The 72089-nt window shown below is 41.5% G+C and overlaps 1 protein-coding gene and 2 pseudogenes across 1 annotated transcript; all 3 read left to right on the plus strand.

Moving 5' to 3' along the window:
- The first annotated feature begins 7171 nt into the window (after positions 1-7171).
- S100A10 (S100 calcium binding protein A10) lies at positions 7172-16471 on the plus strand. Its single transcript, XM_037825961.1, has 3 exons — positions 7172-7327; positions 13192-13344; positions 16055-16471. Exons 2-3 carry the CDS (start codon positions 13213-13215, stop codon positions 16214-16216), a joined length of 294 nt encoding a protein of 97 aa, XP_037681889.1. The 5' UTR covers positions 7172-7327; positions 13192-13212; the 3' UTR covers positions 16217-16471.
- A 4764-nt stretch (positions 16472-21235) lies between these two features.
- LOC119512990 lies at positions 21236-30843 on the plus strand (annotated as a pseudogene).
- Positions 30844-34832: 3989 nt separating this feature from the next.
- Positions 34833-35386, plus strand: LOC119526662 (annotated as a pseudogene).
- Positions 35387-72089: the final 36703 nt, after the last annotated feature.

The raw sequence follows: 72089 nt of genomic DNA on the forward strand, positions 1-72089 counted from the left end.
AAATATGATGTACTCCCAACCCTGTCTGAAATTCCAGAAGCTTTGCTCTTGACCACAATGTTAGGTAGCTTTATAGCTCTCCAACCTCATCTGTACACCACCCCCCTTGCTCACCAGGCACTGGATACACTGGTCATTTTCCAATTCCTCTATCAGACCAAGCTTCTTCCTACCTCTTAGCCTTTGTACGTGCTTTTTTCCCTCCACCTGGAGAGCTTCCTCCCTGCCCCTCCTCTATTTGTAACCCTAGTTCCTCTTCTTTCTACAAGTCTCAGGTTAAATATGCCCTCCTCAATGCAGACTTCCCTGACTTTCTACCTAAAAATGGGTCCCTTTTGATTATTCTCTCACTCAAATCCTCGTTTTTTCCGTCATGGCACTCATTAGAACTTCTTATGCTTTTAATTTTAGTTTAGTTTTCTCCTTAATCTGTATTTTATTTCTCTTTACTATTAGAATGTAGGGCCTATGAGGGCAGATAGTTTCCTATCTAGGTCATTGCTCTACCCACAGTACCAAGAACCTGCTGAGACTTGATAGGTGTGCAATAAACATTTTGTAAATTAAAATCATTAGCATTTGCAGATCATCACTAGAAGAAACCAGGTGGTTTCCAACTCCAATCTCAGAACTCTCCTGTGCTTTAAAAAAGTCTACAGAGGAGAGGAAATATGGCAGCATAGAGAGGTATGGAATTTAGTTAGTCCTCTGGAGCAACTAGTAAATAATCTGGAACAACTGGTGGGGGACAACTGTGACTGTCTGCACATAGTACACCAACCTGGATTGAGTGGAATGGCTGAGTTCGCAGCATAAAATCTGTACATAAAAACTGCAGAACCATGCCGGGAACCCCCTTACCCCACAGCAGGCTGAGTTGCAAGACCTCGCTGTGGGAGAAAGCAGCATTCCCAGAGCAATGAATATAGCTCAGCCTAGCTCCAAATGGGGTTTTAATTAACAAATGTGGACTGCTAAATACAAGCTACAAACATAGATAAACCCCTAATAAGCAGCAAAGTACCCTGAAGTCACTCCCAGTGGAGAGGAGGTGGGGCTGACTGGAAAAAAAAATTAATTAAGAAAAAGAAGGAAAAATACAGAAGCTTTTAAAGCAACTGATCTTAGAGAGTCAGAAAACGTCTGTGCCCCAGGAAAGGGAAGCCAGAAGACTGGTGCTCTCTCTGACCAACGGACGAAATTGGTGGGCCATGGACTGGCTCTGAAAGGGGCCTTTCTTTCCCTTTTTCTCTCTCTCAAACTGAGTGGCTCAGTGGAGAGAGTCTCAGCCATTTTCAGTTCGCAGCACTCTGACCCAGACAGGGGTGGAGTTAACAGAGTCACAGAGATAAAGAAGAAATTCAAAGGCAGAAGACAGTTCCCTAGGGGGAGTATCTTACCTAAGAGGAAGGAAGTGGGCCCCAGCTCAAGGGCCTGCCCTCCCTTCAGAACTCAGACCCCAGGGCCAGAGGGAAAACGGTAAAACAGAAACAACCTAAGTGGAGAATTAAAGGGGCCACACCTCCTTATGCCAGTCGGGAGCAACAGGCTGACAGGAGCCACATGCTGGGCAGGTTAGGGAAAGCACAGTTGTTAGAGACCTTACAGGAAAGTCTGTCAATCTTCTAAGACACATCCTTAGGGAAATTTGACACTGAATATAACCCCATTCTGAGACTTGACCCCATTCTCATCTGGGAAAATCTGACTGGGGTAACCAAGGAAACCAGATGCCTAAACAACAGAAGGCTACAAATTACACTAGGAAAAATGAAGATATGGCCTAGTCAAAGGTACAAACCTTACACCTCAATTAAGATACAGTTGGGATACTATTTCACTTTAATGAAACAATCAATCAAAATTTTCAAAGAAATATGCAAAATCAATTCAAAAACCAAGTCAATGAGTTCAGGGAAGAGATGGCAAAAGAGATGAAGGATATAAAGAAAACACTGGGCGAACATAAGGTAGAAATTGAAAGTTTGAAAAAACAACTGGCAGAATCTATGGAAATGAAAGGCACAACACAAGAGATGAAAAACACAATGGAGACATACAACAGCAGACTTCAAGAGGCAGAAGAAAACACTCAGGAACTGGAGAACAAGACACCTGAAATCCTACACACAAAAGAACAGATAGGAAAAAGAATGGGAAAATATGAGCAATGGCTCAGGGAATTGCATGACAATATGAAGGCATGAATGTACATGTCATGGGTGTCCAGAAGGAGAAGAGAAGGGAAAAGGGGAAGAAGCAATAATAGAGGAAACAATCAATGAAAATTTCCCATCTCTTATGAAAGACATAAAATTACAGATCCAAGAAGCACACCGTACCCCAAACAGAATAGATCTGAATAGACCCATGCCAAGACACTTGATAATCAGATTATCAAATGTCAAAGACAAAGAGAGAATCCTGAAAGCAGCAAGAGAAAAGCAATCCATCACATACAAAGGAAGCTTGATAAGACTATGCGTGGATTTCTCAGTAGAAACCATGGAGGCAAAAAGGAAGTGGTGTGATGTATTTAAAATACTGAAAGAGAAAAACCACCAGCCAAGAATCCTATATCCAGTAAAACTGTCCTTCAAATATGAGAGAGAGTTTAAAATATTCTCTGACAAACAGACAATGAGAGAGCTTGTGAACAAGATACCAACACTACAGGAAATACTAAAGGGAGTACTACAGACAGGAAAAGACAGGAGTGAGAAGTTTGGAACACAATTTTGGGTGATAGTAGCACAACAATGTAAGAACACTGATCAAAGATGACGGTGAGTATGGTTGAAAAAGGAAGGTTAGGAGCATGTGGGACACCAGAAGAAAAGAGGAAAGATTAAGACTGGGACTTTACAACTCAGTGAAACATAGAGTGCACAACAACTGTGATAAAATGTACAAATGTTTTTACATGAGGGAGAACAAATGAATGTCAGCCTTGCAAGGTGTTAAAAATGGAGTGATATTGGAGGAAAAAATTCAATCAATGCAAACTAGAGACTATGGTTAACAGAAGAAAAAAAAAAAAGGCTGCAGTCCTTCAGCTTCTGCTGCTCCAAGAGATATTAGTACAGTGAACATGACTTTGGTTGAGACTTCCCTGTTCCCTAGAGAGAACTCAATTCAAAAATGCCACCCATGAGTCACACACACTAAGGACCCTGGCCACTGAACAGCCCCACCTTGGTTTCTTGACGGCTGTTTCTCAGCAGAGTGAAGGAATGCACAGAGGAAGCAGGGATCTGCTTATCCAAAACTTACTCCCTGCTGGGGCCAAGCTGAATGCCTTCATGGTCATTAGCTTGTTCAGTCTTTCCATCATCCCAGGAGATGTGTCTACCCTGTTTTACCACTAAGGAGACTCAGATTCACAGAGGTGAAATGACTTACCCAGAGCTTCCCAGCTGGTAAGAGACTCACTCACTCAGAGGCTCCTTGTTACCTTCAGAAAAAAAGTTCCAAGCTCCTTATCCCTTTCCAAGGCCCTAAGGGATTGCACTCTCCCCATGCAAAACTAGGGGCAAGTCCTGAAAGAAATGCATTTCTTCACAAGTCTGTGCTCTAGCACGTGCTTTTTTTTCCCCTCCTGTCTGCCCCCATCCCCACCCCAAAATGTGGCTAATTCCTGCTTGTCTTTTAAGATCCACATAAACCCAAAAGCAACTGATATCCTCTGATAGGAATCTATCCTAAGGAAATAAGCATGTAGGCAAAGATAAATAAGCAGGCAGCAAAGGCAAGACCCCGGCCATTTCCCCCAGCAAGCGCACCCAGTCTATAGAGGAGGGGGTGTGCGAATCTGCTTTGCCCAGCTGTCAGGGTACACCACAGCCCCAACCAACACAGGAAATAGTCATGTCTACAAATAATTAGTTATGACAGTGAAAAATTGGAATCATCCTAAAAAGGTTGAAAAAATATGGGAAATAAATTATATCTCAGACTTGGGTTTTTTCTGTTTGTTTGGTTTGGTTTGGTTTGGTTTGGTTTTTGGATTGCCAGCAAAAGTCTTGACTAGATAATTGTAAATCAGTGGTTCTCAACTGACACAACTACTATGATTCCTAAATAGGACATTTTAATTGAAGGATAAAGCTTATTTTTGCTAAAACTGTGATTCACCCTGCTAACGCAATGTCCGGGCAGAAAAACATTGAGCTAGGCTGCACATAGTTTCTGTGTGTGCAGGGTGCAATTTGATACACATAAAGAAACAAACTGTATGCATTTGCCAGGACCTGCAGGAACTTTGCCTCATGGGTATCCAAGATAAGCGGGATTAGGACAGTAAATAGTTCTGAACTCAAACGGTGACACTGTGCTGAAGTGTGATCAGAAAAAGAGAGCAATTACTAAACATGTAATCAATCCTTTTGAATGTGCTGCCCAAAATACCAGTACTCAAAAGAATGCCATTCTATTCGTTGGGGTCATGCTGTGCAAATAAACCCCTAAATTTCCGGCTTCTTTCTCACTCCCATAACTAGTCCAATGAGGGTGTTCTGCTCAGCAGGTGGTTTCCTCCACATGGTAATTCAGGGACCCGGGCTCCTTCCAACTGTGGCTTTTCCACCCCTAGAGGCTCAGAGTCCTGGCAGATGGGCAGAAAGAATGTGGAAGCCACCTCTTAACTGCCTTGGCCCGAAAGTGACACATCGCTTCAAGCCCCATTCTGTCAGTGACTAGTCACAAGGCCCCACCTAGGTGCAAGAGGTGCTAGGAATGTAATCCCTAGCTGAGCAGCCACTTCCCAGCAACAACTCTATATCGAGGAAGAAGGAAACGCACTTCTGGTGGACAGCCTGACCCCTGCCACAGCCACAAAACCCAAAAAGTTGAGAACCACTAGATAATAGGATTTTGTTGCTATACCACGTGAAGAAATGGGGGAGATACCCTCATTAGCAGAACAATCCTTCCTACTGGCAGCGTTTCACACCCTGGAACGTTCCAGAAACCACACAGGCCCCGGGCCCCTGTTCCCACTCCTCTGATGGCCATTCAGTCTGCTCCTCGTGGCACATCTCCCTTCACCCCCTGCTACAGCGCCATCCTTCCTAGGCAACTCTGGCTCAGGTGCTGATTCCTGGTCCAATCACTGGTCACTAGGGAAGCAGAGCCAGCTTCACTGTATGCACATGGCTTACAAGGCATAACTACTTTCTGGAGAAAGCAATGCCTGGGACCATTTCTGCTTGAAAGGGATTATAGGCATGGCAGGTACTTAGAACTTTATGGACTAACCAGTACCTACAGCCATTAAAAAGCCACATGATGGTTTGTATGGTGCGTGAATATATCTCAATAAAACTGCAATTAAAAAAAAAAGCCACATGAGAGTACTCATTTTGGTAGCATACACACTAAAATAAACTCATACGCACACATATACTCACAGTCTGATAGATATTTAATGAAAAATGTATTTTACATTTAATATTTAATGAAAATAAAGTATTACATGACAAAAGTAGAATTCATAATTTTATATCAGTGTGATCACAAATATGTAAATATATGAGCATATGTATAAAAAGACAAGAAGGAAATTCATGAAAATGTTTATCTTTAGTTCATGAGCTGACAAATAAATTTTCCTTTCTTAAACATTGATATATTTTCTATACATACAAGAATGTCATCTTTTTACAATCAGATTAAAAAATCACAAATTATTGTTATTTTTAAAACTTCTCTCAAATGTTGCCGCCTCTAGGAAGCATTCTGTGACCACTCCAGTGTGACTTGGAAGCCCCTCCTCAATGACCCCACAGTATCCCACATGTTCCTCTACCATTTACAAATCAGGCTGGATTTTAATTGTTTGCTTATTTCTCTCCCAACAAGACTTGGAACTTTGAGGAAAGAGACTGACTCTTTGATCTCTGAATCCCAAGGGCGTAACACACAATAAGCATTCCTAAAAGTCTGTGGATTAAAGGAGAAAATTAAATGAGTAAGTAGGAGTATATAAACTCAGGTCTTCAGATTCTAAATCCAGTTGCATCTTTCTCGGGACAAAAGGGATGCAAGATTTTCTCCACTGAAAACTGAAACCTGGGGCCTGGAAGAACCTGGGAAATACCTGGGCAGAGTGTGAAGAACTGCCCCCTTGGATAGTGAACACCAGGGCTGCAGGGACCCAGTGGAAGTCAAAGCTGAAAACCAAGTTGGATTTTTCTGGCAACTGCCAAGATTAGTCACATGGTGGCACTTGAAGGATTCCCTGAGCCTGCTCATTCCTTTGGGATCACTCACTCCTCCCAGGACCTCCCCTGGGAACAAAGAATGAAGGAAAACCCCAGACCTTGAGACTGAGCCCTTTTCTGCCAACAGCTGCTAGTAGTTTGCATTTAACCCTAAACCACAATGAAAATAAATGTCCAAGGACCCGTGGGGTGGGGGGCAGGGGGCTAGAAATCGCTAAGAAGCACTTAGGTTTTCTCTGCATGCCTTCAAGAAATTTCTTCAAAAGACCTCGGAGGGCCGAGCAGGCAAATTACAGAACAAAAAGGAGATTTTGAAACTTTAGATTTTAACGATATCAACCACATCTTAAACTAAGCTATTGACCAAGTGAAGCCACACAGACCCAGAGCGGTAGATACTCCTTGTTCAACAAAAAGTGGGTAACGCCCCTTTGAGCTGACAAGCCAAACAGCACTCTTCCTCTCACTACCACCAGCGGGGCAAGCAGCGGCCGCCGCGGCCCGGAGGTCGACCTCCAGGGGCCTCATGTGAGAACTAAATCTGAGTCTTCGAGGGCGTTAGAATTACACGTGATCCTCCCTGCAGTGTCATCTAGTAAATGATTCCTCGACCTGTAGGTTACGGAAGTCACACATACCTGGTTTGGGGCCAGCGCTCCCCACCCGAAGAACCGCTGGATTTCCACACTCATCCACTTTCTAAAGCCAAACCCACGGCCCAGGGCATGGCCCAGGGTGGGGATGTCCTGAAATATTCGACAGTAGGTACAGTTCAACCTAAAGGGAGGTTTACAATAATATTCTCACTTGGGGCGGGCGGAGGCCGGAGTGAGGATCTTCTGCATAGCGAGGGAAGGGTGTGAGAGCTGCGGGAAGGGGGGGCGGGGGCAGGGAGAGGTGGTGCAGGAAGAGGAGGGAGGAGAAAAGGGGGTGGGGTGAGAAGACCCAAGCACCAGCCCCAGGCTCCTCCTGCTGCCCGCACGGGACCCGCGCCTCCTCCCTCTCCCCACCCGCCCCCACGTACTAAGGCGCCGAGCCCGCCGCGCGCTGCTCACTGGCTACGCGTCCCAGCTCGCCGAGCGTCCTGCCCGCGCCTCCCAGCCAAGGTGAGCTCCGCCGGGCCCCGCGCGCTGCCTCACGGCCAGCCCGGCCCGCCGCCTGCCCCTCCGGGACTGTCCCCACCCCCGGCACTGGCGCTAGCGGAAAGCCCCCGGACCCAGCCGCTCTGGCCCGCCGGCCCTTCCGTTGCCGGGTGTCCTGAGCACCGCAGCGCCTCGGCGGGGAGCCGTTGCTGGGGAACCCGCTGCTCCGCGTTCGAGCCACACCCAGGCAAGGCGAGCAGCGCCCCTCCCCGGCCGCGCCCTGGCTGCCTCAAGACCCTCGCGGGCGGAGGGTACTCTGCCCTTTCGGCCCTTGGTGCTGGTGCCCCTCCTCCCTTTTTGTTTGTCGTTCTTTACTCCCACCTTTCCTACTTTTGGTCTAGTCTCTCGAATTACCCGAACCCGCGCTCCTCGCCGCGTCCTGGCCGGCATGGGTGGTTTCCTCGTGGGCTCCAGCTGCAGCCTGGCCTCTGTGCAGATGTTCGTAGCCCCCGGACTGGACGGCCTGGGCGCGCCCAGGAAAGGCTGGGGCGGATCGGCAGCTGGTGGAACCCTTCCTGCAGGATACTCCTCAGACCTTGGCCCAGATGCTTCAAGTCGGGCTTCCTGTTGTTTGTCTACTAGAAGGAAAGGTTCTTACTGGGAGGGAATGAGATCAGTTTGGTTTGTTTGTAAAGCATGGGGGGTGGGGGTCCTATGTGAATTGATTACTGATTGAAGTTTTCCCTTCTTAACATCTTCATTGAATAAGTGGAACTGGAGAGAGATGGGAAAAGGGTAGGCTTGATGAAAGATCTCCCAACCCCAGATGAATTTGGCCAGGGCAGCGAGACAGAGGTCGGTCGGGCCCTGGGTACCTCGTTCATAACTCGAGCCTGGCCAAAGGAAGAGAGCCCCCTCAAGTCCTGGACACTGCACTGTCGTCTCCCACCCCAACTAACTGAAACCGGGGACTTTGCCCTGTTAGGCGGAGGTGGTGTGGAGAGCAGAGCAGCTAAAGGCCAGGCAAAGTGGAGCCCTAGGCTAGACTCTGGAATACATTAAACCCACCACCCTTCCCTCTCCCTGCCTCCCTTCCCTCCCACAGGGGGCTGGAAACCTTCTGCAGGGTGTGGTTAACACAGAGGGCTCCGGGATTCTCCTAATGGTGGAGGGCTTGGTGACTCAGCTGTGAAGCCATGTGGGTGGGGCCCTGCTAGTTCCAGATGCTTTTTGCGGATGGTTTGGACAGAACACTCCCCGAAGGAAAAGGGAACTGTGCCATCTTAGAGGGCATTTTCCAAGAGGAAGTGAGTCACTCCAGGACTGACCCACGATCTGAAGGAGAGATTTCTTGACTGAACCGTAAGTGAGGACAGTAATTGGATTGGCAGAGTCATGGTGAGACAGCTCAGTCCAGTCATGGGTCCCAAATGCCGCCTGGCCGCCTGCCTCCACTTTACTTGGGAGGTAGTGTTTCCCGTTAAAAGGTTTGCAGTTGCTGCGGATTTTTTTTCCTCTGCAGCTTGAATTTCAACCTCCAGGAGTAGATTTTTATATCCTGCGCTTACAGGTGGGGCCAGGCTCATGGAAACACCCTGCAGTGATCTTTGCTTCCAATTTGTTTCAGCACATTGCAAAAGAGAATGCCAGAGGATGGGGCAGGAATGGGTGCGTATAACTCATTTGGAATTTCATCATCAGCCCTGATTCCTGACTGGTTTCTATTTATTCATCCCTTTCTAAATGGTATATACTCTTCCTCGACAACTAGAAGGTGGATTCTTCGTTGAGGTCCTCCTTGATCCAACATTTGGAGCTTCTTGCTTCAGTTTTTTTTAATTTTCTTGAGGATTTACTGTTTATAAAGCAGTTGTTTGTTATCAGCCTGACTTCTAGGTGATGTTTGTCCCTGGGTTTTCCTGGATACAACATCAGATGGGCCCTTTTCCTCCCCTGTCTGGCCTCTGGCCAGCCTCTCAAGCAGCCAACCCCAGTGAGGTCAGGCCTGGGGCTGGGTGGAGTTGGGACTGGGTGCTTTCCACTGACAGTTCCAAAAATGTGGCTTTTTTAGAACACTACCCACTTGGTATGCCTTTGGATACAGTCAAGTCTTTTAATGTAAAAGTTGAAGGAAACAATGAAATCCTTTCAGTGATATAATTTATAAATTAGCATTCAGAGTGCTGGGAAAGCTTGAAAAAAAATTGTAGGGGCAGTCCTAAGCTTTTCATTTTCCTGAGACTTAACAACTTAGGAATCTCCTATAAAAAGCAGAAATAATGAATTTAAATATTTTTAACAACAATTCTTAGCACTTCCTGTTCCTTCAGTCAATAACTGCCACCCACCCCACTGAAGGACTTAATAGCAATTGTGACAATGGCTGATTCAGGCTGATGCCTGACAAAAAAAATGGATGTACTCGATTGGGGCAGAGGAAGCTTCTGAGTTTTCTTCCTGTTGGATTGTATCTGGAACTTTCCTTTGCTGCCCACTTTAGTGGGCAAGTTTTGCTTGGTAAAAAGTGGGAGAGACAGCTTGGATCCAGACCCATTGCCTCAATCCGTTTCTTCTGAATTCCCTTTAGGGTTCAAATTCAATGAAAGCCTCCTTGGTTCAATTTTCAGAAGGGGAAAAAAAAGTGCTTTTTTTTTTTTTTTCCTTCAAAATCCGCAAAGCAAAAGGAAGGAAGCCTCAAACACATTTTAAATAACAGATGTTCATTATCACTGACACCCTGCCAATTATTTTCTGGGTGGGCTGTAAGAAAACTAGGGTAAGGATAAGACACAGAAGAGCACAGTAAATCCAACCTCTTGCTCAGTAGAAGTGTTCTCTTTGAAATTTCTGTCTGGATCTGGGCATAGGTCCAGAGCAAACATTTGAAATTGCTCAGGAGCAGACACTTTGTTCTAAGGGGGCCTCCTGCTCCCCTGCCACTCCCAGGTTGGCCAAACTTAGATTACTGTCAATTTCATTCTTACCAATTTATTGAGCATAAGGTGGAAGATGGGATGAACAAAAACACGTGAAAACAGCAAGAGTGAAAAGAGGAAAGAAGTCATGCCAGGGTCTGACTAGACCTGTTTAACAGGACATATATTTTTTCCTCTGTACTCTGCTGTTCCGTTCATAGGTAAACCCTTTTGTGGCCCCTTTCCTGGCCCCTCCCAGCTCCCACATCCTCTGTCTGAGCTCTGAGCTAAGGTTTTCAGTGCTAGGTAATCACACTTGAACCTCAGCTCCTGCCGTGGAGTCATTTGATGCATTCATTCCCTCATTTAAGAAGCAGTTAGTTTAGTGGCTAAAGGATAAATGCAGAATAACTCACAGTTCTTGGTCAGGGGAACTTAGATCCAAGACAAAGAGATGGACAGGCAAGCAATTAAATGCAATCGAGTGTTGCAGGTTGTGTGGGCTGGGAGGGGTTGCTGCTGCCTCTCAGCCCCAGCCCAAGGCCCTCCTGTCAAAAGTATATCTAGCCGGGAAGTGGGAGACCCGAGCTCCGCCCTTGCCCAGGAGTGGGTGGCTGGCGGCGGGGGGTGGTGATGGAAATGCCAGATGCAAATCCCTTGAAGAACTGCTTTAACCACCAACTGTTAGTGCTAGAGTCAGCCTGACCCAGGCAAGCCGCACCCAAGAAGGGAAGGCCCCCCGCACTCAAGAAAGAGGCCTCAGAGAAGAGCTAGGAGTCTACGGAGGTGATTCATCCACTTTCCAAGAGAACAGAGTTTTTAGTCATAACATTTTCTCCCTTCCTTGTCTTTGAAACCAGTATGCTGGCTCCTTCGAGACAGTTCCTTTCTGGTGAGTGCCTTCCGGAGCAATGGCTGCTGAAGAGGCCACAGGCACCTCCTCTGGTGTTAAATGCTCTTACCTTCAGGACCTTATATCTCCCCACCAGCCCCTCGTCTTCATTCTTAACTGCAAAAAGGTCTACTGGACAAACAGGCAGTCACCCTTCTGCTGTCTTCACCATCCATTTGCTTATTAAAACAGCTGTGAGTGGGGAGGGGCCCAGTGGGACAGGGATGTGGATGGCTTCAGAGACAACAGCTCCATCACTTCATAAATAGTGTGGCCAAGAGATCGAAGTGACCAGAGACCTGAGTACTCGTGCAGGGCGAGGAAAACTGGTCCCACTCTTGAAGATATTCAAGGGTGGCCAGGATTTCCTCTGCTTATGGCTTGTATTTCTTAATAGCTCTTAAATCGGCCTATTTTAGGGGTTCACCCCTGCTGCATTCTCTTTCCTACTTCTCTGGCTGTGCATGCACTCTTGGTTTCCTTCTGCTCTGCCCTGTGAAGGTGAACTCTGCATCACACAGCCAGTAGCAATGTCTGGGATCTTTGGGAATTGGTAGTGCAGTGCTTTGCCACTTGCAGTGTGGGCACAGGCATTTTTAAACCTCTGTGGTGTCTGACACCTTTTCTGAGTTATTTAAGAACTGGACTCCCATCAGTGACTCACTCCGTTCAGTTCTCTTAAAGGATGCACATGGCTGGACTCCCAGAACCAACCCAGGCAAAGCAGACTCCTTCTAAACTCACTGCCATCCGAAACCCACATGAGGATAGGGGATGAGCCAGATCTGGGCTGTGTGGGAAAAGAGGGGAAAGGGTGTGGTTTCCCCTGGAATTTGTCTCACAGTGGACTTTGCAGTATTAATTGCCACTCTCTCCAATAATAGTGCCTTCCAGATGACTCATGACAGATTCTGGTTTACAGCATTCTCTAGAGTAGCACATTCTTTGGCATGCTGGTTCCCGCACTTTTCTGGGGATTAAGGAGTAGAATTTACAATTCTTAAATGTGATTGCTCAATCCTCACATCAACGCCTTCTATAAAAGATAGCATTTAGGAATCTGCATTGACCACACATCTTTCAGCAGCAGGAACCAGACCAAAAGCATGTGATCAGGTTCCTATTGGCAGCCTTCAGTACAGAAGGTGCCAGACTCTCCTTCAACCTGTGCACAAAGCCTATTATTTAATTGGGGGGGAGGGGAGGGAAGGGGGTAAAGGGAGAGTTGTCTGTTCTGGCCAAAGCATTCTTCCAATTAAGCATTTATTAAGCTCTTATTAAGTCCCAGGCACTGGGTCTCAATGAGACTGTGCCCCCACATCTTTACTTCTGAATATAATGATCTGACATGTTTCCTTTCCTTTCTTATAACCTGTTCATGATGAAAAACTCTTGCTCTCCCACCTCACCCCAGACCAAGAGAATAACTCTTCTGTTTGTACTGCAAAAAATATATATCAGACCCCCAGAGGAGTTAAGATATGCTGTTACTTGTGCCTTCTTAAGTGAACTTTGTGTAACTTTTATTGGAGTGGGACATATGCAAAAGTCTTTATTGTAATAAATAACAAGTTCACAACTTTAGTAAAGAATACATGCCAAAAGACAAAATTCATCTGTAAGCAGATTTCTAAACCCAAGAATCAGACTGAACCAGATTACTAAATTATGCTTGGAAAGTTGAAGTTTTCATATTAACTGTGTGAGTTGTTGGTATTCAGCCATAGATAAGAGCCCCATTTACCAGATGAAATATCTGTTCTTTCAGTGACTGCTTTGTTAGTTTAAAAAAGGGACACTGATCTTGCTTTTCCGATCAATTACAGCTTTTATTTTCCATTAGGTGATGTATACAGAAATAACTGACAGCTAGATAAATCTTTCATGAAAAACACCAGTACCTGAGGTGTTTGTTTCCAACAGCAAGAGACTCAAAACTTGGGGTGAATTGGTTCTTAGTTTCATTGGATTTTGTAGCTGGAAAGCAAATGGTACATCTAATTACCCTCCTTCCAATTTTCCTCGAAAGACTGGTGGCTTAAAAGTTAACATAAACCCTGTTTCTTTATATCCTTTAACAGGTTTCAACAGACCTCACGAAAATGCCATCTCAAATGGAACACGCCCTGGAAACTATGATGTTTACGTTTCACAAATTTGCCGGGGATAAAGGCTACTTAACAAAGGAGGACCTGAGAGTATTCATGGAGAAGGAGTTCCCCGGATTTTTGGAAGTAAGTATTATTGAAAGGCTCAGAAAGAATCAGACAAAAAAAAAAGTCATTGCTTCTAGGCCCTGGCTCCTTTTCCTTCCTTTTTCTACCCTTTCCCTGTGGAGGTCACTACTAGAAAGCTGTTTCATCCATTTATTTATTAAACATTGTTGAGTGCTACTATATAAGACACTGTAGGGGAAAACAGAAAGTGAAGAACACACAGTCCCTCCCTTAAGGAGTTTACAATCTGGAGGTGAAATAAGACTATGCAAAAATGACTACAACGCAAGGTGTCTGTTAGAAAAATTCCACCCAGAGTCATCTGTGTCCATTGAGATGACATGGGGAGTAGAGTTTCTAGAAAGAATGCCTTTCATGAGAGAGTAATCCACCAGAGGCTGCCTGGCCTCAGGTCCATAAATCAAGAGTTGGAGATGCCATGACCTGGTCACATTGCACTCTGAACAACTTGAATATCCCTTCTTAAAATCCCTTCAAATAAAGGGGTTTTTCTCTCTCTCTTTGCCAAACTCTAATCTATAAAGGAACAGTGTTAAGCATCCACTCAATGAGAGCTAAGTGTCACTACGGAAATAACTGCTTTTCACATTGAAAATACTGTGAGAACACAGGAGCACAGCTGGAGTTTGTGCCTCACCATTGCCACTCAGATAGAGGGATCCATGAAGACAAGAAGAGGACTCTGCCATCAGCTCAGACACCTCACGGAGGACACAAGGCCAGGGGGCATAGCTGTCCTTTTACACTATAGGCCTTCAAGAGCTGGTTGTGAATTTAACTGAAGGTAAAATGTTGCTTGACGAAATACTATATTGAAATGTAGACCCTGTCTTCCTTGCCACAATGGAAATCGCTTGAAAGGATCATTATTTGCTTGGTTTTTGAATAATACATTAGCCTCAAGAGGTAGAAGGGAGGTAACCGAAAAAAAGCTGGGTCCTCCCTCTTGTCATCTGTCTGATAAACAGCACACCAGCCAAACCCGACTCCCGGCATCAATAAACACGGGGCTTTGTAGTACACTATGATTTACATGCCATCAATACCAATTAAATAAACAGATAAAAATAGCCTAACTACTCTCTCAGAGCTGCAGTCACCACAATGCTATCCCAAAATGAGGTAGATTGTATGGTTATTCTGTTTTTGTAGAGTCCTATGATCTAGCCCCAGACTAGGAGTTTTATATCTAGCTCTGCCCTGTCTAACATTGGGCAGGCTGCTTCAGCTCTCTGAGCCTCAGTTCCTTCCTGTAAGATGAGAGGACTGGACATGATTATCTAAGGCCACTTCCACTTTCTGTGATCCTTTAAGGCAGATATGAAATGCAAGGGCAAGATGCGTTCATCATAAGCTTGCCCATCATATGAACAAAGGTTTCTCGGTATACTAATCATGTATTAATTGTGTTGTTGCATAAGTTAGAAAGTAGGATGAATATCACGTAAAAAACAGATCTGTCTATCCTAACAATTTTGTGGCATGGGAACGTGAAAGGTATATGTAGCAAGAAGTACTGGACGTAACAGGGTAACTTATTCCAGGCATGGGGTCATAATTCAAGGCACACCCACACTCACTGCTTTAATAGAGCATTTTGTTTCTAAAGTTACCCTCTTAGGTCATCCAGATTTCACTCATTCTGACCACAACCACAACCAGGAAGCTGATGGGTGAGGCCAGAATTAGCTGAAATCCACCAAAAGCAGAGATCACTGCATAGAGCAGGGCTTTGTTGATTGCTTAGAGCAGGAGTTTGCAGTCCTCACTTGGGAAATGCCGCTGCTTCAATTTTAACCTAAGGGATTTCTGAGTACAGTTTTTAAACATCCAGCATATGTGAGACACTGGGTGTCAGTTCACAGTTGTTCATGTATATAGTCACTGGAAATCGTAAAAATTTTATCTGAGCCTTTATCGACTCCTAAAGAACGGAAGGTATCTTAGAGACATTCTAGTCTGATCTCAGTTCATGGCAGACATGCTAAAGCCCATTAAGCTATTGCTCAAGGTCATGGAGCTAAATATGATATGTCCTCAGCTGTGCCAAGGAGAGATGAGGGCCGTCTGTCTGTCCTCAAAAAAAACTAAAATCACCTCGTGACATCTTCAGCATCTCCTTAAAGTCTGTAGGACAATGATCTGAAAACTTACTCCCTAAATAAATAATCTTACAAAATATTTTCATAAGGAGTTTCCCTTTTCAAGGATTTGACCATGCTATCAAGAATAAAAGCATCTTTAGACAATGTTTAAACAACAAAACGGGATTCAGGAGGGTTCTTAGGCAGAATTTTTTATTATGAAAGTTGTGGCAGCAGCTGAATTTAAGCAAAGCATTTCAGAAGGCCATGTGGGATTTTAAGTGTCAAGAGCCCTGGATTGAGAATTAGGAGAAAGGTCTAGCGTCACTGGCATTGAATCTCCTCTTTCTAGCATGCTGAAATAGGCACTCTCTAAGGCTCCTACAGTTACGTGAAAGAATGCACAGAAACCTTTTTCCTAGCTTAAAATAAAGATGCATTTACTGAAATGCTCCCTCAAGACAGAAAAATACATTTAGATGAGCTTCGAACATCTCTTGTGACCTAAAACAAGAGTTCAGATAATTGGGAGATAGTTTGATGGCGGTTGTCAACAGTACAAATCAATGAAACTCATCATTGCAACCATTGATGATATTTCTTGCCTTTGCTTTTTTTTCCAGAATCAAAAAGACCCTCTTGCTGTGGACAAAATAATGAAGGATCTGGACCAGTGTCGAGATGGCAAAGTGGGCTTCCAAGGCTTCTTGTCGCTAATTGCTGGGCTTGGCATCGCATGCAATGACTATTTTGTAGTACACATGAAACAGAAGGGAAAGAAGTAGGCAGAATTGAGGAATTAATTCCCCCCACCCTCATAAAAATTATCCCAAGAGTCACTTAAGGAATCTGCCCTACAGCTTCCGTCTGCATAAGAATTTCATAACAGATCGGTGTCCTTAGAAAATGTACAAATAAAATCCAACTCCCATTTGACAAGTAGTGGAAGAAAAGTCAATTAAATGCCAGATAAGCTTTTAATTTTTATATCGTTTGCATCCTCTTGCCCTCAATAAACAAATTTCTTTTTTAATACCTGAGACAGAACATTTGTTCCTTCTTCAGAAATGCTTGTTCCCTCCTTCATATCACAAATGCCCTTGGGCAGCCAGGGCACAGCTGGCCTCTTTCTACAGGACCTGCAAAATGGGAAAGCACTCTCCATTCAGGCTTGGAGTTTAACTTCTCTAATTGATCTGCCTTTGTAACTGTGTCTATAGGGCTGAAACTCCAAGGATTGAGAGGAGGCACTCCAGGACTATATTATGATTTTATAGTTACTCAGCACAGCCTTGCCCAATTAAATCAGTGCCATTTCAGCCAGTCCTTTGCATGCCTGAGATCAGAATTCATTTTCATAGCAAAGTTTCAGCAAACTCTAGGGCAAAAATAGGTCCATAAGAGAACTAATCAAATAAGGAAACAGAGGCTTTAGTGTGACACCTCAATAATGTCACATTAACATTTATTGAGTGATTCCTGGATGCCAGGAAGAATGCTAGGCACTGCTTCTATAATGGGTTAGTGCTTTTTAGCTAAAAATGAAACCGTACTGATATCTTCATAAACAGTGAAATGTTTCTCCCAGCCCTTTCTGTGCCCGTTACAAGCTTCAACATGTTACAAATATTACCTGTTATATGCTTTTTAACAACACAGCACTGTTTTTTTATGGACAGGAGATATAGGTCACTCCATGAATTGGCACATGAAATTGTTCCAATCAAATAGGTAAACAAAGATGGAAAACAAAATTTTTATGAGTGGGCATGTCAACGATACCAGGTAAAGCTTAAACATAAGGTTATCTGCCATCACAAGGAAAAGCAGGCAAAGAGGAACAGATTAGTCCAAAATTAGCTTCGGGGAAAGAAATCTGTAATAAAATCAAAATCAAGAATAAAACTCCAACCTTTTTTGTCTTTTTGGTCTTGGCCAACACATAAACAAAATAAGAAAATTCATAGCTTTACAGCTGTAAGATTATATCAGCAAGTTTACAAAGAGAGGGATTTATTACAGGGATGTCAAATGAAGGAGAGGAGTGGCTGGGTAAAGAAATTGACTCTACTGGATCTAGGAATGATTCCCAAAGCTGCCATTCCTTAGAACTGGGCTGCCAAGGGGGCTGCTGGCTCAGAAACTGCCTGCTGAACTGGGAAGCCATTGCTATAGCTGGCAGCTGCAGAACCACACAACCCATAGCACAGCACAGGTGCCCACTGCCCTGTTTTCTTTCCACACCTCCAGGTCTCAGGGAAGTGCATCTGACTGGCAAAACCTTAATATCAAAATGCTAACTGCAAGGGAGTCTGGAAAATAAAGTTTTACATTTTCCAACCGCTGCACACTAGAAAGAGTTGGAATGTGGATCCACCATATCTGCCACAGTGATGATTCTTATTTCTAAGAGAAATCTTCCAACCTTTATTATCTTCCACAGATAAATGACTGGAAAGCAGGGCTCTAAAAGATAACCTTTTGGATAGCTACAAAGATTAGAGAAACAAACTGCCCCATCACAGTAAGGCAAACCACCTCTGTCCATGAAAACGTGTATCACTCCAGATACCCCTTGGCTTACACCACCTGCCTCCTGGAGCAAACGTGTTTATTTACTGTGCATTATGGATATTAGTGATCAATACATAAATGGGTAGGTAAAACTGTAGCACAGAGAGGTGTCATTGTGGGCTCATTTGTCCCCAAAGCCATTGCAAGCTTTCACACTCTAAGGCGCTTTACCTGAAAATACAAAGACAACCTTCTCAGGAGGAGAGAGGGGAGAGGAAGTATCAACTCATCTTCACAGTGGGTATGTAGATTCATAAAAATTCTGAAGCCATGTGTTAGTCCCCAGACCCTATGGCGTTCAGAAAGGGGCCTAATGACAAGCAACTATCTGGATCGCTGTATTTGAGTTGTGTGTATGTGTCTGTGTGTGTTGGGGAGGGTACACCCTCCTCACCTCAGCCTCTTTACTCAAAGATTTAGTAAGGAGCTAGCACAAGGGAAATAAAAATTGTATTTATGATTTAAAATCTTAATGGTTCTCCCTGCCAAGAAAAACACATGACTCGCACAATCTGACCTGCTGAAACAGCCATCTAAGCTTCACAGACCAGAGCTTAATGGCTCCCAGCGGGCAAAGCTGCAATGATGCCAACAGCCAAAAGGAACCATCTGGAAAATTCCACCGATTCTGCTGCATGGCTGAGTTATAAAAGCAGATCCCGCCCCTCTCCACACCCAGTTATGGAGGAAGAAAGGATGGCAGTGCAGAAAGTCAATTTCAAATATGCTGCAGAGCTGACCCTAAAAAACTCATTTTCCTTCTTGGACACATTCTTTTATTCATGTGCCTTCAACTTCAGTGAATTAACACTTTTCTACCCACTCCCCACCCTATCTCACCAGGAGGCAGAGGGCAAGTCTAAACTTCTCTCTCAATGTGACCAACTTGTAAGTGATTATTCAAATACCTTCTCCAACTTTTAACCCTGCAGGGACAGTTGTGAATAGAAAGTCATTCCTTTGGCAAATATTTACAAGGGCTAGTAGATGAATGGCAGGGACAGTTGTGAATAGAAAGTCATTCCTTTGGCAAATATTTACAAGGGCTAGTAGATGAATGGCACCGAGCAAGGTTCTGTGGCAGGTATAAAGGAGGTCCACAGCACCTGCTAAAGGAGATTACAATCTAGAATGGAAGATAATAGATAAAGCAAATAATAAGCTAAATAACAACACAAAAGAGCATTAGCAAGAGTGAGCTGTGATGGGCAGCCATGGTTACTATTGATAGGAATATAATTTATACAACCTTTTGGGGAAGCAAAAGTTGGCAATCTGTACCAATATCCCCACTGATTTCTTTGACTGAGTATTTCTATTCTTAGGAATTTATCTTAAGAAACTAATCAAAGATGCAAATATCATACACAAAGTTATTTGATCCAGCATTATTTAAGAATAACTAAAACCTGAAAAGAAACCTTCATTGTCCAATTTTGTTTTAATAAGTTATGTATAAATATACATGAGGTACTATATGGCATGAATTTGATGAATATTAAATGAAATGGGGAAGTCTACGTAAAGTAAAACAGCCTACAAAATTGGTGTACAGTGGAATTCCTTTCCTTTTTAAATATGTGTCTGCTTACGCACACACATACACACACGCACAGAAAAAGACTAAATGAAATATACTGAACTGTGTTTTAGTTTCGAGGGCAGAAGTTACTAGCTGGAGAAATCATCTCAAGGAATAAGTTTATAGGTTTATTTTAGTTTTCTAGTCCATACCCTACTATAGTATCTAAATTTTCTACAATAATTTCTACTTTTACAATCACCAGGAAAACAAAACTCTGAACAATATTTTTAAAAGAATATGTATTTTTATTGAGAGTCTACCATGAATCAGGAACTGTATGACACCTTCTTTAGCATTATCTTATTTAGTCCTCATGATAATCCCAATAAGATATTACAATACCCACTTTAGAGATGACAAAACTGAGACTCAAGTAACTCATTCAAAGTTACACAGTAAGTAGCAGTGCCAAGATTTGAACCTAGATATTCTATTTCTTTCCAATACCACACAGCTGTCACACAGTGGTATTTGAGTAAATTAATATCAAATAACCACATTTTATACTTTCAAAAGAATAAGACTTAAGAGCCTCCTCCTGAATGCCTCTTTGTTGCTCAGATGTGGCCCTCTCTCTCTAGCTAAGCCAACTTGGCAGGTGAAATCACTGCCCTCCCCACTACATGGGATCTGACACCCAGGGGAGTGAATCTCCCTGGCAATGTGGAATATGACTCCCGGGGAGGAAACTAGACCCGGCATCGTGGGATGGAGAACATCTTCTGGACCAAAAGGGGGATGTGAAAGGAAATGAAATAAGCTTCAGTGGCAGAGAGATTCCAAAAGGAGCCAAGAGGTCACTCTGATGGGCACTCTTATGCACAATACAGACAACCCTTTTTAGGTTCTAATGAATTGGAATAGCTAGCAGTAAATACCTGAAACTATCAAACTACAACCCAGAACCCATGAATCTTGAAGACAATTGTATAAAAATGTAGCTTATGAGGGGTGACAATGGGATTGGGAAAGCCATAAGGACCACACTCCCCTTTGTCTAGTTTATGGATGGATGAGTAGAAAAATGAGGGAAGGAAAAAAACAAAACAAAACAAAACAAAAAAAGGCACCCAGTGTTCTGTTTTTACTTTAATTGCTCTTTTTCACTTTAATTTTTATTCTTATTATTTTTGTGTGTGTGGTAATGAAAATGTCAAAAATTAATTTTGGTGATGAATGCACAACTATATAATGCTACTGTAAACAACTGAATGTACGCTTTGTTTTGTATGACTGCATGGTATGTGAATATATCTCAATAAAATGAACTAAAAAAAAAGAATAAGAGACCACTGTGGGCTAGAAAGAGCTAGACAGAGATTTTATGTAAGAGGTAAGATGTTATCTTGTCTTTGAAGATCAGAAAAAAATGGATAATAGCTAATATTTATTGAGTTCTTACCACATACCAGCCTCTGTTCTAGGGCTTTCCAAGTACTGTATTAACTCCTCCCGACAACCTACAAGTAGCTACTGTCACTATTCCCACTTTACAGGTGATTTACCAAGGTCCAGAGCTAGTAAGCGGAGGAGCCCGAATTGGAACCCAGACCATGTCTGCCACATTCCCCAGACGTGGTAATGACGGGTAGAGGGGACAGGGGCAGGAATGTCCAGGACACAAAGCACTCAGGAGGCTACCAGCATGGCTGAAGGGGAGGGTGTTCACGTAAGCAGGTAGGTGGGACAGAAAAGGAAGGAGGCGGCAAATGAGATCATGTGTGAAATGCAGTGGGTGAAGTCACTTGATTAAAAACACGAAAACCCCAAGGTTTGGATTATTACTGCTGTTTTGGGAGACAGAAATGACTCTCTTGTCTAAAGGGAGACAATCACGCTGTAAATATCATTTTGAGAATGTTCAACCCACTCTCCTCCAACACTCACATTCCAATCACATTCCAGCTACAAAAGATAAGAGTGGGGATTCCTAGCTACCTTTTTGGAAGCCCTGAAATCAGGAGGAAGAAAAAATTGGTCTCTGACAAGTCAGGCCAAAACCTAGAGAGGGACAAACCCAAGATGATAAGGCCACAGGGTTGGGGAGACTGACCCCTCCCTAGAACACTAATTCATCTTCTTTCCTACCAAGATTTCAACTTATCTGAAAAATGGCATGTTCACCCTGAATGCAACTACCATATATCTTTTTTTTCAATTAGAAAAGTTGTGGATATATAGAAAAATCATGCATAAAATATTGAGTTCTGATATACAACCCTATTATTAACACTTTGCATTAGTGAGGTACATTTGTTATAATTGATGAGAACACAGTTTTATAATTGTACTATTAACTACAGTCCACGGTTTAACTTAGGGTTCACCAATTGTGTAGTGCAGTTTGTGCATTTTTTTTTAAATTTTTTATTCTAGTCACATCTAGTAATTTTACAACCTAAAATTACTCCTTTAAACCACATTCATGTATATAATTCAGTGCTGCCAATTACATTCACAATGTTGTGCTACCATTACCACCATCTATTACCAAAACTTTTCCATCGTATGTCTTTAAAGGCAAGAAAATAGGCAAAGTCTAGCAGGGATTGCATAAAAGTAGAAACGTTTGTGTGGTTCAAGTTTTCTTTACTATTGTTACATTATCCTTTCAGTAAGACTGACCAAGGGGAGAAAAAGGAATTTCAATTAGCTCTCTGGACACAGAACTCACACTGCTCGATTTAAAAATCATATTTGTCATGTTCCCCAGAGCAGTTGCATGAGCAGCCCCTGTGTTGCCATCAGCCTGGGAACAGCCATCAATGGCCTGACATTAATTAAAGCAGTAATGCACTTAGCCTCTAGGCTGTCTTTCCAGAAGGAGGGAAAGGACTCAGTCTTCGCCTCTGCAGGAGGACATGTTCTATTTGACCCCATCCTGGGACGCCAGCATGAGTCAACACACAGAACTGAGTTTCTTGGCCTTCCTAACACATTTACAAATATTGAAATTTCCATTCAACGATGTGATTTACAGCACCTTAGGAAGCAGTAAATGACACAGAAAATGTGGTCACTGGCCTACAGAGGGTATGCATTCTGGGAGAGCAAGAGATATGCATATCAAAGTGGCAATACATGACAGTGTATGCAGTAAGGAAATGCCATTAGCGAGTGGTAAATGCTGGTGGTAGCTCTGAGGGCTGGGTTTCCTTGGAGGAAAGATTTGAGCAGGAATGGGCAGGGAAGAAGCTCCACTTTTGGCAGGGCAGGGTGGGGAGGGTGGGAGGAGCACACAATCCCAGGGGGAGAAGGCAGAACAGGGCAGTGGAGGAGCCGTGAGAAGCCTGGCCTGGCTGGGACGGGCAGCGCTGCTAGATGGAGGATGGGCATGGACTCGATCTGTAGTTAATGGGGGGACATGCAGGAAGGTTTATGCAAAGGATTGACGTTTCAGCTCAGTCTGACAGCTAATGGCAGACTTGGAAGAGACTAGAGAGTTAAGAATCTGCAGCTCATTGTCGAGTCATGGAGGTAGATCTCGATGTGCTGATTTGGAAAGATCTCCAAGATACAATGTTAGGGTAAAACGTAAAGTACAGAACTTGTGTTTGTCTGTATGTATATTTGTATATCTATTATACTACCATTTGGGGGGAAATGATAGTGGAGAATATATATATGTGCATAATTACTTAAATATGCAAAAACATCTCCAGAAGAATACACAAGAAACTGTTCCCGGAAGGAACAGGAATAGCCAGGGGAACGGGAAGCGGAAAGGAGATTTTTTTATGTCATTTTCTATCTTTAGAATTTGAATCCATGTGAATATGCAAAAAAAAAAAAAGAAAGAAAAAAGACGATAGTTATTTTTAAAATAATTCATTGCATTTTAAAATATTTTTAGAAGCTTCATGTCTATAGTAAACATGTGTTGTTTTAATAATTTTATCTTAATGCTATTTTTTAAGGGCTTTACATGTGTGTTGTAATAAAAGTCGAAACAAGAAAGTTAAGATTTGGACTAGGAGACTAAAGGCAGGAATTTAAGAATGAGGTAGATACAAAATATTTACTGTCCAGGGTCCCTTAAACCCTTGTTTCTCACACTGTGGCTTGGGGTTTTGGGGTTGAGTGATGGGGTTTACTCAAGTTGCAGCAATAAACAGGGAACACTTTCCTGGATCACCCACTTTTCTTGATAGTGACATTTAAACGATTTTTATAGTAAAACAGATGGATCTTCAGGATAAAACACAAGAAGACTTCAAATAAAATTTCCCTCTACAGGGTGTCCATTTTGGCTGCACTTTCTGCACCTCCCTACTCCTCCCCATTCTACACATGCATGCAAAGGCCGGGATTCACTGTTCTCTGCTATGAGGAACACTTTGGAGGAAACGGTTGAGAAGCCTGCACTAGGCCGTCGGGCTCACCCATGCCATGCAAATAGCTCCAAGGGGCAAGCTTCCAGCGTCCTCACACCTCAACTGCCCCTAGACCCACACCATTTACCCCGGTTCTCTGAGCTCTTGGCTGTCTGATCAGCTCACGTCCTCCCAACTTCTTTATCTGTTCTCTTATTTATGACCCTACTTCACCTTTGAACCTGACTCACCCCCAGTTTACAATCTTGACTTCTCCCCTTAACCACCATCCAGATTCTCCGAAATAGCCCTCCCAGTCAAATCTAGAACCTCTACCTGAGTTTTGAGGTAAAACTGATGAAAATAGGTGGCAAATAAAAATACTGGATACACCTTAAAAATCTATGCAAGCATGACCTCTGGGTCCAGGACCTGGGCTGGCAGCCTTCCAAATGAAGATCCACTCCAACAAATCATTATATAAGAGGGTTTGTCTAAACCAAATCCTGATTTTGACCTGGGATTAGCCCACAGACTTGGCACATTTCCTGCTGGGATCTGTTGGCAACATTGTGGATCCAGGTTTTTGTCCTTGACCACTCCTGTGGCCTCCACATTCATGTCATGGGCCAGGTTTTGGCCCCTGCCCATGCTCCACTGGCCTCCAACCCCCAGTCTGACCCTGCTTCTGACTTCTCAGCACTAAACACTCTTCACAGTGGGATAGGAAGAGAGAAGAGTCACAGAAGACCTGAGACTTCACCCTTGAGTAGACAGAAGACTGATAGTTCCACTGACAACCTGAAGGAAGTCCAAAGTGGTTTGTAGAACACAGTAATGAGAATGGTTGGGAGGCAGTTTGTACAGTGGTTAAGTGGTTAAGTGGTTAAGTGTTGGGGCTACAGAGTGTTGATCTGTGCTCAAATCCTGCCTTTTTATTGTCAACTCTAAAACATAGAATAGGTAACATCGATTGTCCATTTTCCATAGACCAGGCATTCTGCTGAGCTCCCCACATGCTTTATTTCATTTAATCTTCAGAGCATCTCTTTGAATTAAATATTTTTAGTGTTCCCACATTACAAATGAAGAAACTGAGCTATAGAGAGGTCAAATAATTTGTCACACAACTTTTGGTCTAACTCCAAAGTCTATGCCCTCAGCCAAATAACTATTGAGTAGAAAGAAGAAGTCTGAAAATCAGATCTGAGAAGACAGACTCATCATCAGAGCCCAACAGACCCTTCCTGTGCCAATTTGGATATAAGATGCCCCCCAAAAACCATACTCTTTAATGCAATCTTATGGGGGCAGACAATCTTTTTGATTAAGGTGTGACCTCTTGATTGAATGTTTCCATGTGAGATTTGACCACACCCATTCATGGTAGGTCTTGATTAGTTTTCTGGAGTCCTTTAAAGGGAGCTCACACAGAGAGCAGAGGAACAAAAATCTCCAGGGATTTGCTAAGCTAGGACACCCAGATGCTTGGGAGCTGACAGAGATCTTAGAGATGCTTGGAGATGCAGACAGAAGGATGTTTGGAGATGCTAAGCTAAAAGATGAAACCCAGAATTTGCTACAGAGAAGCTGCATGCGATCCCCAGATGCTTAGAGAAAAATGCCCTGAGAGGAAAGAAGCAATGACAGAGAGTAGCCGAAACACAACCCAGGATCCGCAGAAGCAAGCCATGTGCCTTCCCAGCTGACAGAGGTGTTGCAGACACCATTGGCCATTCTTCAGCGAAGGTATCCTCTTGTTGATGCCTTAGTTTGGACACTCTTGTATGGCCTTAGAACTGTGACTTTATAACCTAATAAATCCCCTTTATGAAAGCCAGTCCATTTCTGGTATTTTGCATAATGGCAGCCTTAGCAAACCAGAACAGCTCCTGAGAGGCAAGAGAGCATAATTGTTTAAGAGTCCAGACTCAGGGGCCATACTTGCTGCGTTCATATTCTGCCTTTGCTACTTATAGGTTCTGTATCCTTGAGCAAGTTTTTCAGGCTCTCTGTGCCTCAGTTTCATCTTCTGTAAAATGGAGATGATAATAGCATCTATCTCACGGAGTTGCTCTAGGATTAAGTTTTTACACCTACAGCCCTAAAACAGTGCTTAATATATATATATAAGTGCACAATATAAATATTGACTGTTAATTGTCGTGCAACTCCTTCCAAGTCTAAGTTCAGGAAGCTGAGAGAAGAAAGACAAATCCTGGGTGACAGGTCTTATGCCAGGAGATACTACAAAGCCTCATAATTCGTCATCCAACCATCAGGTTCCCCCCAGCCAGACGTTCTTTCTAATCAGTTGTGTAAAGCAATATTTTACTGAAAGACCAAAAGCTTTAGAATCAGTGGTGCTTTTCCACCACAATGGCATTAGGCAAATTACTTGACCTCTTTGAGCCTCAATTTTGTCGTTTGAAAAACAGACACAACGGTGACCACCCAGCAGGATTGTTGGGTGGAGTAAAGGAGGTAATTACATAGATATGGCCAGCATGTTTGGTGCATCTCAGCCACACACAGCTGTTTATTCTTCAAAGTCTTGCCCAGGAAGCAAAGTCAAACCTTTGGTACCAAGTTCGTCAAAATTAAGGGCAGCCTCTTTTGCTAGATCTCTACCAAATTGGCACTTCATGTTTGTTCTAGTAAAAGCTCACTGCATTCTGGCTTGTCAAGTCATAAAACAAGATCCAACCTAGTTTCAGTCATTTTCTGGATTCTTCCTGTAAGGAACTTAAGCTTTTAAAATATTGCAGGTAGTAATGATGGTATCACCACTGAATTGTATATCTGAAAGTACTTAAAATGGGAAATATGTTGTATATATGTTACCATGATTTTAAAATTTTTAAGTTTTTAAATTTAATTTTAATTTTTTTAAATTTAATTTTTAATTTTTTAAATTTAATTTAATGAACACTAAATTATTAAAATAGCCCCTAATTCATCTGTCTACTTCAATTTTACCCCACTCCAATCCATTATCTCCATTAGGAGGTGACCTTTCTAAAATGCATTCCTGAAAATCCTACAATGGATTCCATATGTTCTTGGGACAAAGTTCAGACCCTTGGCAGAGGCTGTCAGTGCCCTGCCCACATTCCCTCGGCCCACCCTAGGGACCACCTATGAACTGTTCCTGAACACACCAATGGCTTCCTGTGTCTCTCAGCCTGATGGCAATCTTTGAGGAGCTCAGGGCAGACCAGAAGTGCCAAGAAATCAAGCCCTCCAGGGGTAACCCCCAACCAGTGAGGGATGAGAGTGCTGGATAAAGCCCCACCTCCTCAGACTCAGTACGACAACTTGGGGGACATGTTCCACAGTCTGTCAGAGGGTCTCCTGTGGGACTGAGCTCCAGTTGCCCAGAGCAGTGACCTGCTTGTTAACACAGCTTTATGGGCTTTCTTCCCTTCTCGGTCTTACTTCCCAATTCCTTCACCCAGCTTCCTGGAGTCACCTCCCAAATAAACCTGCCCAAACCTTGCCTCAGTTTCTGCACTTAGGGGACACCAACCTAAGATAGTTCCCCTAAGATGGCTTACAAGTCCCTTCAACCTCTGGCCCCTGCTTCTTTTCCAATGCTACTCCTTGCCACTCCTAATTTGCACTCTATTCTCAATGCACATAGAACTTCTTTCAGCTCCTTTCTTGCTCTCTCTCTCTCTCCTCTGGACCATTGCATATACTATCTTTCTCCTCCTAGAACACTCTATCCCCTCCTCTTCATCAGACTAACTCCTATGCAACCCTGATAAAGCTGCTTAAATGTCACTTCCTCCTGGAAGCCTTCGTGAATCCCTGAGTTCGGGTTTCATACCTCACCTCTCTGTTCTCAAAGCATCTTGTTCTTCCCCAAACATAGCACTTATCACATCATTTTGTAAATGTTTCCTTAATTCTCTGGCTCTACCAGTACTTTCAGAAAGGCAGGGACCATGTCTTTGATGTTCATTATTGCATCACAACAATCTAGCACCATTCCATTAATTAAGTAAAACTTTATGAATAGGTCTGGTACCTAATAGTGCCAAAAATTATTTGTGGAAGTGAAAAGGAAAGAGCAACTGAAACAGTGCTCAAAACAAGGTACAGCATAACTTAGCCAACTCAAGAAATCACAGAGGTAGCATTCAATAAAAATGGCACAAACTACATAGGTCTATAGATATTGTCACTGCCAAAATAATTCAGAATTCATGGACTGATTTGGAGTTAGCCTTAATAATTTAGCAGGAAGTCCCCAAAGCCAAATAACACATTTCTATAATTTGGCAACAGAACAGACAGGCTGTATCAGAGTAAGTTAACCTCTGAGTCAAAGAGTACAAAGTCCAATCAGGTCAGGCAACCCTCCTTCTACTGATGACTCAGGAACTTCCAGCCAGCCTGGGGTTGGGAGGAAGGTGCAGGGTACAGGAGAGTGTGAAGGAGCTCCCATTTGATATGATCCACCTTAGCCCTGAAATAAACATGTCCCTTCCATTAAGGAGAGCTAGTCGTATGTCCCCACTAGGATGCAAGGTGGGGGTATTAGGGAAATCACAGATACCTGTAGGGTGGCCATCACCCAGACCTCACCTATTCCCACCTCCTTCTCTGGGCAAGACAGAAACACACACCAAGGTGCCATCCTCCAGCTTTCTGCTACCCTCACTTCCTTTTCTATTGTGTGCCATTCCACAACCTGGGGGAGATGTTAAGGCTAATGAAAAGCCCTAGCCAGACCTTAAACCCGGAAAAAACAAACTCAAACAGTATAGATTGGTCTCTCTTCTCCCACGTGAAATGGGGCAGGGGGAGCGGCCATCTATCAATCCCCACCCAGATCAGTTTTTAGTCACTGCAGGAGACCAGCTGTGATGGGACTGCTTCCCCTGCTCTTTTGGACTACGTGCTGTGTAAGTGACCAAGAGATTATTTATCCTTTCTAGACTCTTTATACTGTACAAGTATTAAACGGATCATTTGTTGAAAGTGCCCTGAACCTGTGATTCCGTGACGCACCATTGTAGCAACTTACTCCAAAAGGGGGTTTCGTAATGTAGGTAGTTCCTGGCTCAGCAGCTGCTTCCCAACAACTGCTGTACACCACAGAAGGGGAGCGTGAATCACGGTGGTCAGCTAGCTGCCGCTACCACTCTGACATGAGAATTGTTTTATTTTGGGAAACTGAAGTTATCTGAAGAGAATTGGGGTTCCTTACAGTGACAATGCCTTAGTCATATTGAATGGAGACAGAGTCAAATTTGGGCATTGTTAGTCTCTCTCACAGAGATTCTGCAATAGTCTTTATCCTAATTGGTCTCTCTGCCTCCAATTTCACCCCATTCCACTCTCATCTCCACTGCCAATTGATCATACAGCTTGCTTTCAGAATAATTGTTTTAAATTCACATCTGCCCTGTTTAAAGCCTGCCAATGGCTGGAGAACACCCATGCTATCCTTCAGGATTCAGCTCAAGTCTCTCTTCCTCTATGAAACCTTCACCTACAGTTGACCATTTTCTCCTTTGAGCCACCACTTTTCTGTTGTTAATGCAATTTTATTGAGATATACTCGCACACCATATAATCCATCCAAAGTATACAATCAGTGGCTCACAGTATCATCATATAGTTGTGCATTCATCGCCAAAGTCAATTTTAGAACATTTTCATTACTCCAAAATAAAGAAAAAAATAAAAATAGAAAAGAACACCCAAACCATCCCATATCCCTTATCCCCCCCATTATATATATATATATTTGTCATTATTTTATTACTCATCTGCCCATACACTGGGTAAAGGGAGTGTTAATCATCAGGTTTTCACTATCACACGGTCACATGATAAAAGCTATGTAGTTACACTGTTATCATCAAGAATCAAGTTTACTGGATTACTGTTCAACAAATTCAGGTATTTCCTACCAGCTATTCTAATACACTAAAACCTAAAAAGGAATATCTGTATAATTCATAAGAATAACTTCCAGATTGATCTGTCGACTCTATTTGAGATCTCTCAGACACTGAAACTTTTTTTTTTTTCATTTCTTTTCTCCCTTTTGGTCAAGATGGCATTTTCAATCCCATGATGCCAGTGCCAGGCTCATCTCTGAGAGTTCTGTCTCTTTTTGCCAGGGAGACTTATACCCCTGGGAGTCTCATCACCATTTTTCTTTGTATGTACATAGGTTATCACACTTGCCACATTACACTATAATTACTTGCTCATACACCTGTCTTATCCATTAGACTGTGAACTCCTTAAGTACAGGAACAAAGTCTTTTCATTGCTATATTTTCAGAGCCTGGCTAATATCTGAGATATATAAGGAGCTCAGTAAATGTGCGCTGAGTGAATTAATGTGCATATACACACATGAAGGAATCATAAAGCATGAAGTGTGAATCCTGACTGGTAACACTCCTGTGTTGCTTATGAAAGCCAACAAGTGAAGATAATATTTCCAAGCCAATATATATGCCTCGAGGGGCGAATCCAGGCAGCTCCCGGAACAGAAATCCAGGCGTGGAGATTTATCCTGCGGGAGAAAGGGGTTCATCACGGCGGATGACCTAAAACAGTTCCTGTATAAAACATTACGAAGTGTTGAAGGGCTCCATGCTGTTGTTGTGCCAGATAGAGATGGGGTACCTGTTACTAAAGTAGCCAATGATAATGCTCCAGAGCCTACTTTAAGCACTGGTTTCTTATTTACTTTTGCCTTTACAGCAGATCAAGGGAGCAAACTTGGACTTTCAATAAACAAAGTATTGTCTGTTACTACAACACCTACCAGGTGGTTCAATTTAATTGTTTACCTTTGTTGGTGAGTTTCATAGCCAGGAGCAATGCCAACACAGGACTAATTGTCTATGTAGAAAAGGAACTTCCTCCATTATTTGAAGAACTGAGACAAGTTGTCGAAGTTTCTTAATCTGACAGTGGATTCGATACGCACCTTATCTTCATTATACCAGACACAATATCAATCCAGTAATCTTTACACCACAATAATACTTGTATCCATATACTCAAGAAAGAGCTCCTTTTCCATCTTACACTAAGAAAGAGTGTATAGATATAATTTCTGGACAGATATTTCCTTGTTTAGGGTCTTTTCTTATTTAGTGAGAACTGGTACACTACAGAAATGGTTCAGTCTATCTCAGCTCCCATGGAGTTAGTTCAGTCACCAAATATGAATAAGATTCTCTTCAGTGGATCAGAATCAAAGTGGTTCATTCATCCACTTGAACCATTATGTGATTGATCCCTGTTGTATAATACTCCCAGGGCTTCAGAGTGAAGCAGACCCTTTTTATGTGAATAATAATGAGGACGTATTTCTCTTCATATTTAGTTTTATTTCTTTGCATTGAATGTAAGGAAGTTAAAATGGCTTAGCAAAAAGTAATAAAATCAATGCAATCAGTAACTTTCCTATGTATATATTATTTCACAGTATAGACAAATATTACTAATTATTTGATTCTTCTCAGAGGGTGTTGCTCTTTACCTAAAATGCAAATTATATATAATGGGTTTTTTTCCCCCTCTCTGCTATCTATAACCAATCAGTGTTTTAATATTTGCATGCTCTTTATAAAATTTAGATGTGATTTGTTATTGAACTCTGTTTCCAATATTGGTATGTATGTAAACATAACACATAAGTATAAATAAAATAGCATTTTTAAGAGAATAGTTTGAGTACTGTATACGTCTTCTCTTTTTTGAGACTTTTCTTCCAAAAGTTTAAAGAACGTAGTTAATTTAATTTAGTCTCCAACCAACATGAATAAATAATGAGTGTTTCTTGTAGATATGTGTTGGAAGACTCTTACCTAGAATAAATTGTCAGTTGGAAAATAAACCTCATTCATGAGCCTAATTTAATCTCCACAAAAGAGATATCATAGTCCTAGAATATGTCTTTTATATTTTGGAGTGTAATCTGTCATTTGAGGTTGTTAATTTCTTCCTAGGTTCTTTGACAATCAGAGTTTGTCACTGGTACAGTTCGTTATACATGTATTGAGCACCTACTGTGTGCTGTGCACCAGAGCTCCACACTGTGTGATTCTAATGGGCATCATTCACTTCATGCCTGTGCACCAGGCTTGCCTTTCAGATGAAATAGAGAATGGAGACACTTCAAATGGGCCAGAACAACAGCTTTTACAAAGGATTAGGGTCAAAGGACAGTAATTTACCTGCAGGGAGCTATAAATAGTTACTTGTTGCATCCTAACAGTGAGTTATTAGACACACCCATTAATATCTAGCTAAATATTAATTTCTATTACAAGGATATCATTTAATAGTGTTCAGGAAATTTTTGCCTACATAGTGGTGCATGAAACAAAAGGAAGCTTTTTTAAAAATAAGGTGCCCAAATTTTTATTTGCAAGTAATAATGGTATACCTAGAAAACCCAGAAAGGAGACTATAATAAACGGAAAGACTTAACTTTTGCACAGTGACTACTACTACTATTAAATTTTCTATTTGAGAAGACTGTAATAGATCACTTATGCTATGTTCACCTGGAAAAATAAGCAGGTGAAAATTGCTAAGAAATTTTTGAAAAGGTAATATAAAACTAGATTCGGTACACAACTAGGCAGATTAGTGGAACACACTAGTCCAGAAACAGACTTTAGTATGTACATATGAGGACTTAGTATGATATAAAGAAGGCATCATACGTCAGTGGGGAAAGGATTATACCATAAGCAGGGCACACATTTTTTATGCCCTGATGATTGAAGTTTAATTTGTTAAACCCTTTTGTAGGGCAATTTGGCAATCTCTATAAACTTTGAATTGCACATATCCTTTGGCCCAGCCATTCCACTTCTAGAAACGTTTCTTACTGATGCATATGGACATTTGCAGAGTTATATTTATAAATGTATTCTTGTCAATTTCCTAATAGCAAAGGATTGGAAATAAGCTAAATATCCATCATAAGTAGAATGAGTATATATTCTGTTTTTTCAGATAATACCAGTTTATACCTGCTGTTACATGTTTAATTATTAATAGAGCTTTCACTTTCAGGTGTCCCAATTTAGATGAGAGATTATATCATCACCCTTATAGGGGACTGCCTAAATAAACTACTACATTTGCCCAATGGTAAAAGAATGAAGAAGTACTTTATAGACAATGCTGATTGAAAAAAAAAAAGATTTTGGAATAATGTGTATGGTGCTATGTACAAATTTATGTATAAAAAGAAAAATATATGTGTGTACGTTTATATTTGATTGTATATGATAGACTTCCTTTGAACGGATATCCAGAAGAATCCGGTAACACTGGCAGCCTCCAAGGCATGGAATTAGGTACCTGGGGGACAGGAAGGGAGTGAGGCTTTTCACTGTGAATGCCTTTTTACTTCTTGAATTTTCGAACTGTTCAAAAAATAAAAAGTAAATTAATGAAAAAAATATATATATGCCTCGAGGGCCTCTAAATTTCAATGCAGCTTGTAACAGAAAATTAACAAACAACTTCATTCTGAGTTCAGATTCCGTGGAGTCAAAACAGTAGTTTCCCATCTCTGCTGATGCTTTTATACATATTCATAAATTTAAACCAAACATGCAGAACTAATTTAGTTACCCAGATAGAACGGAAAGCAGGAGTGAGTTCATCTTCAGTGAGAAATCTGCACAATAAAGAAGGTATGCCCATCCTAAATAGCTTTCTATAGATAAAGACGGATTCAAATTTTTTTAGATGTTTTATCTCCTTTTATGACAAGTACCAGATACAATAATAAGGTGGCTTTATTAAAGAATTTTTTAGGAAAAAAATTGAATATTCACACTTTTTCTCAATTAAAGTTCCAATGCTTATACCAAAAATACAGGTTTTCTAAGTATCAGAAGCAATGACTTAATATAACCTTTCCTAGCCAACCTGTTGAACTGTGATCTAAATCATAGATCACATAATTTCCATGCTTGATTTTAACTGTATATTCACCATAGTATCCTTCATGGCTCAGTTCTGTTAATTTAATTTTTTAACCTAGAATACATTGGGAAATAGCATTTACTGAGAAGGACTCTGCAGCAGGTACTATATTGGTGCTTTATATGTATATGTGTGTATATATATATATATATCATCTGATTTCAATTCTCTATCAACCTCCTAAGGAACTACAGTAGACACCTTGGGCAGGTTTTAGACTACCCAGCATCTGAACTCCAATCTTTTGTCTGAGGAATTGCCCATCTTTTAAGTCTTGTGGAGGCAGAGTCTGCCTCCCTCTATAAAGGTTGAAAGGCCAGATACTCACTTCCTAAGATTCCCTTAAAACTAGGAAGTTGGCATGAGGCCTAGTGAGACCTAGGTCCCAACATCAGACTGATCCAGAGTAGAATCGGGAGCTGGTTACCCACAGAATCCCAACTAAATTATCCCATGGGGTCAATTGAAATAAAGAACCTACTGAAGGAAACATTTGACAGACAAAGTAATCATAGGCCAATATGAATAGCAAGGGAAATTTAAGGACTGTGGAGTAGGATGGTTTCTTCCAACATCACTGGATATATAAAGAGAATAATAGGCTCAAAAAGAGAGAATAATAAGCTCAAGTTCTTAAATTTTCCTCCCACAACATAAATTGGAACCCAAAACTTCGTATAACTTTGTTTAAAAATATTTCTAGGTGTGCTGCACTCATGCACGATCTGGAGGCACCGCCGCCACCCTTGCAGAGCTGAAGCAGGATCCTTGGGAGAGAGGGAGGAGGAGGAGGAGGGAGAGTAGAAGCTAAACCCAGGGGGGATAGATTCCCAGAAATGGGATAACTGAATCAGAGGTTATAACCCAGTGTATAACAGTGTGTGTCTCGCAGCACCTTCAGTGGCACTGAGTTTCAATATTTAAACAGACCACAACATGCGTGAGTACAAGCTAGTGGTCCTTGGTTCTGGAGGTGTGGGGAAGTCTGCTTTGACAGTTCAATTTGTTCAGGGAATTTTTGTTGAAAAATATGATCCAACGATAGAAGATTCCTACAGAAAGCAAGTTGAAGTCAATTGCCAACAGTGTATGCTCGAAATTCTAGATAAAGCAGGGATGGAGCAATTGACAGCAATGAGGGATTTGTATATGAAGAATGGCCAAGGGTTTGCACTAGTATATTCTATTATAGCTCAGTCTACCTTTAATGACTTACAAGACCTGAGGGAGCAGATTTTATGAGTTATGGACACAGAACATGTTCCAACGATTTTGATTGGCAATAAATGCGACCTGGAAGATGAGCAAGTAGTTGGCAAAGAACAGGGTCAGAATTTAGCAAGACAGTGATGTAACTAGCCTTTTTAGAATCTTCTGCAAAGTCAAAGATCAATGTTAATGAGATATTTTATGATTTGGTCAGACAGATAAATAGAAAAACACCAGTGGAAAAGAAGCAGCCTGAAAAGAAATCATGTCTGCTTCTTTAGACCCACAGTAAGCAGCAGCTCTGAGCCAGATTACAGGAATGAAGAACTGTTGCCTAATTGGAAAGTGCCAGCATTCCAGACTTCAAAAAATAAATCTGAAGAGGCTTCTCCTGTTTTATATATTATATGAAGAATTTAGATCTTATATTGGTTTGCACAAGTTCCCTGGAGAAAAAATTGCTGTGTGCATATCTCTTGGAAAATAAGACAACAGTATTTCTCCTTTGCAGTAGCAGTTATAACCAATATGAAAATAAATATGCTTGACTCTATATGATTATACAAAAGAGCATGGATGTATTTCAAATGTCAGATATTGCTACTATAATCAAATGACTTCATACTGACCTTTCTATCATGATTCTTCTCTGTCAAGCACTAAAAAGTTGAACCATTATACTTTATATCTGTAATGGTATAAATTATAAAATTTCTCCTCAACTCATTGCAGCAGGTAGCTTTTTTGAGCAATTGACTTCATTTTTGTGATGTTTAGGTTCATGTGTCAACTTGGCCAGGTGATGGTACCCAGGTATCTGGTCAAGCAAGCACTGGCCTAACCATTGCTGTGAAGACGTTTGTGGCTGCTTGATAAACCAGAAGGCTGGTTTGTTAAAGCTGCAATCGATTGGCTGCAGCTGCGGCTGATTTCGTCAATAAAGGGTGTATCTTCCACAATGAGAGAATGCAGTCAGTTGGCTTTAATCTAATCAGTTGAAGACTTTTAAGCGAGACAGATAGAGGACCTTCACTGCTTCTTTGGCTGACCAGCGAAGCATTTCCTGAGGAGTTCATTGAAGTTGCCAGTTCTTTTCTTGAGGAGTTCATCGAACATGATCATCCAAGTTGCCAGTTCACTGCCTGAGGAGTTCATTGAACATCTTCACTGGAGTTGCGAGTTTGCTGCCTGCCCTACGGAATTTGGACTCATGTATAACCACAGTTGTGTGAGACACTTTTATAAATATTATATCTCTTGTTGATTCTGTTTCCCTAGAGAACCCTACCTAATACAACTTGGTACTGGGAGTGGTTCTTGAGAAACGGAATCTTAACATGAGCTTTCACAATTTGTTTTCTACTCTGATTAGATTCAAAGGCACTAATGACTCCATTTCCAATAATCAAGATGGCACTGACAGTCCATGGTGTGAGTTGGCAATGGAGATATACAAAATAGCACCATCTGATTCTCCTAATCATACTCTTGTATGAAGCAAGGCTCTGGGTGACAGTGTTTTTGACACCTTCACAAAGTTTTGTGGAGTTAAGAAGTATAATGATGTTGGCTGGTTGCTCTTAGATACACTGGATAAAGTTACAAGAGAAAGGGATGAGCTAAAGGCTTCAAATTTGAAACTTAGTCACCATATGACAGATGTAAAGGTATCTATGTGTGCCCTGAAAGAAAATCTTATTTCCTGTGGCCACAGACTTGAAATTTCTGAAAACCAGACCCAGAGTCTCATTGTGCAAGTAGCAGATTTATAAAGTAGACTAAAATCTCAACCTTGCAGGGTGTCTGCTGTTAAAGTGAAGGTATTGATTGGAAAAGAACGGGATCCTGAAACTTGGGATGGGGACATATGGATTGATAATAATGGCAGTGAGGACACTTGAACCCTGGATTCTGCTGAGTCTTTGTTAGATATACCTGTAGTGGTCTGTCCTGAGGAAACAGCCCCCCCCCCCACCTCCAGTCTGCCCGGAGGAAACAGCTTCCTCACCTCCAGTCTGCCCTAAGGAGCCTGCCATCTGTCCCCCACCTAAAGAGATTAACCCTTCAGTGCCTGCTAAACCTGTAATCACCTCCCCTGAGGAAGCAGCTCTCACTCCTCTGTCTGGAGAGATTAATCCTGTTTTACAAGATGAAACTGCAACAGAATGCCCTGAGGTAAATGGTTTGAGGGATACTTCTAATTCTTTTCATGACCCACCTCCACCACCAGTCTTTGCTTCAAGACCTATAACTAAAGTCCCAACAGGCCCAGAAGGGTAAGGTACAAAGTATGACCCATGAGGCAGTACACTATACTCCAAAAGAACTGTATGAGTTTTCTAACTTAGACAGAAACCAGGGGAATATGTATGGGAATGGATATTAAGGGGGTGGGATAATGGTGGAAGGAATATAACGTTGGATCAGGCTGAATTTACTGATATGGGCCCAGTAAGCAGAGATTCTGCATTCAATCTTATAGCTTGAGGGGTTAGAAAGGACATTAGCAGTTTGGGTGGTTGGCTGAAACATGGATCAAAAGGTGGCCGGCATTACCTGAGGTTGAAATGTCAGAACTGCCCTGGTACAATGTGGAGGAGGGGATTCAAAGGCTTAGAGAGACTGGAATGTTAGAGTGGATTTGTCATGGAAGACCTGCTCACACACCCCTGGAATTTCCAGAGGACACACCTTTTACCAAGACTGTGAGGAATAAATTTATGAGACTAGCTCCATCATCCCTGAAGAGCTCTGTAGTTGCCCTTCTCTGTAGGTCAGATATTACTGTAGGAACTGCTGTCACTGAGCTGGAATCCTTAAACACAATGGGGATAATCGGGTCCCGAGTCAGCAGAAGCCACATCGCTGCAGTTAATCGCCACAGACAAGGTGGGCATGGCTACCATAATGGAAAACAGGCTCAAAGCAGCAGTCAAAATAATCTGACTCGCAGAGACTTATGGCATTGGCTAGTAGATCATGGAGTACCAGGTAGCAAAATAGATGGGCAATCAACTAAATTCTTGTTTGAACTATATAAGCAGAAAAATTCCAGGTCAAGTGAACAAAAGTCTCCCTTGAATTACAAAAACAGAGAGTCACAGCCCATTAATCAATTCCCAGACTTGAGACCGTTTACAGATCCAGAGCCCCTTGAATGAGGGGAAGGCCAGGTACCCTTGGGGAAGGGCCCTGTTACACCACCAAAAATTTATACTGTTAATCTTCCTCCCAGCCTTCCCCAGGGGGACCTATGGCCTTTTACCAGGGTAACTGCATTGGGGAAAAGGAAATGATCAGATATTTCATGGATTATTAGACACTGGTTCAGAAGTGACATTAATTCCAGGAGACGCAGGTGATCCATGGAATTTTAGCTCAGGTCCATCTCACAGTGGGTCCAGTGGGTCCCTGAACCCATTCTGTGGTTATTTCCCCAGTTCTAGAATGCATAATTGGAATAGACATACTCAGTAACTGGCAGAATCCTCACACTGGTTCTCTGACTTGTGGAGTGAGGGCTATTATGGTGGGAAAGGCTAAATGGATGCCACTAGAACTGCCCCTGCCTAGCAAAACAGTAAACCAGAAGCAATACCAGATTCCTGGAGGGATTGCAGAGATTAATGCCACTCTTAAGGACTTGAAGGATGCAGGGGTGGTGATTCCCACCACATCCCTGTTCAACTCTCCTATTTGGCCTGTGCAGAAAAGAGATGGGTCTTGGAGGATGACAGTGGATTCTTGTAAGCTTAACCAGGTGGTGACTCCAATTGCAGCTACTGTTCCAGATGTGGTATCATTGCTTGAGCATCCCCTGTTATACAGCTATTGATATAGCAAATGCTTTTTTTCTAAATAGCTTTTAGTAAGGACCACCAGAAACATTTGATTTAAGCTGGTAAAGCCAGCAGTTTACATTCACTGTGCTACCTCAGGGTTATATCAACTCTCCAGCCCTATGTCATAATATTGTCCACAGGGATCTTGATCATTTCTCCCTCCCACAAGACATCACACTGGTCCATTACATTGATGATATCATGTTGACTGGACCTAGTGAGCAAGAAGTAGCAACTACTCTAGATTTGTTGGTAAGGTATTTGCATGGCAGAGGATGGGAGATAAATCCAACAAAAATACAGGGGCATTCCACCTCAGTAAATTTCTAGGTGTCCAGTGGTGTGGGGCCCGTCGAAATATCCCTCCTAAGGTAAAGGATAAGCTGTTGCATCTGGCCCCTCCTACAACCAAAAAGAGGCACAATGCTTAGTTGGCCTCTTTTGGATTTTGGAAACAACAATATTTCTCATTTGGGAGTGCTACTCCGGTGCATTTACCAAGTGACCAGAAAAGCTTCTAGCTTTGAGTGGGGACCAGAACAAGATGACAGGTCCAGGCTGCTGTGCAGGCTGCTCTGCCACTTGGACCATATGATTCAGCTGATCCAATGGTGCTGGAAGTGTCAGTGGCAAATAAAGATGCTGTTTGGAGCTTTTGGCAGGCTCTTACAGGGGAATCATAATGCAGGCCCTTAGGATTTTGGAGTAAAGCTTTACCATCCTCGGCAGATAACTGATCTCCATTTGAGAAACAGCTATTGGCCTGCTATTAGGCCTTAGTAGAGACAGAACACTTAACCATGGGCTACCAAGTTACCATGTGACCTGAGTTACCTATCATGAGCTAGGTGTTGTCTGACCCGCCAAGCCATAAAGTTTGGTGTGCCCAGCAGCACTCCATCATAAAATGGAAATGGTATATATGAGATAGAGCTCAAGCAGGTCCTGAAGGCACAAATAAATTACATGAGGAAGTGGCCCAAATGCCCATGGCCCCCACTCCTTCCACCTTACCTTCTCTTTCCCAGCCCACAGCTATGGTATCTTGGGAAGTCCTTACAATTAGTTGACTCAGGAAGAGAAAACTCAGGCCTGGTTTACAAACCGTTCTGCACGATATGCAGGCACAATCCGAAAGTGGATAGCTGCAGCACTGCAGCCCCTTTCTGGGATGTCCCTGAAGGACAGTGGTGAAGGGAAATCCTCCCAGTGGGTAAACTATGAGCAGTGCGCCTGGTTGTTCACTTTGCTTGGAAGGAGAACTGGCCAGAGAAGCATTTGTATACTGAATCATGGGCTGTTGCTAATGGTTTGGCTGGATGGTCAGGGACTTGGAAGGAACATGATTAGAAAATTGGTGACAGAAGTCTGGGGAAGGTGTATGTGGATAGACCTTTATGAGTGGGCAAAAAACATGAAGATATTTGTGTCCCATGTGAATGCTCACCAGAGGATGACTTCAGCAGAAGAAGAGTTTAATAACCAAGTGGATAAAATGACCCGTTTGGTGGATACCAATCAGCCTCTTTCCCCAGCCACTCCTGTCATTGCCCAATGGGCTCATGAACAAAGTGGTCATGGTGGTAGGGTTGGAGCTTATGCATGGGCTCAGCAACATAGACTTCCACTCACCAAGGCTGACCTGGCCATGGCCACTGCTGAGTGCCCAATCCACCAGCAGCAGAGACCCACACTCAGACCCTGATATGGCACCATTTCCCAAGGTGATCAGCCTGCTACCTGGTGGCAGGTTGATTACATTGGACCACTTCCATCATGGAAGGGCAGTGATTTGTTCTTACTGGAATAGACACATACTCCAGATATGGGTTTGCCTTCCCTGCATGACATGCTTCTGCCAAAACTACCATCTGTGGACTTACAGAATGCCTTATCCACCATCATGGTATTCCACACAACATTGCTTCTGACCAAGGAACCCACTTCACAGCAAATGAAGTGAGGGAATGGACACATGCTCACAGAATCCTCTGGTCTCACCATGTTCCCCATCATACAGAGCCAGCTGTGTTGATAGGATGGTAGAATTGCCTGTTGAAAACTCAATTACAGTGCCAACGAGGTGGCAATACCTTGCAGGGCTGAGGCAGTGTTCTCCAGGAAGCTGTGTATGCTCTGAATCAGCATCCACTCTATGGTGCTTTTTCTCCCATAGCCAAAATTCAAGGGTCCAGGAATCAAGGGGTGGAAACAGGAGTGGTACCACTCACTATCACTCCTAGTGATCCACTGGGTAAATTTTTGCTTCCTGTCCCTGTAAGCTTAATCTCTGCTGGTCTACAAGTCTTTGTTCCAAAAGGAGGAATGCTTCTACCAGGAAACACAATAATCCCATTGAACTGGAAGTTAAGACTGCCACCTGGCCACTTTGGGCTTCTTATGCCTCTGAATCAACAGGCAAGGAAGGGAATTACTGTACTGGCTGGAGTGATTGATCCTAACTATCAAGGGGAAATAGCACTGCAACTACCCAATGGAGGTAAAGAAGAGTTTTCCTGGAATACAGGAGATCCCCTGGGGCATCTCTTAGTACTACCATGCCCTGTGATTAAAGTCAATGGAAACTGCAATCCAGGCAGGACTACCAATGGCCAAGAAACTTCAGGCATGAAGGTTTGGGTCACCCCACCAGGCAAAGAACCATGGCCAGCTGAAGTGCTTGCTGATGGTAAGGGGAACATGAAATGGGTAGTGGAAGAAGGTAGTGATAAATATGAACTATGGCCATGTGACCAGTTACAGAAACAAGGACTATGATAGCATGAATATTTCCTTTTGTTTTGTTATGAGTATCTTTGTATTTGTCTGTAAAGCAAATATCTTTACTTTCTTCTCTGTCATCCCCTCATCATATGACATAAGCTGTATTGTTCATTTTGCAGTACTTATGTTAAAGGAAATCAATTTTAAGAGTTAATGTCACCCAAGGACTTGCACCCTATTCTGGAGAGATTTAGTGCATTTCTGGTTGTATGCTGGACAGCAGAGTATTGTTATGCAAAATATACGTCTGTTATTGTTCTCTACTTAGAGATAAAGTATGGTTTTAGGTGATGTGTATAACTGCCAAGTTGACAAGGGGTGGACTGTAATGGTTAGGTTCCTATATCAACTTGGCCCGGTGATGGTACCCAGGTATCTGGTCAAGCAAGCACTGGCCTAACCGTTGCTGTGAGGACATTTGTGGCTGGTTAATAAACCAGAAAGCTGGTTTGTTAAAGCATTGTCAGCTGGCTGCAGCTGTGACTGATGACGTCAACAAAGGGCGTGTCTTCCACAATGAAAGAATGCAGTCAGTTGGCTTTAATCCAATCAGTTGAAGACTTTTAAGTGAGACTGATAGAGGACCTTCACTGCTTCTTCCGCTGACCAGCAAAGCATTTCCTGAGGAGGCCCTCGAAGTTGCCAGTTCATTTCTTGAGGAGTTCATCTAACATCTTCATTGGAGTTGCCAGTTTACTGCCTGCTGTACAGAATTTGGACTCATGCATACCCACAGTTGCGTGAGACACTTTTATAAAACTTATATTTATAGATATCTCTTGTTGATTCTCTTTCCCCAGAGAACCTTATCTAATACAATTTTATATTTTAAAAATTATGAAATATCATTCTGTCATTATACTCTAAAATTGTGCATAATGCTTTTGAAAAATGGGTCTTTTACAGGGAAAAAACTGGGATAACTGATTTCTATGGCTTTCAAAGCTAAAATATATAATATACTGTTCTAGTTTGCTAATGCTGCCAGAATGCAAAACACCAGAAATGGATCGGCTTTTATAAAGGGGGTTTATATGGTTACAGAGTTACAGTCTTAAGGCCATAAAGTGTCCAAGGTAAGTCATTAACAATCGGGTGCCTTCACTGGAAGATGGCCAATGGTGTCCGGAAAACCTTTGTTAGCTGGGAAGGCACATGGCTGGCGTCTGCTCCAGGGTTCTGGTTTCAAACTGGCTTTCTCCCAGGACCTTCCTCTCTAGGCTGCAGTTTCTCAAAAATGTCACTCTTAGTTGCTCTTGGAATGTTTGTCCTCTCTTAGCTTCTCTGGAGCAAGAGTCTGCTTTCAATGGCCATCTTCAAATTGATCTCCTCAGCTCATCTCTCAGCTTCTGTGCATTCTTCAAAGTGTCCCTCTTGGCTGTAGCAAGCTCACTTCTATCTGAGCTTATATAGTGCTCCAGTAAACCCAACCAAAGCCCATGCTGAATGGGCGGGGTCACACCTCCATGGAAACCATCCAATGAAAGATCTCGCACACAGTTGAGTGATCACATCTCCTCGGAAACATCCAATCAAGTCTCCAACCCAATCAACACCAATACGTTTTCTGCCCACACAAGACTGCATCAAAGATAATGTCGTTTTGGGGGGCATAATACATCCAAACCAGCACATATACTAGCCAACACTAATACTGCTTCTTGTTTTACTGTCAGATTAAATTATGGGTTTTATGGATGATTAAATTTTAGTACATTTTCAAAAAAAAAAGCTAACCTTTTACAGCAGTAATACTGAGGTAGTAAAACAACACAAAGTTTGATTCTGTGTATCAATCAAATTATATGTTCAATCCACAGCCTTGTAAGATCTTTATGTCAGATGTAGAGCATTGATCAGGAAGAAGTTCAACTCCAAATACTAGATCTGGGAAATATTGTAGGATTTGACAGACTCAGAGCACTCAAAAACCCCAACTCTCACTGAATCTTTGTCACCAAACAAAGTCATCACTCCCTCTTGTCTGATGCAATAACATCATCTGAGGGAGGCACCATGTAAGGAGAAGCCAGTTCATCTCATAGTCTACCCACATCACCATTCATTGTCTCTGGACCTTTAACTAAAGTTGGATCTCAGCAAGCCCTGGAGAGCCAATTAGAAAGTTAAACCTAGGAGAAGGCTTACATTCTGAGAAACTGGAAGACTTCGCTAATTTATATTGGGAGAGGGAACTGGAAAATTTATATAGAAATGGATATAGATTGTGCTAGTCTAAGGAGGAGAAAGCATATTTTTAGATTGGCTTCTATCACTGTGGGTGCACTTGTCAATTTTTCTGACTCAGTAGGCAGCTTGAGCAGTTGGCAGTTCTAATTGTTTGGTCAGTTGACTGACTGAAGCCTGTACTCATGGTGGTCATGCTAAATGAGATTAAAGAGCAACTTCCTGCTATAATATTCAGGATGAAGTCCAAAGACTTCAGGAGTTAAATATAGTAGGGTCTCACCATGTATAGCCATTAGCTCCCCCAAAAAAAATGTCCCTCAGAGAGACTCTCTTCACCAAGGCCTTTGGAAACGCATTGGTGAGGGAAGAACCACCATCCTTGTAAAGCATTTTAGTGACTGGTCTACAGGCAGGTTAGTGGGAGATGCTGCAGTTGAAATGAGCTCCTGATTTCAATCAGAATACTAGGATCTCAGGGCTGCAGAAGCCAAGTAACAGGACTTTACTGCCAGAGGCGAGTTGGACATAACAGACAACTGGGCTGACAAGGTTATCAGGATTGTCGGTCCAAAGGGGTCTTTGGTAGTGGCTTCTTTATTAATCATAAGATGCCTAAGACCAGATAGTCCAACTGTATGTGGATAACTGAAAACATTCCAGGTCCCGAGAACAGAATAACTATGGTAGAAAGTTATTGCCCCTAAGTGAACTCCCAGACCTGAGTCAATGCACAGCCCCTTCAATGAAGGGAAGTCAGGTACACTTGCAATAAGAGCTTAAGTCCATACCGTAAATTTTCTTCCTAGCTCTCCCCAAAGGAACCTGTAGTCATTTATTAGCACAACTTTTAGAAAGTCCTGAGGACTCTGAATGTCTTTGTCTTATGGGAGCAAGTAATTAATGGAGCTTTTTCTTTTACAAATATTCAAAGCATGATTACTGAAAGGCAAGCAATTCCAGAGAATGTTTTTATATTTACTTTTCAGTATAGAAATTTTCTAACATATACAAAAATAGAATAATAATGAACCTCCATGTACCCATTACTACTAGCTTCAACAATTATTGACTTGAGGCTAATCTATTTCCTCCATATTCCCATCTTCCTTGCCCTCACCAGATAATTTTGAAGCAAAGCTCAGTCAGAATCATTTCATCCATAAAGATATTTCCTAATGTAACTCTAAAAGACAAAGAGCTCCTCTTTTTAAACACAACCAAGTACTATTATTACACACAAAAATTACATAATGGAGTTTTGATTTCTGTCTGCCTCACAGTTGAGTCAACAGAACCCTCATATCTACCATTAACTATTACTCCTTTTCTAGTGTGTAGTTGGACTGGATGTCCTCAGAAGTTAGAATTCTCACACTGGCTCTTAGACGAATGAAACAAAGAATATCTAGTGGATCCTCTGGAGCACCCACCCCCAAACAATATCATGTATTAAAAGCAATAACCACATCCCTAGAGTGATCACAGAAATTAGGGCTACCAGCAAGACTTGAAATATCCCTGTTTAACTCCAATTTGGCTAGTGTATAGGTCTCGGAGAATTGTAATGGATGAATCTTAGCTTAATTAGATGGTGGTTTTACTTGCTTCTGTTACAGGAACTGGGTACTTACCAGAGGAAATCAATACAATTCCTAGCACTTGGTATGTAGTTATTGGTAATGTGAATGCTTTTCTTTTTTACTCCATCCAAATAAGCAAAGAATACCAGAAGCAATTTGCTTTTGTCTGTTATGGATAGCAGCAGACTTTCACTTTCTAATCTCAGGGTTTTGTCAGCTTTCTGGCACTGTGGAACCTACAGAGGTCTTGGTTTTCTTATCAACCTATGGGCCATGATGATGGTCATCATGACATCAAGTTGAAAAGACCTGAAGAACAAGAAGCAGCAGGTACCCCATTTGCTTCGACAGAATACATGCATGTCAGAAGATAAATGAGAAACTCCAGAAAAATACAGGAAACTGGGACCTGCCACCTCAAAGAATTAGGATGTGGAGTGGGAATTTAATGGTTGAAGCATCTCAGGTTACCCTCTCCAAAGTGAAAAATAAGTTATTGATCTTACCCTTCTTACCTCTAGGAAAAATGCTCAATGCTTGGTGACTGTATCGGGATATAGTTAGGAGACAGATATCACACAGTAGAAAGTTTAATATAAAGAATTACTAGCTAGCAATAGGAAATTAAGAACTATGGGGTAAAGAGAACTCTAAGTAATATAGAAATTACAGATATAGGGAGCAGCCTCTACATCTAGGGCTGAGGCAGTGTACCCAAGGAGAGAACTAATTCAGCTCCATTAAGTTGATTAGGACTTCTTTAGAGAGGGTATGACTGTGGCCCACTGGACGGCAGAGAATTTAGTGAGGTCCCACAGGCTGGGACTGGTAAGTAGGAAATCTCTTGCTAGGGTGCTGATGGATCTTGCTGGGAGGCAGCTGCAAGATTTACTTAGTATTTCCAGGAAGCCTCCGATGAGGGTGCCAATGGAACTCACTGGGAAGCCAACCTCTGAGTTACTGATGGAACTTGCTAAGTATCTAACGACACCTGTTGAAATCTGCTAGGGAGGGACATCACTGGGTGTCCTGCATGTTGCCATGCTAGCTCATGCAAGGAAAACACGCTGGAAGCAGAAGAGAAGCCCTTTCTTCCTGCAGTGTCTCTTCAGCTCCCTCTACTGACAAAGCTTAACATTGTGCCTACCAGCAAGGAGAAGTGTTTACAGGGTCCAGCTCTAATACCACAAAGCAGGGCAATGGGGTGGGATGAATTTGGAACTAAGAGAATAAACTGATAACTAGCATAGTAATTCTCTTTGGATTTGGGAGGCAATGCATGTGATTTGATGGGCAGCTCTTTCCCATTTACAGGGTAACCCTAAAGACTGACAGCTTTCAATACACCCCAGAGCAGCAAAAGTTCTCCAGTTGGTCCAGGATGCAGTGCAAGAAACTCTGGAACATGCCCCTCATGACCCTGTGCATTTAATGGTGCTTGAACTGACTGTGGAAGGTCAAGATACTGTGTGAAGCCTGTGGCAAGCCTCAGTAGGAGAATCACTAGCATCCCCTGGGTTTTAAAAACAAATCCATGTTCTTTTCAGCCAGTTATTTTTCTCATTTTGGAAAAGTTCTTGATAACCTGACCATGTAAGGTAAGGGACGGCCAGGTCTGCTGCATTGATTCCTTGATTGAATCCAGTTATGCAGTAATATATACAATATGAAAGTAACCACATTATAACTGTTGTATAGCAAGAAATTTCCAGGATGCTAACATATTGGATCCTTGAGAGTTTATATAGCACCACCCTCCAGCTTATAATGGTCTAAAAGAGAGGCTGTAGTTCTAGGCTCGTCTATCTTACTGAATTTCTTGCTCTGCACGGGCTGCTGAGACCACTGAACTGCAGGCACACCTCCATAAGGAACAAGGGAGGCACCAAGGAGCAGTAATCACTCACACCACCATCCTTGAACTCATGAATAGCCTTTGCATTGCTTATTTGCTGGCTTTATAAAGTAAACTTTTCATTTACTAAAAGTGAACTACTAGAACTTTAGTAGTAACTAAAAGTTACTACTGAAACTAAAAGGAAAGTAACCTTGGCCAAGACTTAACCATCATTCTCATTAAACCTTCAACCTGGTCCAGTCCTTGTGGTCAATTCAAACTCACCACTGGATGCTAAGGCACCATATAACCTGTACTGCCTATCAGGAACTTGGGTATTATTTGATCTCCTTGGCCAAAAAATCAGGAAAGCTCTGCAGCATCGTTATAAAATGGAAGTGGAAGAAACCAGACCCAGCCGGCCCCAGAAAGCACAAGTGAATTGCACTATCAGGCAGCGCACTCTCTCCGAGTATCTACTTAGGCCATAAAGTCACCTCTCCTTCAATCTTCACCTGCAACCTCATGGTTTGCATGGATTCCTCCTTTTGAGGAGGAAAATATATGATTTAATTCCCTCATGATTGAATTTTTTCCTGTGTTTGGAGGGGTAAAACTAGAGCTAGTTTATAGATGACTCTGCACAATATGCTGGCACCATCCAGAAGTGGACGCAGCATCCTTTCAGCCTCACTCAAGGGTGGCATTAAAGACAATAGAGAAGGGAAAGCTTCCTGGGACATAACTTTGAGCCATCTCATGGTCTACTTTTCCTGGAAAGAAGAGATGGTCTTATACAAGGATCTACCTTAATTCATAGGCAATGAATAATTTTTTTTTCAATGGCTGGGAATTTTGGAGTAACAAGATTGAAAGACTGATGAGGAGGGGTGTTGGAGAAAGGTATGTAGATGGTCCTCTAAAAAAAATGAGCCCGGAATGTTAGACTTCTCACTTCTTGTGAGAATGATTACCTAAAGGCCTTCCCTGCAGAGAAAACTGCTATTAAACAGATAGGCAAGATGTGATCAGCTCTGTGGATCTTGATCGCCCTCCTTTTCCGTCTCCATGATACTGGGCTTTGTGGTTTTATAGGTTTTGGTGTCCAAAGGATGAATAATCTTACCCAGAGGAGCAATAATTTTTCAGTTGAGCTGGAAACTGAGACTTTCAGACTCCTTAGGCCATTTCAGACTCCTCCTGCCACTGGAAAAACAGATTATGCCTGTAACAGTGTTGTTTGAGATAAATGATCCTGAATATCAAGAATAAATAGGATTACTGCCATGTAATGGTACTGAGAAGATTGCAAATGGATCCAGGAGATCTTTGGGTTAATTCCTTACAATACTGCCATGTCCAATGTCAAAATTTAAAGATATGCAAGGGCTTAGATCCCCTAGGAGTAGAGGTTTGGGTCATATTCCTGTGTGAAGAATCTAAGTCAGCCAAGGTGTAGGCTGAAGGTAAAGGGATATGGAATGGGGAATGAAGGAGGGAAGTAAAAATTACTTTCTATGGTCTTGGGACCTGATGCAGGAGCATGGACTGTAGAAACTATCCATATCTTCTTTCTTACCATCATGTACATATTTATATATTTTAAATAATTCTATTCCTCTTTCTCCTATTTTATATAGAATGTGCTAGTTAACTTTACATCTGCATCTGCAGCTTAGTTAACTTTAGAACTGCATTGTCAGGCAGGGCAGGAGGGCAAAAATCCCGAACTCCCATGAGCTGAGGTGGCAGGGTTACCAACAAGTATCCACTGTCTGCACTGTCTGGTGCCAATAGCATCTGTGTCCAGCTTCAGGGAATCACTAGCCACCAGACCAGATTTATAACATACTTTTGGCTGTAACCCTACAGACTGCCTGGCTTCTCTTGTTCCTACACATTTTCCATCTTAGAGATTCCATGAACTATCCAGTATCCTTTCAGTAAATGCATTTTCTGCTCAAAAGTACAATAAAAATGAAATTAATTGTATAGTTACTGTTTTTTAAAAACTAAGAACCGTGACCCATATAGGTGGATGTTATTTCATTTCCCAGATGTGGAAAGTGAGGCTTTCAAGTGGTTTAAGTGATCTGCAAAATTAGACATAGCTAAGGAGTGTCAGGATTGAGTTTGGATCCAGAACTGTTTGGCTTTCTTGTCAGTGCTCTTTCCACTGCAGCATATTACAATATCCAGAGCTGAAATGTTTCCCTCCCTGGAGGAAAACTGTTCAAATCAGAGATGCTTTTATATCAATGTAGAGACAAGGTCATGTACAACATATAACATTTTTTTAAGAACATTTAGAGGTTTACAGAAAAATCATGCAGAAAGTACAGAGTTCCCATACACCCCCCAAACAGGCAGTTTTCCCTATTAACATTTTGCATTAGTGTGATACATTTCTTACAATTGATGAACCAAAATTATTGGAATCATATTATTAATTAAAGTCCGCAGTTTATATTATGGTTTACTTTTTGTGTTCTACAATTCTATGTTGTCATTGTTTAATTTTTATTGTGGTAACATGTATACAACATAAAATTTCCTATTTCAACCACATTCAAGTATACAATTCAGCAGTGTTAATTACATTCACAACGTTGTACTACCATTACCATCTATTACCAAAATTTTCCATCACCCCAAACAGAAACTCTGTACCAATTAAGCACTAACTCCCCATTCCCTACAACCTTCTGACCCCCGGGAAACCTGTATTCTAGTTTCTGACTCTTTGAATTTGCATATTCTAACTACTTCATATAAATGAGATTATACAATGCCCTTTTGTGTCTGGCTTATTTCACTCACATGCACAACATTTTAGTGGAAGATTGGGAAAAATATTTTCTTCCAACAACTCTTCCCAAATTCTGCTTATCAGAATCAACCACCAGAGGCAAAAGCATTGGAATGTAATACTTCCATCCTCTTCAAAACAAAATCTGTTTCCTTTCTCCTCCACAGCATGCCAGAAAAAAATGTTGTTCCTAAGACATGCTAAGAAAAAGTCAAAAGACAATATCTTTTTTCCTCCGGTTATAAATAAAAAGTGGAAACAATCCTTTGAATAATTAATTAACTAAAGGGACATAACTCTAGGGAGACTTGGGTTCCTGTCGTATCACTCAACAATTGTGGGAGGTGCACAAATTCCAAAACAACAAGAGCCAGCCCTTGTATATAAGAACATGCTGTTGGCTAGATAACTGTTTTGATTAGAACAATACCCTGCCTCTTCCTCTCAAAAATCTCTGAATTGCCCATGTCTTGTACACAGCAGGCACCCTAAAAATACTTACTGAGTGAATAAATTTCACCGTTCCTATATTAAGTGTTTAAAGCTATATAACCTGGAGTTCAGATCCAAAGTATATGGAAAGCCCAAATAATAGAAATTCTTTTAAACTTTTTGGAGGCTGTAGTGTCTTCTTTCATTCATTTTTGTTAATGCCCTGAATTCCATTCCTTGATGTTAGTGCTGAAGAAGACAAGCTGGAAGCAAATTAAACTTGGCTAACAGGGCCAGACTTTCTTTCAAAAGAATACCTAGAAAAGCAGAAAGTTCTATGGGTCAGAGATGAAAACCTCTGGCCCAGAAGGAAGATTGTTTTCAGCCACTGGTGCGTGCTCTCGAAGAGTATATGCTAATAGAATTAGGCACACTGTTTTCTTATCCCTGAACTAAAAAGAAAGGAAAGACCTAGTATTCTCAGTGTCTAGGATTCCCCTCTAACTACCTGGGGGAAACCATTTATATTCCATACACATTATCATCTCCTCCAAGATCAATATTTATTGATTCAGAAGATAAACTTATGACCTATCAGGTACCACACCCAATTCTGTTTCTTATCTTTTAAAAATTCCTCATCTGTAGGCATGCGGTAGGCAGAGTAATAGCCCCCCAAAGATATCCTCCTCTGAACCCTGTGAATATATTATATTGTATAGCAAACAGGATTTGTAAGGTGATTAAGTTTAAGGACCTTGAGATGGGGAAATTATTCTGGATTGTTGGGTGGGGTCAATCATATCACATGAGTCCTTAGAAACAGAGAATCCTTCCTAGCTAGATTCCCAGAGAATCTTTCCTAGAGAGATGAGGAATGGGGGCAGGGAAGAAGGAGGTAGACTGGAAGGGACTCACCCTTGGCTGAGCTGGCTTTTGAAATGGAGGAAGGGGGCTGTGAGCCAAGAAAAGTCTGTGGCTTCTAGAATGGCCCTCAGCTGACAGCCTGTAAGGAATCAGGGATCTCAGTCCTACAACCATAAGGAACTAAATTCTACCAACAACCTAAATAAACAAGGAAACAGATCCTCCCCTAGAGCCTCCAGAAAGGATGCAGTACTCTGGACACACAGAATTTAGTCCAGAGAGATTGTGTCAGACTTTTGACCTATAGAACTGTAAGATATTACATTTATGTTGTTTAAGCCACTGTTTGTGGTATTTTGTTATGGCAGCAACAGAAAACTAATACAAGGCACAAGCATCTATCCGAGAGTTAGTCTCTGCCTGGCCAAGCTCACTTTAGAAACAAGTATACAGGCAAGTAAAGAGAAGTGAGCCTGGTTTTGTTATGTTTTTGTTGTTTTTTTAAAAAAATTTTATCATTTTTTTTTCCTAACCGCCTATGCTGGACATTGATTATCAGATAACTCTATGCATATTCAGAGCTGGGAAACATGGGTGTGATAAAACTAAGCCCTGAACTGGAAGCCAAAAGCCCAGTTGAGAGTCTCAACTCTGAAATAGCTCACTGTGTGCTCCTGGGGGAGTCATTTTCAACTCTCTGGGCTTCTGTTTTCTGAACCATAAAATAAGGAAGGATTTTGGACTATATGACCTCAAGATCCCTAACCCCAGCTCCAACCTTCTGCGAGTCATAGAGAAGACACCATTCTTTATCAGTTCAGACACTGACCTGCCCGTGGCCACAGTCCACTGGCCCTCATTCTTGAAGAATTTCATGCAGGAAAGAAGCTGTTAGCAGTCACTCCAGAGAGATTTAGGCAGGACTTTTTAAAAGAAAACTACTGATGCCAAGGCCCCACCCCCAGAGATTCTGATTCATTTAGTCTGGGGTGGTTCCCAAATCAGCATTATTTTTCAAAAACTCTCTAAGCAATTCTAATATGCTTTACACCATGTTTCTGAATTACGGCCCACCCTCAGCACATGCTAAATTCTACTTAAAGATCCAGATTGATGATAAGAAATGCCCAATGTAATAAGGAGAGCAATGCCAGTTTTATTCCTGGTTACTGCAGGTTTTCATTACTGCAAAGTAAAAGCAAAATATTTCATTTGGTTTCCATCTATTCTTCCCCAAAAGTTCTCTTTTTCCCTGTGCCTGCTTACCTTGTGAGAGAGAACTTTTTGCCACTGAACATTTCTGACATCTGACTCCATGTCCTGCCCCTAATCCTATACTATCCCTGTTGCTTTTTCCTCTCAATGCCACCAGGAACTAAAATCCCTCCCAAACCCCAAGCCCAGTGGTTGACAGCTCCTCTACCCAGAATCACTCACCTGCCTGCCTGAACCACCTTTTGCCTTCCATGGCCTGAACCACCTTTTGCCTCCCATGGACACCTTCCACGCCGCTCTCTGCCTCCAGCAATCCTTGCCACTGCCAGCCTTTCCTGCGGCAGCCCACCTGCCTTCCTTCCTTCCTCCTCTGAAGGTCTGCTACTGAAACCCGCCCCACATCAGTGTGAGGTTTTTGGTGTCCTTGAAGGCGGTCGTTGTGCATAGTAACAACTATTCATGAATGCTATGATTTTTAATATTAATATTGGTTTATTAAAGTCAAATTTAAAAGCCCAGGCTTTTAATCTTTCTGCATTTTAAGTGTGTATTAATATTCTAGTTATTAATCAAGCAAAATTCAACAATCACTTTTAAGGAGGGCCTTTGCACATTCATTAAATCCCTTAAACATTTTAAAACTGAATTTATAGATTTAGTATATTTTCTTTTCTTTTTAAAATGTTTTTCTGTTTAATAACTGAAAAACTGGCCTCCCATCTGGCTCAAAAGTCAAACCCTAACCAATTCCTGAGCTCCTTCATATCTTATGGAATTAGGTTGTAAACTCTTGGAACTTACTGCATAATTTGAGTTGATCAAATTCTGTACCCTTTTTGTCTTTTGCTTGCCTGGCAGGACCATAATTCATGAATTTTTAAATGCCCCCCCCCCCTTGAATTTTTCATAGCTCTCCTGGTTTTGTTTGGCTTTACAACCACTATGCTAATAATCACTACCCCACCCCACCCTACACACACGGTATGCTAACAGCACCCCATACCAATGATTTGTCCCATTTCTGACCATCCCTTGGCCTGTCCTATCATTCCCACATGGACCTTCAAGGCTAACCTCAAACCCTACCTTCCTTCACCACAGCAGCCTAAAGGGAATTTCTCCCTCCTCCACACATATATCACCCATTGCTGGTAACTTTCATTTTATATCACCACATACATTGTATTATTGCTAGTTATTCTTTTTTTCCTGCTTTTCTGTCTTCTCTCTTACCTAGATTATAAACTCCTAGTGGGCAGGGGATGTGTTCTGCGATGTTCATATCCCTGCTTATGGCCTAGCACAGTGATCTGCACATGGCAGTAGTTCAATAAGACCCAGCTAAGTGACTGAGTGGCTGACTGCCATTAGCACATCACTCACTAGAGAGCATGTCTAAATTCTGCTCCTATCCAATATGCTATGAGTGGTAAATGAGGATTGAGCAACATTAATCCAAACTAACCACTTGAGGCTTATGATACAGGAAGTAGCTTATAACTTTACTTCTCAGCTTGCTTGATACAGATTGACTGACTTCAACCAGCTAGTAAATTCCAGAAAAGTCATATCTGGGACAGATTTTCCTCCTTGAAACTATGTTGCCTATAGTTGTTTAAACACTTCTATCTGAAAAGTGTCCTTCCATGTGTAAAATAAAACACAGAACAATATGTTTCATAGTATCTTGCTTACAAACAATCATGATTATGTGTGAAGAGACAGGTGATGGGAGAAGAAGGAGCTCACAAAAATCCTTTTGCTAGGTTTAGTTATGAACAAGATTGACAGGAAAACAGTTTCACTCAAAGCTTATTTTATGAGAATTAATTTTGCAGTATCTTGATAGGGACAGAAGAACGCAAGTGAATCTATAGCTCCCTCTACTCAGAGGAAGAAAACAGGAGAAAATGTCTGCACGACAAATGAACTAAGTGTGCAACCAAGCCCCAGCCTGAGATGTTTCTGATTTATTACAGGAACCATGGGGAAATCTCCCAACTCAACTGTTGGTCTGGTGGTTTTAATTGAAAGCAGTTGCCCTCTCCCCACCCAGCGGCGAGTATGACTCATTGGCTGTCCCCCAGGCCAAGTGTTTTACAAAATACGCTGCATCACCATGGCAACAGCCTGGGCTCTGCCCTCACCCGGGTGTGGTTAGACTAAAGTACTACCGCATTTTTTTTAAATCTGTTTGACTAGTTGTAAATTTGAAACATTAATCACAGGAAGAGGCCATTTGGTGCTGGAGAACTATCACTCAGCAGTGCAAGAAACAGAGAGAAAAAGAGAAACAAAAAGATCCAAAATGACACCATTACTTCTTGCAAACAGCTACTATTCAGTATACACAAACTTTGCTATGACTTTAATCACAGATAACACTGAACAACTTGAGGATGATGAGAAATAGGAATAATGATAATTATTGAGGTCTTACTACAGACACACTTAGTCCTCACCACATCACTTATTATTCTTATTTTACAGATGAGACACCCAGAGCAACTGGTAAGTAACAGAGCCAGCATTGAAATGCAGGCAGACTGATTCCAGGGACTCACACTTTTAACCACTTTATATGATTACCTCTGGTGAAGACAAGATGGGTTATGTTTTTGTTTTTTGTTTTTTGTTTTGCTGACTACAGTTCAACTATATCAAGGCTTTAAAGACTAAACCAGGATGGATTGTAATAGATGGTGGTGATGGGAGCACAACATTGTGAATGTAATAACACCACTGAATTGTATCCTTGAAAGTGGTTAAAGTGGGAAATTTTATGTTGTATTTATGTTGCCATGATAAAAAATTTTTAAAACAAACAAAAAACAGTATGGATTTCAAAATTGACAGTTAACTGCTAAGTAAGCAAAAAGTAGAAAAGTGCTGTAACTGAGAGCTGGCTGTGGGGATTGAGACACTCCACTCACAGATGCATGGAGATGTGTGGAAAGTTCTGTGTTTGGTAGCAATCAACTAAATCATGCCTGTGGCCCTTGTTAGGTCGGAGTCGTTCAGGAATCCACACAACACAGGGAGTCATGGTTTAAGTAGAGAGTTTAAGGTTTATTCGAGGAAGAAAGCAGGTGGGAGCCAGCAGAAAAGAAAGAAAGAAAGATAACAGCTCCGGCCCTCTATCTGAGAGCAGCATTTTTAAAAGGAAAAAACCATGTGGGAAGGGAAGGGTTCCTGTGCTTTGAGTGGGTGAGGGCTTATCAACTTCTGAGCTGACTGGTTACTAGGGTTCTAACACGCTACTCTTCTTTGATGTGCACTGTATTATCTATGTGGCGGAAGCAGGCCTTTTGGCTTGTTTGTGGTCGTTCATCTTACGAACCTATCTGATCTTGCTTTATCCGTCCCCTGGGGTCTAGGTGCCACTATGACTGGGATTTCTAAAACAGCCTTCAATCCTTAGCTTATGGTGCACCTGGTATCTATGAGATAAGCAGCAGGGCCCCTAGATCAGACATTCCTTCTATATGTTAGACTCTTTTTTCTGGCTCTGACAGCCCTCCTTCACGACTGAAAGCTTCTCCCTCTTTCATAGCCATGAATGCTTCTCACTTGGGCTAAGCATCTCCCAAATCCCCACCCCCCACCCCACAAGTTCATCATCATTACTGGAAACACAATCATGAAATCCATCCTAATGACCGCGGACCATCACCTCCTGAAGAAATGTCCTCATTTGCCAGAATTCCCCATTGGCTGCTTGAATTGCTTGAACTATGGAAGGCTATTCGGTTTTCAGCTCTGAGTCAGGAGCTGTTATTTGAGACCCAAGATTAAAAAAAAAAAAAGGAGGCAATGACTACATTTAATGCAAAGCTAGGTGTAGAAGTTTGACTGAGCCTAAATTAAAAAGCAAAATGAAAATTAAATTTGACCAATCTTTTTTAGGCACTGAAATGTTTTAAGTATTCTACCATTGTTGCTAGCAATTTTCTTAGATCTAATTTGGGTCATTAAAGGTAACATGCTGTTTCTCTAGGCTTACAGCATTTTGCTTTATGCAACTCAGGTATGCTATGTCATGAAGCAAAATCATCATGCCACAAAAAGTGGGTGCAATAGGTCTCATCATCATGTTAGATCTGCCTTGATCAGCAAAATGTGATAGTCAGAAATACTGACTCACTATCAGAGGACAGACCCTGCAGAATTGGGCTGTCTGGGCTCATACCCCACCTGTGCCATTAACTAATTATGTATAACATATAGACAACGTAAAATTTCCCATTTTAAACACTTTCCAGTATACACAACTATAGTAGTTCCTACCTCTTATGGTTGTTGTACACATCAAAGAAACTAATTCATGTCAAGGGCAACTGTCCCTGGTACCTGATACATTAGCTCTGTCATCCTCCCACACCCTTCAACCTTGAATTGAAGAACTTACCATTCAGTTAAGCCTACTGTGTTTCCACCTGAGTACCTCCCCGCAAGCCGTCCTCCAAAATATGATATGTAGGGAATGTCAGTTTGCTTGCTAACTGGTTCACCGCCATATAAAAAGTCTCGTTTACTTAACCTGTCTCTACTTTGCTTGTGTTCAGTTTCTCTAAAGTATTTACAGACAAAGAGGCCTCACTAGGATGTTGGAGCCCTAATGGGGCTAAGTAAAGCACATTCGCTTTTTAAAAATAATTCTGGTCACAGTCCTAACCAAGCACCTGGATCAAGTTCAGAAGGGGGTGTTCTACTTTGCTAATGCTGCTGGAATGCAAAACACCAGAAATGGATTGGCTTTTATAAAAGGGGGTTTATTTGATTACACAGTTACAGTCTTAAGCCCATAAAGTGTCCAAGGTAATGCATCAACAATTGGGTACCTTCACTGGAGGATGGCCAATGGTGTTCGGAAATCTCTGTTAGCTGGGAAGTCACGTGGCTGAAATCTGCTTCAGAGTTCTGGATTCAAAATGGCTTTCTCCCAGGATGTTCCTCTCTAGGCTTCAGCTTCTCTCCAAAATGTCACTCTCAATTGCTCTTGGGGCGTTTGTCCTCTCTTAGCTTCTCCAGAGCAAACGTCTGCTTTCAAAGGCAGTCTCCAAAATGCCTCTGTAAACTGCAGTTCCTCTCTCAACTCCTTTGCATTCTTCAAAGTGTCCCTCTTGGCTGTATCAAGCTCGCTCCTTCTGTCTGAGCTTATATAGTGCTCCAGTAAACTAATCAAGGCCCATGCCGAATGGGTGGGGCCACACCTCCATGGAAACTATCCAGAGTTATCACCGACAGTTGGGTGGGGTGCATTTCCATGGAAACAACCTAATCCAAAGATTCCAACGTAATCCCCACTAATATGTCTGCCCCCACAAGATTGCATCAAAGAACATGGCTTTTTCTGGGGGACATAATGTATACAAACCGGTACAGGGGGAGTCAAATGGATTTCAGAAAAACAAACCATAAAGCACCTTGTTTGCTGTGAATCCACCAGTGCAGCATGGCCAGCTCTGCGGAATGGGAACCAAACCCTATTGGAGAGGGTCACAGGCTGCCATCCACCCCATGCCTGCCATGGGCCCTTGGGAATTTCTAAAGAGGAAGGGCTTAGAGGTAACAATGTCAGGGGAGGCCATGGGTACTTGTCTTGCAGCTTCATTTGCAATAAAAGAAAATATTATTTTGCTTAGATTGTGTATTTATTTTGGGAGTCTTATAGAAGATGCTTATAAGGGGAATGAGGGGCTGAAGTCCCTCAAATTTCCCCCTGGTTACTGCCACTTCTCTCATTCCCCTCTCAATGGCAAGAGTGTTTAGTTACATCAAGGATTTACAGTAACTATGTCTTAACATAATTTTGAGAATTTCATACATTCCCACTCCATCCCCTTCTCCATTAAGATTACTGAGGCACCCTGGAAAGTATCGAACTAGGGCTTCTCTAGATTTATTAGAAAAGGGGAAAGACAAGCCATAGAAATTCTATTGGATCTGAGTCATTTTCCTGAGTCAGGAACTTCCTTTTGAATTTCCAGCTGAGTGCCTTAATATGACAGGCATATAAATACATTCTTGCCACTAGCTTGAATGTGTCTGATGAATGGACCCAGGGTGGGGAATCTGGTTAAGCTTACTGACACTCGGGGTCAGTTTCAGCAGTTCTTGGTTGATGTGATCAGTTATTTTCATGTACCTGGTTCTTGCTTTCCCAGCTTCTCCACATGGGAAGGGCTCAACACACGTTGTCTGTTATTGTTACTAAGTGCAGGCATTGGGTAAAGTGTTTTACATGCCAGGCAGCAGCTGACTCAAACGCCTTCGAACTGGCAGATCACAATAATTGAAGAGAGAGTGCCCTTAGGAGCAACCCCTACTCAAGTCCACACTACTGCTCTCAAATAGGTAAGAGGGCAGGGTATTTTCAAACTTCCCATATTTTCAAGAGAAGTCAGAAATTCATGTCTTTTATGTGAAATCTCCTCATTATCAATGTTGGCACACAATTAAAATGTTCTGAAATACCACATGGACAACCAAACAAGAACAGGCTGCTAATTCACAACCTCTGGCCACTAATGGCACCCCTTGCCCATTTGCTTCTGACCCGTTAAGGTTTGCTGACTTTGGAGCATGCATGAAATTAAATGCTTGCTCCGTGTTTTCACTTAGCTAGGATGAACCACCGTCCTGGTTGCCGTATATGCATCATCTCATTTCATCTCCCACAATAATGCTATGGGTTAGGGACTAGTGTTATCTCCATTTTACAGATGAGAAAATCGAGTCCTGAAGTGTTTAAGTAATTTGCCCAAGGTCACACAGCAAGTACACATTAGGATTTGTGCTGGGAAAGCCAGACCCTCTAAATGAGGGTGGGACTCCTCCGGCTCCTCCTGCCCTAATATCCTGGGATTACAATGTCACCAGTGGGCCCACCCCTCAGAGTTGGGGGTACTCATACACTCAAATTCAGTTTGGTCAGTTGTTGACCTCTCAAAATACAAAATTTATTTAATTCTTCTCCTTTAGCACAAAGTGAAGAAAGCAATGTTGGAGTTTTGCCAATAAATATCTAAAAATCGTAATTTTAAAGGCCACTGTGGAGCAATTCTACACCATCCATGGATCCCAGTTTCTGACTCAGAAATATTTATCAAACAGAGTGTTGTGAGTGAATGCCAGACAAGGGAGGAGTGAGGGAAAAAGGGAAATATGGAAGACTACTGGATTTTTGTTTTCTCATTATAGTAGTAAGGACTAAAGACTGTAAGAGTGGTGGAAAAATCTGTACAGGCATTTACCAGAGCCAGTGTCAATTTTTTAAAATTACTTACAAGAGTGTAGAGTTACTAAGCAACTATAATCCAGTTGCTACATCAGTGCTGAAAATGCAATACACACACTCATTTGATATGCACACAATCTTTCCAGTAAATAGCCCCTGACTCATTTTCACCAGTCTTTAATAACATCATTCACAGATTTGCAGCTAGCTGTGATATCACCATTTCTTCCAGTTAGCCAGAGGGGAAGAAAAATGTGTATACATATAAATGTGTATATGTGTTTATAAGTATATGAATGTGTGTGTGTGTGTGTGTGTGTGTAAGTGAGAAGAGGGGCAGGACAACCAGAAGTTTAAAAGGGAGTCAACCAATCTTGATCAATTTTCCCAGCAGCAGGCTTAGTTAGATTATCTTAGGATGATCTGATAAATTTTAATAGAATCACATGTATTTTGGTGGGGAGGTGGGCAGGGGGACTGATTCAGGTTTGACCAGCTTCTACCATAAGACAGTGTGGTGCAATGGTTACTCACGTAGGCTCTGGTTCCAGAACGCCTAGGTTTGAACCCCGATTTCTTTACTGATTAGGCATGTTTTCTTGGATGAATTACTTAATCTCTCTAAGCTTCAATTCACTCACCTGTAAACTGAGGATAATAATAGACTCTACAGCATAGGATTGTTGTGAGGATTGAGTGCGTTAAAATAGATAAAATACTTAGAACAGCACATGGCACACAACTAGTACTAAACAAATGTCTGCAGAGCAAGGGACATCACCGTGATGGTGGAGTGAGATGCTCCAAGGTTCCATCCCCCCACAGAACCTTTAAACAACTAGCAAAACTGGAAGAACCATCCTTCTCAAGCTCTGGAAAACAGTAACCGAGAAAGCACAGAATCAAGAAAAAGGAAACTTTAAGAGGGGAGGAAAACCTCATGGCACCATTGCTTGTCCTTCCCCCACCCCCTCCCCAGCTCAGTGTGGAGCCAGTCCATGCTCCCAGTGTGAGTCCCTGGCCCTGGTCCGAGAGTAATACAGTAACCCTATGTGCATACTGGGGTGCAAGTTTTTCTGTGCATGTGCCAGTCTATTTGGTGGCAGCCTGAAAAACTGAACCAGGACACTCATCTTGGCATCCCAGAATTTGGCCTGCACTCAATAGAATTTTGCTGGCAGCTAAATCAGTGTAAGAAATCATCAAATCACAGTGGCCTAGGGGCAAAGGATTACTGGCTTTAAGACATACAACAGAGCTTCCAGGACTTGGAGGAAAGACTGTTTCAGAGGGAGAAGAGGGAGCTTTGGGATCTGTGTAGGGAATTCCTAAGGCCATGAGTGCATGGTAAGGACGAGTGTGTGGTAAGGACAAGACACATGCTCAGAAAAGACTGCAGAGGACCCTGAGCTTTTGCCTCAGGCCATTCTTCAGGTTCATTGGTAGGAGGGTAAGTTCTGATAGAGAGCACCAACCAATATGGAGCCATCTGAAAAGACTGTGAAAGTTGTTTTTGTTTGTTTGTTTTTTGTTAGCTCCTGGCATTCAAGGAAATCACGGCCATATCACTACCTGGATACAAACTTAAGGAACAGACACCTTAGGGACTAAATTCTACAGTTAACACATTAATATGTAAAATGTACAGTATGCAACAGATGTCAGCATTTATTATCATCTATCCTGTTGAAAATCATGGGCAAATCAAAGATGCTAACCCCATTGACCGGTGATTCTCAACAAAGATAGCATCACCTCTCTAAGGCATTTGGAGAGTCTGTGGGTGTGTTTTTTAGCTTTCACAGTGATTGGAAGTCATTACTGGCACTAAGTAGGCAGAGGCAAGGAAGATAGATGTTTTGCAATGCGTGGGTCAGAAAACAATGATTCGCCCCACATCCCACACAACTTTAGATATCCTCCCAGTCTTTTTGTAGGTAAAAAACCTGTTGATGATCATCTGAACCTGGAGCCAAATTCCATTTTATATATAAATACAAAGTGGTTTCTCCACAGCTTGAATATATACTGAATTTTCTAGGACTGCAACTCTCATGTAAAACAAGTAAAGCTAAACTTCATGTTGTTTGGAACTTTCTCAAGCATTGTTCACATTTTGAAAAGCAGGTCACCAACAACAAATCTGAGTCACCAACATAACATACCTTTATCAGCCAATATCTGTAGCTAGCACAATCACGGTGATTCTATGTGTACTTGCACAATTCTTGAGCAATTCTATATTGGAATAGATCACATTTTATTTTAAATTACTTTCCTTTTATCTCTCTTTTACATGTCAATTTGGGGCCTTAAATTGGTTTTTAAATTATGTGTGTAGATAAATTATATTATCCAAGAATTTCATTTCAGGAGAGCAAGGAGAGCATTACAAAGTATTTGTTATGAAAAGGGGTGTTGGAACTGATGGGTTGAGAACCACTGCCATAAGTGATGGAAGGACAAGCCCACAGCCTCAGTGTCCTCACCCCAAACCACACTAACAAATGGTGTAAACAACTAAATTCTCTAACTAGTTAAAATATGTTAACTATGTTAATACCTGATGTGGTGAGCAGAATATTGGTCCCCAAAGATATCCACTTCCTCATCTCTGGAATCTGTGAATATGTTGGGTTACATGGCATAAAGGAATCAAGGTTGCAGATGAAATTAAGATTGCTAATCAGCTGATTTTAAAACAGGGAGATTATCCTGGATTATCCAGGTGGCCTAATATCATCACAAGTGTCCTTAAAAGTGAAAGAGGGTTGAGTCAGAAGGAGATGTGACTGTGGAAGAAATGCAGAGGGATGCAATGTTGCAGACTTGGAAGGTAGAGAAAAGAGGCCAGCAGCCAAAGAAAGTGGACAGCCCCTAGAAACTGGAAAGGGCAAGGAAACAAATTCTCCCTTAGAGCCTCAAGGAAAGAACACATCCTGGCCGAACTTGGTTTGAACTTGGTGAGACCTAGTACAGACATCCAATCTACGGAACTGTAAGATAACAAAGGTGTGTAGTCTAAGCTGTTAAATTTGAGATAATACATTACAGCAGCAACAGAGAACTAATATATCTAAAAGCATGTATTTGAAATATTATTAAATGAAAAAGCAGAATTCAGAATAGACACACACACACACACACACACACAACACACACACACACTGCCTGCAGCTGGGTTTAAATTTAGATGGGCAGATGAAGAGTGTGGAGCTGATGCTAAGGTGACTCCAGAGGGACAGCCAAACCAGAGAACAAACATTAGGAAACCAAATTTGCAGGCCCAGCTCCACAACTGACTTGCTGTATGAAGTTATAAGAGGCTGTCATCTCTCAGGGCCTCAAGTTTTCTCATTCAGGTTACATACTTACAGAGCATTTGGTACTGACCAGTCTCTGGCCCGGGCTTTATGGAGTCAAAGGATGAGACATTGTCCTTGATCTCAAGGAGATTTCTCAGTCACACCGGAAGAGAAAGGGGGTGACTAGATGCTCACTGAGGTCTCATTCAGCTCTAACCTTCCATGATTCTGTGGATCTAAATAAAATATGATGTTCACTACCTTTTATGTGACTGTGTGAAGTTGCCTGAGTTCATAATTTCTTTAGATTTACAAAAGCAATTATGTAAAGTTGTTAGGTCACTGAAAAAAGTTTCCCTAAAGCAGCAAACCAGAACCTCAATTTATCTCAGTTCAAAGCATCTGTGTTAAACTTTCCTCTCTTTTTTTCCAAACTAAGGTATATCATTGCTGTTACTTCCAATTCCACTTAATTTTAATTCAGTAGCAGAAAAAAAAATCTGCGAGCTCCTACTAGCATTCTCTCCTCTTGGTGGTAATTACTTATTTTTATACTATTGGTGATGCTATTACGTTACCTTTATTTATACACTAGAGACCATTTTAAATGAGTATGTTTTTTTTTTTCCTTCCATTAATGCTTTTGGTTTTATTTTTTCATTTTCCACAACAATTATATTTCTAAGCATTACTTCTAAATTATGTTTATTGTAGTTTCTTTAAATAGTTCTTTCGTGGCCATCATTAAGTTTATTCCTAAATACTTGATTTTTGGGCTGCTATTGTAAATGGAATTTTTTATTTGTTCCTCTTGTTGCACATTTCTTGTGTATAAAAGCACTACAGATTTTTGCATGTTGATCTTGTAGCCTTCCTCTTTGCTGTATTTGTTGATTAGCTCTAAAACTTTGCTGTAGATTTTTCTGGATTTTCTACATATAGTATCATGTCATCTGCAAACAGTGAAAGTTTTACTTCTTCCTGTCAAATTTGGGTGATATTTTTTCTTTTTCTTGCCTAATTGCTCTAACTAGAACTTCCAGCACAACACTGAATAGCAATGGGCACAGTGGGCACCCTTGTGTTGTTCCTGATCTTAGAGGGAAAGCTTTCAGTCTCTCCTCATTGATTACAATATTAGCTGTGGTTTTTCATATATTGCCTTTATCATATTTAGAAAATTCCCTTCTATTCCTATCCTCTGAAAGTTTTCATCAAGAAAGAATGTTGAATTTTGTAAAATGCCTTTTCTACATTGATTGAGATGATCATATGTTTCTTTTGCATTGATTAACTGATGTGGTGTATTACATTAATTGATTTTCTTGTGCTGAACCAGATTTGCCTACCTGGAATAAGCCCCAATTTGTCATGGTATATAATTCTTTTAATGTGCTGCTGGATTTGATTTGTGAGTATTCTTTGAGGATTTTTGCATGTATATTCATTAAAGAGATTGGTCTATAATTTTCTCTTTTTTTGTAGTATCATTTTTTGATTTTGGTATTAGGGTGATGGCTTCATGGAATGAGTGTGGTAGCTTTCCTGCCTCATCAGCCTTTTTTCAGAGTTTGAGCAGGATTGGTATTCTTTCTTGAATGCTTGGTAGAGTTCACATGTGAAGCCATCAGGTCCTTGGCTTTTCTTTTAGGGAATCTTTTTAGATGACTGATTCAGTCTCTTTACTTTTGATATTGTTGAGGTTGTCTAATTCTCCTTGTGTTAATGTTGGTTGTTTATGCTTTTCTAGGATATTGTCCATTTTGTGTAAGTTCTCCAGTTTATTATCATATAGTTGCTCATGGTATCTTCTCATTATCACCTTTACGTCTGCAGGGTCAGTAATTAGGTTTCCTTTCTGGTTTCTGATTGTATTTATTTGAATCTGCTTGCGCTCTCTCTCTCTCTCTCTCTCTCTCTCTCTCTCTCTCTCTCTCTCTCTCTCTCTCTCTCTCTCTCTCTGTTAGCCTACCTAGTGGTCCATCAATTTTGTTGATTTTCTCAAAGAACCAGCTTCTGGTTTTATTGATCCTCTGTATAAATGAGTATGTTTTAAGACAAATTTGGGGTTCTTAGAAAGAAGGAAAAAATCTTCAGGGAGGGAAAAAAAGAAGAGTAAAGAAGAGAGTAAATTATAAGAAACTAAGTCAAACCCAGGGGTGTTAATACCCCTGGCAACGTGGAATATGACTTCCGGGGAGGAATCTGGACTGGGCACCATGGGATGGAGAACATCTTCTTGACCAAAAGGGGGACATGAAATGAAATGAAATAAGCTTCAGTGGCTGAGAGATTCCAAAAGGAGCCGAGAGGTCACTCTGGTGGGCATTCTAATGCACAATATAGATAACCCTTTTTAGGTTCTAAAGACTTGGAATAGTTAGCAGTAAATGCCTGAAACTATCAAACTACAACCCAGAACCCTTGAATCTTGGAGATGATTGTATAAAAATGTAGCTTATGAGGGGTGACAATGTGATTGGGAAAGCCATGTGGATCACACTCCCCTTTGTCCAATGCATGGATGGATGAGTAGAAAAACAGGGGCAAAAAAAAAAAATAGCACCCAGTGTACTTTTTTACTTTAATTGTTCTTTTTCACTTTAATTTTTATTCTAATTACTTTTGTGTGTGTGGTGATGAAAATGTTTAAAAATTTAATAGAACTGTGCTAAAGATAAGAGAGTCACAAGAAACTTTTTTCAGTGACCTAACAACTCTACATAATTGCTTTTGTAAATCTAAAGAAATTATGAACTCAGGCAACTTCACACACTCACATAAAAGGTAGTGAACATCATATTTTATTTAGAGCCACGGAATCATGGAAGGTTAGAGCTGAATGAGACCTCAGTGAGCATCTAGTCACCCCTTTCTCTTCTGGAGTGATAGAGAATCGACTTGAGATCAAGTACAATGTCTCATACTTTGACTCCATAAAGCCAGGGCCAAAGACTGGTCAGTTGTGGTGATGGACGCACAGCTATATGGTGGTACTGTGAACAACTGATTGTATGCTTTGGATGACTGCATGGTATGTGAATAAATCTCAACAAAATTGAATTATTAGAAAAAAAAAGAAAGAAACTAAGTCAATGTAAGAAGCAAAACACAATTATGGGGGACAGGATTAAGAAGAAAGTTGAAAGGCAACAGAAAAACAAAACAAGAAATATATAAAGAAAAGGAGGAAAACTGCAGTAAGAAAACAGAGAAAAGCAGGACATCTCCTTTATTACTGTTGATAAAAGAATATTAAGATATTACTGTCAACTATAGTGCATAGCTGCAATAACTTCACTTTGTTTTATTCCTTCCCACATGTCCCAAATAGAAGCAATACCCTGAGTCACCGGCCCTTCGGCCTCTTTAATTGAACTGTGGTAAAGATGAGTCACAAGGCTCAGTGGATGTATGATGCCCCCTGCAGGTCCTCAAAGGCAACTTCCTTTCTCTTTTTTTATGGGACTCATAAAGTATTAGTATTGACTTTTCAGAGAAACCTAGGTCCAGAAATGAGATAGAACAAGTACTGGTTTCAACAGCTGTATGTTTCTGGGAATGATCTAGAGATAATGCTTTGACATTCCCCGTATTTATGAAATGAGAGAATTCACCATCAGTTATAAAAGACTACGGTGGTGTAGTTTACTGTAGTTTAGCTAAAGAGCATGAACCTTGTCAGAAAGACCTGGGTTTGAATTCCTGATCCATAACTTATTAGCCATGTGACCCTGGGAAAGTTCATTAATCTCTCTGAGGTATTTCCTCTACTTTGACATGGAGATATCAAGACATACCTCATCAGAATGCTACAAGAATTAAGAGAAATATTAGGGGTATAAATTACTCCATCCAATATCTAGTTCCTGGTAGCCCCTCAATAAGTGGTAGCTTTTATTACATCATTCCAAAAAGAAAAATCTATTGTTAAGAGCTCTATATCCTGGTTACAGTCTTTATTAACTTTTATTTTTAAAAAACCTATTTCTTTATGCCTAGATGTTTGAAGTTTCTGTGGTTTCTGGTCTGGAGTGAGAAATCCCACAGGCTGAGCCCATGCTTCCTGCAGCTGCCCTGCCACTTGCCCCTCCCAGGCTCCCCTGTGAGAAGCCCTCTCTTCAGAGTCACTCACACCCCGTTTTCCTGGAGGACCCGTCAAACTCATAGCACCTTTTTCATGCAGCCCAGGAAACTCTCCAGAGCTCTCACTTACAGATTTTTCATATGACAGATTTCTATGCCTTGATACCTCCTTCCTCTGACCTTAATCCCTGTTTTGAATTAGATACATTGGATTTTTAATGCAATTTTATTGAGATATATTCAAACGCCATACAATCCATTCAAAGTTTACAGTGGCTCACAATATCATCACCTAGTTGTGCATTCATCACCACAATCAATGTTAGAATATTTACATTACTCCAAGAAAAAAAAAAGAGAAAACCCCAAACATCCCATACCCATTATCACCCCCCTTCCCATCATTGACCCCTAGCATTGGTGTGGTACATTTATTACTGTTGATAAAAGAATATCAAGATATTACTGTCAACTAGAGCGCATAGCTGCAATAAGTGCTTTTCTTCCCCATATATCACTCTAATACTGTGACGGCTAGGTTCACATGTCAACTTGGCCAAGTGATGTGATGGTACACAGGTGTCTGGTCAAGCAAGCACTGGCCTAACCTTTATGGCGAGGACATTTGTGGCTGATTAATAAACCAGAAGGCTGGGCTATTAAATCATCAGTCAATTGACTGCTTCTGTGGCTGATTACATCAACGAAGGGAGTATCTTCTGCAATGAGAGAATTCAATCAGCTGGATTTAATCCAATCAGTTGAAGACTTTTAAGGGAGAAGAGAGAGAACTTCCACTTCTTCTTTAGCCAGCCAGACTCTCCTGGGGAGTTCAGCGAAGACCTTCATTGGAGTTGCCAGCCCACTGCCTGCCCACGGAATTTGGACTTGTGCTTCCCCACAGTTGCATGAGACACTTTTATAAAATCTCGTATTTACAGATATTTCCTGTTGATTCTGTTTCCCTAGAGAACCCTGACTAATACAAATATTAACTCCTTGTAATAGCTTCATGCATTTTTTCTCATTCATGGAAGAAATTTTTTATATTTGTACTGTTAATCACAGTCATTATCCACCACAAGATTTACTGAGTTATACGGTCCCATGTTTTAACCTCTGGTTTTCCTTATGGCAACATATATGACTCTAAACTTCCCCTATCAACCACATTCACACACAACTCAGCACGGTTAATTATACTCACAATAATGTGCTACCATCACCTATCCTTTTCCACACATTTAAATTCAACCTAGTTTAAAATTCTGCACATCTTAAGCAACCACTCTCCATTCTCTAATCTCATTCCATTTCCTGGTAAACTGCAGTCCAGATTCATCTCTATGAGTTTACATATTATAATTAGTTCATATTAGGGAGATCACAACATATTTGTCCTTCAGTATCTGACTTATTTCACTTGACATAATGTCCTCAAGATTCATCCATTTTGTACCGTGCATCAGGACTTCATTCCTTCTTACTGCTAAATAATATTCCATCATATGTATATACCACATGTTGTTTATCCATTCATCAGTTAATGGACACTTGGGTTGTTTCCATCTTTTAGCAATTGTGAATAATGCCAGTATGAACATCAGTGTGCAAATGTCTGTTTGCATCCCTGCTTTCTGTTCCTCCAGATATATCCCGAATAGCAGGATTGCTGGATCTTAGGGCAACTCTATTCCTAGCTTTTTGAGGAACCACAAAACTATCTTCCACAGTGGGCTGCACCATTTTACAATCCAAACAGTAGTGAAAAAGTGTTCCTATTTCTCCACATCCTCTCCAACACTTGTAGCTTACTGCTTGTTTAATAGCAGCCATTCTAGTAGGTATGAAATGATATCTCATTGTGGTTTTGATTTGCATTTCCCTAATAACTAGGGAGGATGAGCATCTTTTCATGTGCTTTTTAGCCATCTGTATTTCCTCTTTAGAAAAATATCTACTCATGTCTTTTGCCCATTTTTCAACTGGGTTGTTTGTCTTTTTATTGTTGAGTTGTTAAATTGGATTTTAAATTTGGGTCCCGGTGGAGGTCAGTATGACACAAGGGGAAATCAAAGCTATAATGCATGAAAAAAAGAGTATATTATTCACAGTTCCCAGAGAGAGAGCGGGGTGCCGTAAGGGGTCGACGAGAAGCACGATCAGGTCAGGTGGTTCAAACAGCAGGTGGGAACACACAAGGAGAACAAAAGGGACCCATGGGCCTGGGCCTTTATCAAGGTCCAGGGGTGAAGGTTAGATTTCCCAAGGGTGCCAAGTATTGGTCAATTTAAAGCAAACGCATGGAAAAAGGTGAAGGGACTGGGGTTCTAAAGGTGGTGGATGGTTAGCATATAATTTGGGACCTGTTGTGGGTTTTGGGTGAGGTGAGGAGGTGGGGGGAAGGGGGTGGCCCAGATACAGGTGTGGGCTCTGGGGGAGTTTATGCCCCTGAGCTGGAAAGCTGCTTATTAACTATGCCAAAGGTCAGAGTTGAGGCAAGTGGCCTAGCCAAAGTAAGATGGATGCTGAGGAAGCACACAAAAAATTTTGATAGTTGTAACAATCTCCCTCCAAGAAGGATACAGATATTGCTCTTAAGCCATTTTTAATTAGTCTACTTACAGTACTACCTAGCAAAGTATCCAAAAAGCAGTAACTCAATATCTATCCCCTCTGATATTCCATGAGATTTGATGGTGACAAGCATTGCACTCCAGGTTTCAAGGAGAGCTAGGTTATAATTACTGAGCTGGCTTAAATCATTAAACACACTTCATTGTCCTCTAGGCACATTTAGGTCTGCCATGGAGTGTAAGAACTGGGGAGAAATGTGGGAGCATCTAACCCCTCACTTCACAGAAGCGTGACAGTCCCATAGTCTTATTTTATATGCACTGACTCTCTTACACCCAATTTGGAAACCAAAAGGATAGATAACATCACTTTGTAAGACTCAGCAGACTAAGGTTCGAAGTTCTTATAGGCCCCTAATAAAGACAGTAGTCATTGGTTAAGGATACAAACTGCTAGGTATTAAGATGGACATACTCTATTAGTTTAGTGAAGAATATTAGCCCAAAAGTATATTGGGTAATAATTTAAAGACATAAAATATTCCTAATTACTCAAAGGATGTTTGTAAGAGCCAAAAATTTTACCTAATGACCACAAATTCAGAATATTTGGAGTAAAAGTACATGGAAGAAATAGATAATTACATAAATATACTGTGAAAGGCAGAAAAATGGCTCCCCAAAGATGTTCATGATCTAATTCCAGGAACCCGTGAATATGTTACCTCTCGTGGCAGAAGGGACTATGCAGATGTGATTAAGTAAAGAATCCTGAAATAGGGAGATTATTCTGGATTATCCAGGTAGGCCCAATGTAATCATAAGGGTCTTTAAATACGGAAGAAGGAGGCAGAGAAGGAGACGTGATTGTGGAAGCAGAGGATAGAGTGATGCAATTGCTAGCTGGCGGCCATGAGCCAAGCAAGTGAGCAGACTCTAGAAGCTGAAAAAGGCAATGTAACAGTTTCTCCCCTAGAACCTCCAGAAGGAACACAGCCCTGCTAACCCCTTGATTTTAGCCTCCACAAGACCCATTTCAGACTTCTGCCCTCCAGAATTATAAGATAATAAATTTGTGGTAATTTGTTACAGCAGTAATAGGACGCTAACACCCACTATTTTGCATATTTCAGATGTCTCAGTTTGCCAGAGCTGCTATGAAAAAAATACCTCAAAATGGGTTGGCTTAAACAACAAGAATTATTGGCTCACAGTTTGGAGATAAGAAGTCCAAAATCAAAATGTCAGCAAGGCCATGTTTTCTACTGGAGTCAGTAATGTACTGGTAATGGCAATCCTCCGTCACATGGCAACCCCTCCCTATCCTTGTGTCTGCTCTTCTCGTGTTGCTGACTGCTGACTTCTGATTTCTGGTTTCTATTGACTGACTGCGTTCAAATTTCTACTCTTGATCAGGCCTCCAGTAATACAGATTAAGACCCACCCTGATTCAATTTGGTCACACCTTAATAATAATAACATCTTCAAAAGGTCCTATTTACAAATGGGTCGACATCCTCAGGAACATATACTAAGATTAAGAACTTGTGTTTTGTTGAGGTACAGTGCACATCAGGTAAATATTCAGTCTTGGTGAGAAGATACTAACCAAAACTGACTGTCAACGAATTCCTTGATGTTCCCTTTGTATGTGGTCAGTGGTACTATAATTTCAAAAGAAACAGAAGGAAAAAAGTTTTTTCAAAAAGAGAGGAATGAAAGTCAGAGTTACTACAGTGCAATTAGAAGGATAAAACTATACTTTATGGAACAGATAGCTGCTAACAATTCTACACAAAGACACAAAAGGGGGGAAATAAAAAGCTGCCAGAAATCTTATGTTATTCTTGTAAGATATCACAGTTGTTCGTGTTCTATTAGCCATGCTTAAAGTCTGCCTGCTCCTCATGTAGAATATCAGCCTGAGAAACCCAGATTTTCAATTTCTCAAGCAAAAAACGGCATGTTTTCGAGAAAGAATAAGCCAACAGATCTATGATAGTGAGTTTGCTTCTCAGTATTGATCAAACCCTTTATGCAGGATTATCTGAAGTATATGTAATTCATACTTTACATTTTTTCTCTGAACTAGGCCAGATTTTCATAAAGTGGTATACATGTTCTATAATATTTATATAATATAAATTAAAAAACATATTATTTTTTCTCCCCTGCCAGGTCTTCTCCATTCCCCATGAATTTCTTTCACTGAACTTTGGTA

The sequence above is a fragment of the Choloepus didactylus genome, chromosome 2 (assembly GCF_015220235.1).
Source record: "Choloepus didactylus isolate mChoDid1 chromosome 2, mChoDid1.pri, whole genome shotgun sequence".
NCBI classification, from domain to species: Eukaryota; Metazoa; Chordata; class Mammalia; order Pilosa; family Megalonychidae; genus Choloepus; species Choloepus didactylus.

Excerpts from the sequence above, each read along its gene's own strand:
- S100A10 (XM_037825961.1), top strand. The coding sequence starts at position 13,213 with ATGCCATCTCAAATGGAACACGCCCTGGAAACTATGATGTTTACGTTT. Across the intron at positions 13,345-16,054 it reads AGTTCCCCGGATTTTTGGAA|AATCAAAAAGACCCTCTTGC; the intron begins GTAAGTATTATT and ends TTTTTTTTCCAG.